The sequence below is a fragment of the Microcaecilia unicolor genome, chromosome 6, assembly GCF_901765095.1.
Source record: "Microcaecilia unicolor chromosome 6, aMicUni1.1, whole genome shotgun sequence".
NCBI lineage: Eukaryota > Metazoa > Chordata > Amphibia > Gymnophiona > Siphonopidae > Microcaecilia > Microcaecilia unicolor.
This window is the reverse complement of record NC_044036.1, coordinates 172,560,702-172,617,233: the sequence shown is the minus strand read 5'-3', so window position 1 is coordinate 172,617,233 and position 56,532 is coordinate 172,560,702. Positions and strand designations below refer to the sequence as shown.

Here is a 56,532-nt window from a genome sequence, read left to right as displayed (position 1 = left end):
GGCTCAGAGTACATTTAAAGGAGGCATATCATCTCCACAGGTTATACTGTATATGTAGTGCTACCAAAAAAAAAAAAAAAAAAGATTTTTTCAGATTTGTTTTCTAAGGAAGTTATTTAATCTGTATGCCCCTGGATCAGTAGGCTCACAGCCTCTACAATCTGAGAACTATAATGTTCATTGGAAAGAAGCACTGGTGATTGTGTAATACATGTCTGTAGATCTTGATTATATTGGCTGAAGCACACTGCCAACATTTCTCAAGGAGGTTTTTTTCCATGCAAAACAGGACAGAGGAGAAACTCCTGAAACTCACAGAACAGTAAATGTAGTCCATAACAGCTACACAATTAGGCTCTGAATAGCTATCTTAACTGGTGATACTATCAATTGACTCCAGCCACTAAGTGCCACTATTGCCTCTCCTCACCTCTAGTCATTCCATCTTGAAGCGTTATTCTCCAATCTCATGCCATTGTTACCACTCCTCTGGCCCTGTTCTGCCTCCCCAACTCATACGCCCATCCTGCTTCTGTTGCACATTGGGTCCTTTGACCCCATCTCATAACATTGCTGCCCTTCACATCTCCTCCCACCCACACACACTGTTGACACCATTGCTCAGATCCCCAACTTGCCATTGTTCCATAATACAAAACACAACATTCATAGCTTTCCTTAGCTGCTGTGGAACCTGTCAAACTGGACTCTGCTAGTTGATTTACTTGTATTCTTGTTCTTTGCAACAAATTATCTCCCGACTATGGGCCTCTATTTATTCAGGAAACTACCTGGATGCATATAGAAACCACCAAATCATGACTTTTGGTATACCTTACTAATAACTGTACTAGAAGGAACAGAAGAAGGTACTGCTAGACTGCAGTTACCTCTAATCCTCTGAAGCTTTGTGAAAACTCTACCCAGGATATGGAATTCTGAAAAAATGCTTAAGACAAGGCAGCCATTCAACCTACACACAAATAGGCACGTAAAGAGCAACTCTATAAACTATGTACTAACATTTAGGTGAAAAGAAAAAGGTGTGGAATTGACCAATGTGAAACGTCAGAGTAAAAATGTAAATCCTTTATTCATATATACATCAGCATTTCCTTGAAGACAATACATTAGAAGAAAACAGCACCTTAAAATGAACTCAACATGGTCCGTGTTTCGGCCTATGCCTTCATCAAGAGTCCAAAACTGAGATGTGAGGAAATAGTGCTAAACTGAAACCTGTGTTGCTTTGATGACTCACAAAGCAACATAGACACATAACTAGGCCAAACTTTCAGTTCTCTTTCCAGAGGAGATGATGTGAGGACTTCCAGAACAGGACAGAACTTCATTGGACTCTAGTGTTGCTCTGCTTCATTCCAACACTATTTCCACACTTATTTCAATTTTGGACTCCTGATGAAGGCATAGGCTAAAACACGGACCTCTTATGGCACTGGTCATTCCCATCCCTTTTTCTTTTCATTTTGACTTTTGTGGGTTTGCTTGGTTTTCTGTTTTTTTGTTGGGGTAACATTTAGGTGCCCATTATGTATGTAAACATTTAGAATACTAGCATACTAGTACTGCCTTAGGGGCCCTTTTACTAAGCTGCGTTAGGCACTAACACGCGCCTAAAGGAGATTAAAGTGGCGTACCATGGGATGCGCTCGAGCATCCTGCAATAAGAACCAAATGTGCATGCACTAACCATGTACTTTAAAAAAAATCATTTTTTTTTTTTTTTGAAGGGGAGTGTCTGGGGGAGGAGAGTGGGCATTCCTGCACTAACCAGTTAGGGTAGCTACATTACCACTCACCGATTAGCACAGAAATAGCGTGTAAGCCCTTACCACCTTCAAAATGAGTGGCAGTAAGTGCACATATGCCAATTTTTTTACACATGGTCATTAAAACAGAAAAGGCCATTTTTACTGCTGTGCAGTAAAAATCTTCACAAGATGCACTAAAGCGACTTTTTGCCACGGCTTAATAAAAGGGTTCCTTAGTGCACTATAAAGTATTGCAAACTTTTAATAAAGCATAACCACAGAAAGTACATATGCATGTGATATATACCAGCCCAGACTCTAAATGCTCAATGCTCCACAGCTGGATTCAACTGAATGGTGGTTTTAAAATAGTGCTTCCAATTTAAAATGCTCTTTATCTGAATTTAGATTTAATAGTTTTTAGCATACTAAATATGTTACTTACTCTTTTTAAGTAAGCCAGTTGACATCTCAACTTCAAAACTAAAAGCAGCATATATACAAAATGTGTCATACCATAAGATGATTAACCTGTGTTACTTATTGCTAATGAATTTCTATGACGAATATTGTCTGGATAAATAATAAAAACAAATCAGCAAAACTTAAAATATTGATACTGTCAACTTATCTCTTGTGATGATTTGTTTAACTGTCTTTGTGAGAATGCTCTCTTTGTAAAACCAGAAAATCAATACCTCCCTATTCTATTTCTTTAGAGTGCCTCAGCAAAGGAATGCAGACCCTTTATCATTTTTCTTTAGTGTGATATATTACTGGCTGAGTACTAGTTATATACAAAACTTTAGGAGGAGACTCATAGTCCATGACCTTAAACATCTTAGCCCTGGGCTCATCCTCCACTTCCAAAGGAATGGGAATAGCAACCGCCATTTCCTTTACAAAATATGAGAAGGAAAGACCCTCTGGTGTAGACTTTCTTCCTTTCTATGGCGGGGAGAGGTCTGGTAGGATACCAGAGGACTCCTACACCGTGAAGTACTGTGGATCCTCATCAGACTCCCATGAGTGCTCCTCATCGGTATCAGTGAGAAACTCCTCATGGGAGGGCTGAGAAAGAGCATCCCTTGACAAGAAGGAACTATGTCCTTGAGAAAGGCATAGAGTTGTCAGCTCCAGCCTCGACTCCAGTGAAGCTTCCTCTACCAATGTTAAGAGAGTGCCAACACGGGCGGATGTCGACACCGAGGCTGCAAGTGGCACCAGCATCAGAGACCTCACCACAGGTTGTTGGCCAAGCAGCATGAGGCATGGCTGATCCAAACACCCCAGACGCCTGTATTCTGATGTATGAGTCTCGCCAAAAGCTTAGGGAATAAGGTCCGAGGCGCTCATTGAGGGCCGAAATCGGGAAAGGCTGGGGCATCAGTGCAGAGACAGGCTGCTGAATAGTCAGGGTCTGAGCGGATACCTAGTTCTGGATGCGTGGAGCCCACAATCTGGCACCTCTTGTATGGAGGGGGAATGGCCCCTCCCTGCACTGATGCTGCTCAGGTACTGAGTGTTCTCTTGGTGCCCCTGAGCTCATGGTACCGTGTGAAGGCAACCAATGCAGATGATTCTTGGGCTTTCCCCGATGCCCAACATAGACGCTGCTCGACGCTGACGAGGATGTTGTCAAATCCTCACATTGTCTTCAGTTTGGGTCCGATTCTGACTAGTCCCAGGGGCTGCACAGCAACCAATGTTGAGCAACTGACCCACTCAATGCACAGCCATGTCCAAATATCTACAGGCCTAGCAGCCATGCAGCCCGATGCAGATACCAGACATTGATACAGACATCGAGGTTTCAGACCTGGCTCCAAATCATTTTTCCCATTGGACCTCTCTGGCCAACTGGGTTCTTTTCTTCATACAAAGAACACAGTTAGATGGGGAATGCTTAGGCCCCAAACACTGATGACACCAAGAATGGGTGGCCTTGCAAAAGATAGTCCTATTGCACCAGCTGCAGCGCTTAAAGTCACCGAGAACCTTCGATGACATGGAAGGGAAAACAGCCATGGCCAAATCAAAAGACTCGATGGTGCCAAAAAAGGGGCAAAGCACCAGAAAAGATAGGAAAGCCCAACCGAAGCTCAGGCCCAAGTGTGGCCTACTGATTGTGGTAAAAACCTTAAGAGAAATAGAAAAAAAGAGAACTCCAAAAAAGAACAGAGCAAAATTTAAAAAACAAAAAAGAACCGGGGAGGCACAAGAAAATTCGCTCTCAAAGCAATCCCAAACCGGCTGTGAGAAGTGGTAAAAGTCCTTCTTCTCACTGTGGGAAAACAGGATCCCACACTCTCACGACAGGAGGGAAGGCACTTGTAGATGCATGGTGGGAGCGTAGCGTTCGCTGCGTACTTTTAAAGATATGTATAGCTTTTTCAAGCTTCAGACCAGGCAATGCGGACCACATTACTCATATGTGAGAATTATTGGCCTGCAGGTCCTCGGAGAATTGAAGATATTCTCTTTCTCCACTCAATGCACAGAAAAATCAATTGGCCCTGAAAACTTTCATCAATACTATTCTTGTGTTTTTCTCCTTTACTCTTATGTCCAGTTTTCTTGTATCACGTTTTATATTCACTGGAATAGGAATGGGTTGGTGCCTGCATATATGAACACATGGGTCCCTTGGTATGTCCCATATCAACAGCTACACTCTAAAGATCAATATAGAGTGTCACATCCTGACATTAATGCATTTAGGTTACAATCATTGAAGAAATGGTATATAAACAAAATTGTACCAGAATTATGGAACTCTCAGCTAGTAAGCGTGTTAGTGTTTTTAGCGCGCTAACCATGTAGGTGCCATAGAGGCATATTTTCAAAGCACTTAGCCTCCCAAAGTTCCATAGAAACCTATGGAACTTAGCCTCCCAAAGTGCTTTGAAAATATGCCTCATAATATTCCTATGGATGTCTACACGGTTAGTGCGCACTAATTTTTAGCACACACTAAAAACACTAGCACACCTTAGTAAACAGGGCCTTAAATATGTTCAGTATTGCAAGATGTTAAATACCTGGTTATTCAAGAAAATTTATTGTTTCTTAACATTGAAATTATTACATTTAATGTAATTTTGCCTACATTTGATTGTAATCTGCCTTGAGCCATTGCTATTGGTTAGGCAGAACAAAAATGTATAATTAAAAATTCTTATTAACATGGATGTTTCACGAGGGTCAAGCACATTTAATTTGAGCAGTGTAAAGAATTGTGGGGTGTTTTTTTTTAATATTGGGTGAGCATTCCTTGCATGACTGGTATTCCTGAAAGCTGAATGGTGCACAGTGCTGTACACCGCCTTGGGTGAATCTCTTCATTAAGGCAGCTAATAAATCCCAATAAAGAAATAAATAAATACAAAGTATATAGCTTTCAATTATGTACACAATATGCTGGATGAATCTGACAATTTGAGAATGTACAGAAATTATTTAAGGAACCATTTACTATCACATGCTAATGCCATTAATGCATGACATTTACTTCAGGACCTGTTTCATAAAATGGGCTCTGCAATAGATAAATGTGCAATAATGGCATTAGTGCATGCTGATAATAAATAACCCCATGAATGTCTACATTTTAATTAACATACTGAATTGCAATAAAAGTACATTTTTAAAGATTTTTTCATCGTATTTGTTTAAAAAATGCTAAACTACTACAAATTAAAAAGTGTTAGAAGTCACAGTCTATGCTGGGACCGCTGCTTTTCAACATATTTATAAATGACCCAGAGATGGGAGTAACTAGTGAAGTAATTAAATTTGCTGATGACACAAAGTTTTTCAAAGTCGTTAAATCGCGGGAGGATTGTGAAAAATTACAAGAGGACCTTACGAGACTGGGCATCTAAATGGCAGATGACGTTTAATGTGAGCAAGTGCAAAGTGATGCATGTGGGAAAGAGGAACCTGAATTATAGCTATGTCATGCAAGGTTCCACGTTAGGAGTCACAGACCAAGAAAGGGATCTAGGTGTCGTCGTTGATGATACGTTGAAACCTTCTGCTCAGTGTGCTGCTGTGGCTAAGAAAGCAAATATAATGTTAGGTATTATTAGGAAAGGAATGGAAAACAAAAATGAGGATGTTATAATGCCTTTGTATCGCTCCATGGTGCGACCGCGCCTTGAATATTGTGTTCAATTCTGGTTGCCGCATCTCAAAAAAGATATAGTGGAATTAGAAAAGGTGCAGAGATGGGCAACGAAAATGATAAAGGGGATGGGACGACTTCCCTATGAGGAAAGGCTAAAGCAGCTAGGGCTCTTCAACTTGGAGAAAAGGCAGCTGAGGGGAAATATGATTGCGGTCTATAAAATAATGAGTGGAGTTGAACGGGTAGATGTGAAGCGTCTGTTTACGCTTTCCAAAAATACTAGGACTAGGGGGCATGCGATGAAGCTACAATATAATAAATTTAAAACAAATCGGAGAAAATGTTTCTTCACTCAACATGTAATTAAACTTTGGAATTCGTTGCCAGAGAATGTGGTAAAGGCGGTTAGCTTAGCGGAGTTTTTAAAAGGTTTGGACGGCTTCCTAAAGGAAAAGTCCATAGACCGTTATTTAATGGACTTAGGGAAAATCCACTATTTCTGGAATAAGCAGTATAAAATGTTTTGTAGTTTTTTGGGATCTTGCCAGGTATTTGTGACCTGGATTGGCCACTGTTGGAAACAGGATGCTGGGCTTGATGGACCTTTGGTCTTTCCCAGTAATACTTATGTACCTATGTTTTTGACAGCAAAGAAAATGCAGAAGTCTGTTTCTGATCCTTTTCCAGATCTCAGAAAACAGCTGAGAAAATTATCTTTTGGAGATGTTTTTCACTGTAAGTAGGCTTTCAGTTTTGGTGATATTAGCCAGAACATTCTTTTTAAATCACACTAAGTTCATGTCGACAGTTTGTAATTCTTAACTCTGTGGGAAATGATTGTTACTAATTATTTCTATAGTGCTATTCCATGCATGCAGCACTGTACACACTCATATAAGAGAAGGCTCATGCTCTGTACAGATTAGAATCCATTCAAAACATAGTAGAGGACAAATAACTTAGGGCCCCTTTTACTAAGCTGCAGTAAAAGGGTGTTTTTGACACATGCTGAGGCCCCCTTTTGCCACCACGGGTAAAAGGCTGTCTTTTTTTTTTTTTTAAAGAAATGGTCGTGCGGTAAGTAAACCACTTGCCGCACAGCCATTTCCAGGGGAAGCACTTATCGCCACTTACTGAAGTGGCAGTAAAGGCTCCTGTGCTAACCGGGCACTACACGATTACTGCCAGGTAAAAACCGGGGCTACAAAAATAAAAAATGTTTCTAGCGACAGTAATGGCGTGTGCTGGGGGTGGGAACTACCACCGGGGCTGCTGTGGTATGCCAGCGGTAGTTCCGGATAAGAGAGTGGTAAGTCCATGTTGGACTTATCACCGCTTAGTAGAAGACCCTCTTAAAGCACATCTGCAATACCAATGGCAAGCGTTCAAGCACAGGACCTGTACACAAGCAACTAAACCACAACTCAGAAGTAACAAAAAGTATTTATTAGTATGTTTGGGTTGAAACACAAAATAAGCCTGTCTTCCTCCTCTGGGCCTCCCTGACTTTCCATAACACAAGGTTTTTATATTTCCTGGTTTGGAACCACCTGCTCTGACTTTGCTAAGGTGGTCTAGTGAAGACTGGGCTTAAGAAGGACTGGGGTTCTTTTATATACTCCCTCAAATGAGAAAAGAGCAACAATGCTAAGAAGTCTCAGAACAAGACACTGTTCAAGATTGCCAACTGGCTTCATTTTTTCTCTTCAGGACAGGCTGACCTACTTCTGGTTTAACTCTATTGAAATGCATGATTTTATAATTCTAAGTCCCTTAGAAACACAGGACAAGTCCAAGCATGCAGCAGGGTAAAACAAAGACTGGTCAGTCTATCCTGAAAAAAAAATAGAGCCAGCTGGCCAGACTCTTTTTCATTACAGAGAAAGAAACTAACAACTTCTTTTCCTTAGTCTAGGCCAGTGCCCAGACACAGCCTCTTGGGACCCGTAGACTGGATGATGTGACCTGAAAAACAGGCTCTGTTTAGGGTTCTCCTTAACTGAATAACATGACAAAATAAGACAATCACCGCACTGCTCTTGTACCACAACTGAGATAATATAACTTAAAAACATATTAACTGGAACAGTAAAGGATTCCTTTACTGTTCCAGTTAATATATTTGCTAAGCTATATTAATAAAAATACTGGATGCAACTGAAAAAATGGCCTGAATATACTGTTTCAGCCTACAGCAGATATTTTGGAAATGAGAATGGACTTGCTGCTTCAAATGGAGTCCACTTCATAACAAGCCTTAAAATTTTGAAAACTTTGCTAAGAAAAAGAACAAAAGTTTTAAGGGGGTCTTTTACTAAAGCGTGCTCACATTTTTAGTGCGCGCTAAAATTGTGGGCGAGCTAAACGTTAGAGACACCAATGCATTCCTATGGGCGTCTCTAACGTTTAGCGCGCACTAAAAAAGTGAGTGTGCCTTAGTAAAAGACGCCCTAACAGATTTCTTATGATGGATAATATTTCCCCTAAAGAAATATTTAAAAGGCAATTCTATAACTGTGTACCTGTTAGGAGCCTATTCTATAAAGGAATATAGACACCTACTTTCCTTTATAAAATACTTGCCTAACTGGCCATATAAGCACTTACTGTTATGAACAAGAAATTATTTCAACCATAGAGCTGGTGTGTTAGCACCTAATTGCCAAACATATGTGGAGAATAGAGCTTAGGCGGAATCTGGCATTTACATGCATATGTGCCCATATATATCTAAATCGTATTATTCTAAACATTTATGTGCATAATCCGTAGAATTACCCCCATAATAGATGATAGCAGATAAAGACCGATATGATCCATTATAGTCTGCCCAGTACAGTTCCCAATGCAGTATGGATTATTATACTCATGCCTTTAATTTTCGAGGATTGTATCTGCCACATAGAACAGATTACTTGCTCTATGGTTTCTTAGAATAAACAGCTGTTTTGCATTTGTGTAATCCATTCTTGGTTTCCATCTTCTTATACTTTAGGGGTCCACTGTGTTTATCCTACTCCCGTTTGAATTCCAGCACCTTTTAACCTCAACCACCTCCTTCCAGAGGGCATTTCAGACACCAGTGAACAAATATTTCATTCTCTCTCTTTCTAACCTCATATCATGTCTTCATTTGAAAAAAGGTTTATTTGTTCAATACCTTTGAAGTATTTAAACGTCTGTCCCTCCTTTCCCCTAGAGCATGTATATTTAGAACCTCCAATCATTTCTCATAAGTCTTCTGATAGAGACCTCTAACCGTTTTTGTCACTTTCCTTTGTATTAACCCTAGCTTTTTTTATGTCATTAGTGAAATATGGCCTCCAAAACTGAATACAATACTCCAACTAAGGCCTTACCAGTGACTTCTACAGGGGCATTATCACCTCTTTCTTCCTGCTGGTTTTGGAAGTCTCTGTTCAGCCTTGCATCTTTCTGGCTTAGGCCACCGCCTTATCACATTGTTTTGCATGAGATTGCATCCTTAGATAGCCTTGAATTGTTTTAGAATCATCCTCTGATGTAGTCTCTTTCAGGGCCACTCTTTTGAGCCAAGAAAAGATTTTTTTTTGTTTATATGTTCCCTCATGTCTCCCACGGCTACCCAAACCTGGAGAAGAGGTTTTCTCCAAGCACAGTTTATAGTCTATGGCATACTAGCCGTTAAGCCCATAAAAACGGGCAAGATTTCCAGCTACCCTCCTTGCCGCCACTCCCTCCCCCCTCCGTGCTGGGCCCCCTGCACTGACCTGACAGTGCCTCTCACCTCCGTGTGAAAGCTGCCTGCAGCGCTTCCACACGGAGGTGAGAGGCGCTGTCAGGTCAGTGCAGGGGGCCCGATGCGGAGGAGGGCGGGAGCGGCGGCTGGGATGGGGGGGAGGGTGGAGGTTGGTGCGCGCGATGTTCGTTTCCAGGCGGCAGCATCCGACAGTGACTACGACTCCGTTTCCCTCTCTGTTCCGCCCTCTGACATCATCACGTCCTAGCTGTCAAGTGCCCTGCAGGTCTAAGGAAACCAGAAGAACAGAACCATAGGGATAGCAGTCCTGTTGCCCCAGGAGGCTCAAAGAGCCACAGCAAAGAGAGTGGGAGAGTAGCTATTTGAATATCTCCTTTTGGTTTAAAATATCCTGTAGGTTGGAGCAAAGAAATACATTCAGGTGTCTTACAGCCCAGAAAGTGGAATTCTTGAATACAAGAGGAAAGAGGTTATAGGTCTTGCAGGTCAGAGGTACAAGTTTCTGACTGTGAGCCCAGAGAAGTGGAAGATTCCTGGTGGTGGAAGAAAGAAGAATTCTACAGCAGAAGGAAAGAGGAATTCCCAGACTGAAGTCTACCTAATCTCATATGCCTGTCTTCTATTGCTTTTCTTTCCTGTCCAAGACTGTAGCTCTTTTCTATTTAGTTTGTAAAACACTCTTAAACAAGCAAACACACGACAACCTATTTTTGTGTTTCTTGTTTTGCCTGTGATAACTTTTTACTCTGCTTTTAATCACCCAGTAAAAACTATTTTTACATATACAGTGCTTGCAAAGAAATAGAGAGTGACAGCATCCATGTAAAGCATTCAGCAAACAGTGTCTCGAAGAAAGTCTATTTTCTACCCCTCAGGACACAGGTATATGATCTCCCTTTTCACATCTCCCTTGTAACTCTTGGATACCTCTAGTTCAGACAGGTGCCTGAGGGGTCCCACTACAATATATGTACTACTAATAGATTTTTTTTCCAGTAAGGCACTTATCTGCCAAGATACACACATATTTGAGAAAGCCTGCACAGAAAAAGTTTTTCAAACACAAGATACTCACATATATTGAATTTGAAAATTGGTAGCTGTGCAGGTAAACGAATACACGTACATTTAAGCAAGGTAGATCAGGGGTAGAAAATTTGCTGCATTAGAAACATGCTGATTACAAAAGTATCTTTTGAAAATGTAAAATATATATCTAAGAGGGGAAGTAATCAACATGGGCTACCGTTAAGACATGTTAATCTACTATTAACCCCAATTATTACTATTAGGTCTCATTGCATAAAATGGGACCTGTGCTAAAATAGCATGAGTTTGTGGTAAAATAACACGCCTTCATGGTAGTCTAGGTTGATAACTATATCCCTAAATCCAATACAGACTCTCTTTTATGCAGACAAGTTCAATCGTTTTACTCATACTACCCCTCTCCTCAAGACTCTTCACTGGCTCCCTATCCGTTTTCGCATCCTGTTCAAACTTCTTCTACTAACCTATAAATGTACTCACTCTGCTGCTCCCCAGTATCTCTCCACACTCGTCCTTCCCTACACCCCTTCCCGTGCACTCCGCTCCATGGATAAATCCTTCTTATCTGTTCCCTTCTCCACTACTGCCAACTCCAGACTCCGCGCCTTCTGTCTCGCTGCACCCTACGCCTGGAATAAACTTCCTGAGCCCCTACGTCTTGCTCCATCCTTGGCCACCTTTAAATCTAGACTGAAAGCCCACCTCTTTAACATTGCTTTTGACTCATAAGCACTTGTAACCACTTGCCTCCACCTACCCTCCTCTCCTCCTTCCTGTACACATTAATTGATTTGATTACTTTATTTTTTGTCTATTAGAGTGTAAGCTCTTTGAGCAGGGACTGTCTTTCTTCTATGTTTTTACAGCGCTGCGCACGCCTTGTAGCGCTATAGAAATGCTAAATAGTAGTAGTAGTAGTAATTGCATTTTTAAAATACGCATACTTTCAGGTAACTGAAAATCTACTTAACCTGTCATCTCCACATATCTATTTTTACCCATGTAAACAGGTAACCCAAGTCTTTCAAGACTGACTCCAAAGCACACATTAAGTACCTAGAACAATAAAATGAAGTTTCTTGTTATGGAAATTTCAAAAAAAGTATTTTGAAAACAGCCACACACTGAGAATAGCAAGGCTTTTTTTAACAGGTTTGGTAACTTTTAATTGAATATACATACTTTCCTGTAGATAATTATGGATAAGAAGTCACTGTACTGATACGAGACCTCTAATAATATTCTCTTTTACACAACTAAACATTACAATAAAATTCAAGCAGTGTTTTTTTCTGTACCTGATGCTATCAGACCAATAGCTGACATGACTAAACAGTGACTGCTCTATCAGCTGATTCCATCAACCATAGAAAAAAAACAAAATTCCTGATTTGGTCAATTTATGTTTGGCCTGAAATGAGCAACTAGCTGATGATGTTTTGTTTTTGTTAAACATTTATCATCAGAAAATTAGGTAGTTGTCTAAAAATGTTTTTGCTGAGCACCTCATACAGAAATGCAGACCCAGGAGCAAGATGGGTCTCTATAGATGCCACATTAATACCCTCAACACAACACAAATTCAGATATAATTCATTTGAACTGTTTATAGACTGACCATTCACCAAAGTGGTTTTAAGAGGCATTTAACACAGAAGTTCAGAAAGTTATTGCTAGCATGAAGCCCCCCCCCCCCCCCTCACCCAAAGGCAAAGTCTAGGGAGCTTAAAAAAAAAAAGGCTACCTCTCTCTTGCCAATGTCTTAATTTTAAGTTACTCTGTATCTAGGACCTCATGAGCATTCCCACCCTTTTTAGGTCGGAAAGCATAAGAAACCAAAGTGCAACATAAATTACTGTCAGGGGAAACTGCGATCCTGCAGTCAGAAATGGCAGGTTCTATTTTCACAGGCTTTTATTATTAAAAATATTTAAAAACTGGTGCACATTTTCTATATTGTCTTTACTCACCCTGCCTCCCTCCCCCCATCATCCCTAGAAGCCACATTCTCCTCCTCTTGCAATCATTTTCATCATCCCCAACAGTCACATACTCCTCCTTGCTCAATCCCCCAATCCCCTCTCCCTGACCCCGGCACAACTCTCCTGGCTCCATCCCAATTTCCTAATGCCAGCTTCCTATCACCAGGCAGAGACGCAACAAGCCTCAGCTGGACCAAGAAGTGCAGCAGGAGTGAGGAAATAAACACTTACTACTACTACTACTTATCATTTCTATAGCGCTACTAGACGCACGTAGCACTGTACACTTGAACATGAAGAGACAGTCCCTGCTCGACAGAGCTTACAATCTAATTAGGACAGACAAACAGGACAAATAAGGGATAAGGACAAAGAGTAGCAAGATTCCGGCAGATGCACAGCTGCTCCATGTACAGAAAGTGGAAGAAGTGTGTGCGGTGGTGAACAAGACACTGTAGCCAACCATGTTGTGTGTATGCATCAGGGGGCAGCAAACGGCACTGTTCACATTTTCACCACACTCTGCTCACTCTTTCTTTCCCAAAGAAAGTAGTGGCTGATGTGCCTGTAGGAAAAAGCCACGGCAGAATAAAGAAATAACGCATTTAAGATTGTAAGCTCTTTTGAGCAGGGACTGTCTCTTTGTATCAGGTGTTCAGCGCCGCGTGCGTCTGGTAGCACTATACAAATGCTAATAATAATAATAATAATGGTAAGTGTCAAAGCAAGACTTGCCGCAGAGATGGGGAAATGTAATAAACACAAATAGAAAGAAATCTCCCAGACATGCATCTGCTTTGGCTGATTACTGTGCAAACTTGGCCATGGCCACTGCTGCTTCTGCCTCCTCCTTTTTTTCAGGGCCTCTGTGCCACAACCACTGTTGCCCTCCTCACTCATTCCCAAGAATGGGCACAGAGAAAAGACTATCACTGAATTGTGGAAGGGGTGGGAGGTTGAGGCAGTTTTGTAATAAATAGAAAGCCTTAATTCTCCATCAGGGGGTGTTTTATCATGGTTTCCCAGTTATAACTGAAAATAAGAAACTATGTACTAAGGGTGCACCTTTTTTTTTCTAACCACATTCACAGATTTGCATTCTGCTTACTGCAGGTTTGTACAAATCATTTTTCATTGCCAAGATGCACTATGCATATCATTATATTAGCACACAGGTAGTAAATTGTTTTTACACTCATGCTAAGGAATATGAACAAAGCTTTTGGAGCACATTTCTTAGCGTACTCTTAGTGAAAAGCTTCCTTAGAACTGTCACTTATATATTACTGGCTCTACAGTTTTTCTGCTTTAAAGTACAAGCCAGTTGCTTCTTCTCCTAGCAGACACGTCCACGTAAATGAAAAACATATGACTGTAAACGAGAAGTTACTTCACATTCTAATAATCAGTTCACTAAAACAACTTACTAATTGGAATGGAAAGACCTTTCTGTCTTAGAAGATGGTAGCCAAACTCAGATTTCTATAGTCCAGAGTACAATTCTAAGAGATTTTTTCTCTTATCCCGAGGAAAAAATACTGGAACAGCTTTTCACCCCTTCACTATCTTAAGGAAGCATTTATTTCAGTGTCTTGGAAAATATCCACAACTTTCCTCTGTCACTTGGGATTAACATATTAATGAGAAACTCAGGAAAGGAGAGCTCCAAATATGCTAACACTGGTAGGTTTTATTCATTTTGTTTTGTTTGGCCCAAAAAGTAACTTTTTAAAAGTTAAAGCAACTTGTTGAAAAAAGAAGCTATTTACTTGAATTTAAGGACATTTATTTCCTCTCTCTTTTCTAAAATTGTTAAATGTTTAAATACTAATCAAAGACTGAAAGCACTACCTACAAATAGTATGAAATTCAAGAGATGTATTAAAGCTATCCACTCAGCTCACATCCCAAAGCAAATGACATTGCTTGTATGTGCACATGAATTTATGATTACAGCACGAAAGATCACTTATTGAAAGGAAATACAAATTAAATCCCTTTGGTTTTGAACAGTTCTAACCATATTTTGCATGGCAGGGATTTACAGACTGTTCCATTGTATTAAAAATGCTCTGGCAAGCAATAGAAAAATGAGCAACATATGGTGTTAACTCCCACAATGGAAATTTTAATACATTAAATTAGGTAATAAATAGTTCTGTTATATCCTTTAATTCCAATCTGTTTATATGCATATGTGAGTCAGAATCTGCATCGACTGTTGTGAACTACTTAAAACAGCACTGCATATAGCAAAAGGGTTAATGGTTGTTCCATGGTCCCCTGCCTTAGGGTCCTCTGCCAACTAATCCTCCAGGCTCTCAATACTGTTTTGACAGATTGCCTTTTTTATAATTGAACTCTAGGAAAATATTCACCCAAAGTGAGCACTCCACCAGTTTTCCTCTAACTTTCCAGCCATATGTTCTGCTCTTTGCTAAAATGAAGACATTGCAACCTGCACTTTTCTTATTTATGCTTGCAACTTTGGTGAAGTCAGCACCACCTATTCAACAAGAACCAATCAACATTTATGACTATGGGACAGACGATGGACAACTATTCAAAGAAGAAAATCCACAGGGAGCAAACATAAATAAGGTACTGACTTGTGTGTTGTAAGTGAATTTCCAAGCTTCAAAAAAATCATCTGTTATTGTATGTCTGCCCATATTTTGAGGAAGGGATTTTAAGAATGTAGAAAAGTAATGTGAGGTTTTTTTCTTTACACAAATAGTTTTTAGAATAAGTTAAAATGTACAATTCTCTTTAAGCAAGTTGGTATTCTGACCTTAGGTTATAAATGTTTACACTGCTGAAAACAAAAGACATCTTTATTTAAGCCAGTTAAAAGAAAATCAACACACACGATATATTTATAAGGCTTAAAATGTTTGAAAATAAAAGCTTCTAAGCTACTAAGATTCCTTCCTCTATTTTCTATTCCCCTCATCAATTTTCCCATTCCCTCTGCATCTCTAAATAAACCAGATTTGGACACATGCTGAAGAAAGTATCAATAGATATGATATGATGTCTTTTTGTTTTTTAATAAACTGATAGGCTCAAATAACATTGACTAAGAATTTCAACATTTTTCCTATGCAGTAGGTGAAAAGCTAGTATAATTAATATTTACTTCAAGATGTATATATTCTATTGATTTACATAATCATCTTTTTTATAGCAAGGTACACATTTTCTCAGATGTGAATGCTAAAGAGAAATGTTTTATGAAGTTAAAAAAAAAACCTGGCAAATCAACTAGTATACTAATGTCAATAAACTCCACAGGTGTGGATATTAAAATAACAATAGGCATGAATGTGATTTCTAAAGCTAACAAGATATTTCTGCACACCACACCTGTATATTCCACTAAAAGGAACGGGGTATTAAGATACAGCGGACAAGAAGTAGCCTAGTGTCTATCTGAGGATCCAAATTCACCCAACACAGTTAATCCAGTCCTGGGTTTATCAAATTGCATGCAGGGACTTGTAGTTCCGATTTCCCCATTGCATTCCCTAAGCAAAGCAAGGCTTACAAGTCCCTGTATGCAATGGGGTAAAACCAGGACTGGATTAACCCTGTTGGCGGATCTGGATCCAGTTGGCAACTTTATCTTTAACACTAGTGTAATCACACAAAATGATAAAGAAGGTAAAGATATTTACAAGGTATATGCTCTAAAGTCTGAAAACTGTGAGGTCATATAAGGTGTTAACACAATCAGAATGAAAAAGGGGTGCACAGAACCAAGTCATTTAGGGGCATGTAGTAAGCAGTTAGCATGGGTTTTAGCACCTGCCAACACCTAGCATGTGCTGAACAGCCTTTGCAGAAGAAGTCCAGTGCTAAATGTATAGAGCAGGATGTGGTAAAGTATGGAGATTGGGAGGGGAGTGCACGTTGCAGTCGGCACATGATAGCATGCTGTCAAATGTGCAGTTAAAGCAGGTTCACCTAACAATAGGCATAGCGTGAGAAAGTAAAATGCGTTAGGGAGCATGTCTGAGCAGACGCCGCAGGGGGAATGCTGGGTACAACCCCAACAATTACTGCCAAGGCCTTTGCACTTATGGTGCATTGCTTTAGGCTGTTAATACAAACTAAGTGCAAGAGCCTAGTGCTCTTTAGTAAACATGTCTGCTAAACTTTTAATAAACCATATAAAGTTGATTTTCTGCACGAGTGTCTTCAAGAGTATTTGTTTTTTTTTAATAATTCTGCATTTCTTACAGAAAGGCACAACAATATTTGATGCACTCTTCCAGGGGGATGAGGGCGCAACAAAGCAACCGCCCTCAACAAATGATGTTGGTAAGCAATATAAGAAGCACATTAACACATTAATCAACACAGTCCAACTTTTTTCATGTTCAAGGCACACTTACTGTACATTAACAAAATTGTAGTGTAGCACACCAATATCTCCTGCACAGGCAATATGGACACTGGAAGGACTCATATGGCCAAGATAAGGAGCTAAAGAATTACTAAAATTCCCACCAGAGGCTGGAAGGGCTCAAAAGAGGCAGCTCAGGAGAAGGAAGCAGAGTGGTGTGTGCAGTGTAAAGCTTAATATGCGCTAAACACTGTGCATCCTATTTTATATCTATATGCCACAAAGTACTTAGTGCACACTAATGTCCATTAGCGCACGCTAAACTTTAGTAAAGGGGCCCCTTAATCTTTAAAATTCAGCCTGAAGTTTATTCTGCCATACTGGGACTAAAACAAGTACCTGCTGGCCCTCATGAAACTCTCTATTTCAGGCTTTACGATCGTACCAGGTCTTTTGCTTAGTTTGGGCTGCCTGTAAACTATCTCTGACAAAGCCCACAAGGTCTTCTAATTTCTGGCGCATATTGACTACATATTCAATTACAGGGGTGTCAGAGATGTCAACTTTCCCCTCCCAATGTTCTCTTATTAGGTCAAGGGATCGCTCACCCTCCAGCCATAAAGCAGCTCAAATGTTGTGTTTCCTGAAAAGCATGTCTCTCTCCTATATCAGTATCCATATTGGGAAGGGTCAACAGTTTGCTCAATAAGTGTGTCAGTTAAATCAGGCTGTACCATATTCACGGCCCTGGTCACCTCAGGAACTGGTCCTGCTGGAAGCACTGGAGCGCCTCCTCCTGCCGCTTGGTCAGCTGGTTCTACCTGGACTGACTCAGGATCTGGAACTGGAGAGGTGATCTGTGCTGCTTCTGCTTGTTGGGCCGCCCAGGTCTGACTATGGGTCACCATAGTGGAAATGCTGACTCCACTATCATGGGACCCATGACGGTCCCATATAGCATCGATACCAACATGTTTTTCATTATTCCTACTTCTCTGTATCCAGGATTGGTACCCCAATCCAAGAATACTCGAGCAATGGGTACAGTCTCTCTGGATCCACTGGTGAACACTACCTCTGCAGTGCACCCTGGATATGAGCCATTTCCATCTCCAACTTCAGTTCTGCAGTTCGAATTCTCGCTCCCCACGCTGCAGCTGGAATTCCCGCTCCTCTCGTAGCTGTTGGTCTAGCCACTGTCGCTCTACCATGTAGATCTGCCTGATTTCAGCTGGTGTGGCATCCGGCCCTGCCAACTCATGGGCCTCTGCAAATGAGTCTAGTCTCCCCCTAGGAGAACTCTGCGTAGGCATATCCTGCAGCTCCTCCTCGCTGAAGTCATCTAGTCACTCTGGTGTTAGGACAGGCATACCCGGTGTCTAACAACTGCTGTCAGTCGCCATCAGCACACTGCTAACACTATCAAAAACAAATGAATGGGGAAAGGACCTTGTTATTGCTGCACTCATTCACCGTGCTCTGTGTCTGGAGGTTACAGATTAAAATAAAACTCTGAACCACTCACTGGATGGTAACCCTCACCCCACACACTGAGTCTGACAATCCCACTACGCTGCCACCAAAAAAGGACAAGGTCATGAAACACATAGCACTCACCAGGGGCTAACCCTGCGGCTACCTGTCCCCAACACTGCTCAGGTCCACCTGCCGCTTGTGCTCTACATTAGCACCCTCTTCCCACCATCTAGGTCTCACTTGCCACAGGGCAAGTCTCCCACTCTGAAGTTAAATTCCCTGGTGGTTTCTAAGGACACCGGGGGGAGGGGCACACTTCCAGGGGTCCCAAAGTTCCTAAAGAACACCCACAGACCCAAAACAGAAACCACCAGGTTTCTTAATCAGTCCAGGACATCAGAGCCAATAAACAATTATGTTTATTTTCATAAAAATATTGAACAGTGAACTGAAATAAAAGGTGTAATAAGCAAAAAATAACAGGTAACAGGAAATTAACATTAAAACTAACTAAACATTTGTTTACCTGGGAAGTTCAGGACACATAGCTGCTCACAGTTTATGAAATATAACTGTTCACAGGGCCTCAGTAAAGAGGTCTTTCTCTCTCTACTTCCAAACTGAGACTAAAAACATTACCTTACAGATTAGGGAGGAAAAAGGAAACTGTCAGTTCTGTAACAACTTTACAAACAAAGAAGGTCACCAAGGTACAGAGAAGGGCAACAAAAATGACAAAGGGGATGGGATGACTTCCATATGAGAAAAGGCTGAAGCATCTAGGGCTCTTCAGCTTGGAGAAGAGATGGCTGAGGGGAGATATGATAGAGGTCTATAAAATAATGAGTGGAGTGGAACGGATAGACATGAATCGTTTGTTTACTCTTTCCAAATATACTAGGACTAGGGGGCATGTGATGAAGCTACAAAGTAGTAAATTTAATACGAATCGGAGAAAATGTTTCTTCACTCAACGTGTAATTAAACTCTGGAATTTGCTGCCAGAGAATGTGGTTAAGGCAGTTACCTTACAGAGGTTTAAAAAGGGTCTGGACGGCTTCCTAAAGAAAAAGTCCATAGACCATTATTAAATTGACTTGGGAAAATCCACTGCTTATTTCTGGGATGAGCAGCATAAAATGTATTGTACTTTTTTGGGATCTTGCCAGGTATTTGTGACCTGGATTGGCCCCTGTTGGAAACAGGGTGCTGGGCTTGAAGGACCTTTGGTCTGTCCCAGTGTGGCAATATGTTATGACTGGAGAAATGTGAGCCCTTGTGCCCCGACTGAGCACGGCTAGGATGGAGTAGGGTTACCATATTTTGTCCTCTCAAAAAGAGGACACATGTCCCGCCCCCCTGCCCCGCCCACATCCTGCCCCTTTTACTTCCTCACCCTGCCCCCTGTCACGCCCCCTCCATGCTAGTCATCAAATTTAAATTTGAATAATATTTCAAATTGTTATACTTTGAAAAATGAAAGAGCAATCCCAAATTAATTTACTATTTATAACTTTCATAGAATGGACGCTCAATAAAAACTTTCCTTTCCCTACACTTCTAGCATTAAATCTGCTACCTAGCAATATATTGCCCTGCCTGTCTCCTGACTTATCCTCTATGCTCTATCAATTTAAGTGTTTTTATGAAAATCATACAATCAGTACAGGATCAGCAGCTATTCATTGATACCCAAGCATATGAGCCCAATTAGTGTATAGTGGAGTCTTCTTTGGGTATCCATGAATGGCTGCTGATCCTGGCTTTTATCTAGGGGTTGAACATGGTGGGGAAATATATATGCTGGAATATTTCCCCATATTCAACCCCTCTTCCACCATTCCCATTTTCTCCCTGAATCCCAGACTCCACAAAAGTCTCCCAATTACTCACCTTAGTGACATACAACATCTAATCTCCCTTTGTAGGACCCCTGGGTTCTCTCCATCCCCTCAGGAGGGTCCCAAAGTACCATTATCTAGACCCAAGTCTGCCCAGCAGTGTTTGCACCAAAATAAGAAGTAGTTGTTGGGGACAATCCCCCTACCTGAGCAGAAGTTCCTGCAGGCATTTCCCCCTCAGTAGGTATAAACATGTGCTAATGGTTGTTGAGTCTGTGTAGCTGTCAGGGGTTCTATTGTTTTGCTTTAACAACAGGCTTCCTCCACCTAATAATTAAGCAGCTTGCCCTCCTGGATAAAAGGTACGTGTCAGAAAAGTTTTATGTCGCCATCCAAAATCTCACCATACTAATGGGGGGGGGGGGGGGGGGGGAGATGACCTATACACACGTTACAATTAGAAACTCCCAGTAGAATACTCCTCCCCCCTCCAGCCAAAGCGGTTCTCCATTTTTAACTGAAAAGAAAAAAAAACTCCAAACTAAAGGCTTTTACAATGACATTGTCCTTACTTACCTGATATACAGGCTTCTTCCTGCTTCTATCCCCATCTCCAGGATAAACACCAACGATATCATACACCCTCTCAGCTCAAGCCACATTGGGAGTTGTAATCTGTTGTCTGTCTCCTTTCCTTCCGGACAGAGCTTGTGCTGAAAAGACTACAACTCCCAGGTAGCTAGCTCTTCCTCTTCCCCTGCTCTTGCACATACGGGAGCTGGTGTGTGTTGTTTTTTTTTCTCGCCCATACATTTAATGACAGGTGTCCGCAATCCGCATGACGTCAAAGAGCTGAAATGAGCACTCCCGTGCAGCATATTGGTCAGAACAAAACAAACTATTGACTGCTGTATGCAAGGTGGTTGAAGAAAGCAGGAGCCGGGATGACATCAAAAGGTTGAAGCCAAGTTGGTAAATCATACACGAGAGATTTTCGTAAAAGGGTACCTACAGAATTTCTTGTTGAATTGGCCACAATAGCACTATAGAAACTTTTTTTCAAGTTTGTTTGAGAGATTTACCTGCCTGTCTCTATTCTTCCCTCCCTTCGTGACGCGAGTTCGTTCTGCAGAGTCCCGCCCTCAAGCAAATGATGTCAGAAGGCGGGACTCTGCAGAACAAATCGCGTCACGAAGGGAGGGAAGAATAGAGAGGGCAGGACTTTGAAATGACGGGACGGAGCGGCAAATTAAAAATTTAAACCCCCAAGGGCGGCGCGGGGCAGATCAGAAGTAAGGGAAGGGGAGACCCACGGCGCCGCTCGCCCGCCCGCCCAGAAATCCGGACAAACGGGCGGGCGGCCAAAACCCCCCGGACATGTCCTCAAAAAGAGGACAAGTCCGGGGAAATCCGGACGTATGGTAACCCTAGGATGGAGTGACACCGCACTCTGTCAGGCAGCCAGACAACCCCTAGCTTCTCCTGGGGAGCGACCGCTGTTCCCTGGGAGTTGAGCCCCCAGGTTCGGGCAGCCACCAGGACTTCTGGAACTGGCAGGGTTGCACGACCACTGACCAGACAGGCAGGCAAACAGACACAGTCCAAAAGCCAGGTAAATCCGTAGGTCAAAGAGTAGTCAAAAACAGTCCAAGGTCAAGGCAGGCAGCAAACAATCGAGGTCTGGAACACTGGAACTGAAGGCAAGGAGCACTGGCGTGGACCTCAAACACAAATGAGGCCGAAGCCACGAAGGACTGGAGGCAGGGCTTTAAATAGTGTAGGAATCAGTATCAAACATGTGCAGCTGATCCAAGATGGCTGCCCCCATCAGCAGAGTAGCACAACGCCCAAATACAGGCTTCCTTCCTGTTCTCATATACAAGATGGCTGCCCCCTCCTGAGCTAGCCAAGATGGCTGCTGTCCTTGCTCCAAGCCGGATGACGGCTGCCGGACTAGGAAACCGAAACATGGCTGATTCCTCTGAGTCAACCAAGATGGCCCTGGTCTTGATCCAAGCTAGATGACGGCTGCCAGACTTAGGAAACAGAAACTGAAACAGACCTTCCTAAGCCTGATCCTCAGCCTTTTCTGAGGAACCCGTGGCCCGAGCCAGTCTGGAGGAGCGCCGAACAGGTGAGGAACGTGACACAATACTTATGCACTTATGCTGGCCAAAACAAGGGAAATGCACTTCATAAAATAATACAGGGCATAGGCTTGGAAATCCACTCTTTTGCCATACCTCATATGTCTATAGCTTCATTTAGTACCATACACTTTAATTTTCCAACCTTAGACTTCCGCATTTTCATACAGACATCTTAACAATAAGTGGATCCTGAAAATATTTATTTACATTTAAATCACATCTCCTTTTCATTGGAAGCTCGGCATAATTTATATTCAGTTACAGGAGGTATTTCTCTGTGCCCAGATGGCTTAAAATATAAATTATACTTAAGAGAGGATTAAATGACTTGTCCAAGATCACAAGGAGTTCTCAACTCATTACTCTAACCACTAGGCTACTTCACTATTAGCAGTTGATTTAGGTCATTTTGAATCTTTCAAATTTGTACAGTATTTAAATTCAGATCAGATACCTCAGCTTTTTCCACATCCATAGTATCATGATACCCTAATTTCTCCATTTTAATAAAGCAATTCTTTGAAAGATAGATTGGAAAAAGGCCATTATAACAACCTGATGGCTCTGCCTGCTTTGTTTTCAATTCCCTCCCTCCCACTTGTGTTTTGGAGCATGATTACAGTCTCTAGTGATCAGTCTAGGTTGCTATCTTTGCAGCATCTCTCTTCTCATTAGAATTTGTTGGTGTCCCTCTTACCTATCTGGACCCAGGTTGCCAGTTCAATCATTGTGAGTGCTATGGGTCCATCACTGTGCAGGCAAACAAAGGGGAAAAGGGGCCACAACTTCCACAAGAGAGAGGCAAGCACAAAACAACAGGGGCAAAAGTGGAGCAAATTCCAAATGATCAAGGCAGACAAGGAGTAAGAGCGTCCAAAAAAATGTATTCGCCAAAATAAACGGACCCAAATGACCATACACCTGCTCTTCTGAGGCTACTCCAGCTATCGTGTCTTTTCTCCATGACTGCTGCTCCGTGATTTTCCTGAACCACTGCTGCAGAAAGACAGCAGCAATGGTGGCAGGCTAGAATCAAAGGGAAAACATGAGGAAGAAAGGAAACTATAAGAAACTGGACAAAATTGAAGAGGGGAGGAGAAGAAAAGAAAACAAAGGAATCAGTGATTTGGAGAAGAATGAAAAGGAGAGGAAAGGAAAGGAGGAAGAAGAGAGAAGATGAGAGGGAGAAAGAAGGTGGGAATGTTTATAGAATTCAAGCATGAATTAAACTGGGCAGATCATTTAGACCTTATCCTCTGTCATATTCTGAATGTAGTGGCTAGATGGGAGGAAGCAATTCTGATGGTCTTCCTAGAAATGTAAACAACTTTTGATGCTTTAAGCCATTCAATCCTGCTCTACCACTTAGAAGCTCTAAGCACTGAGAAAGCCATCTATCAGATGTGACCTCTGTCTTGCATCTTGTTCTTGGCTCCTTTCTTGAGGTCCCGGGTCTACTTCTCAGAGGCAGTGGGGTTTGTAGGACAATAAGACAACAAACAGATGTGGCTTAGAAAAAGGTATTTTATCTAGAAATAGGCTTCTTCCAAGTGTATAGCACTTAGAACAGACAGTTGTTGCAGAGCTGCTTCTATGTGTGCTTCAGTGTCTGCCTGTCCCTTTGATTCTGTGTGAGAGGAAATATGAGTTTGTCTAGGGAGGGGGGTGAGTGTGTATCCTGTGTTTGAATGTGTGGATATCTAAAGGTGTGTGGGTGTGTCCGAGTCTCTCGTTTGTCCCTCTTTTGGTTTATATACATCTGAATTCTCTTTTCCAGCATCTTCCTGTGTCATAATTTAGGGGTCCTTTTACTAAGGTGTGTCGAAAAATGTCCTGCGCACCTGCAAAAAAAAAGTCCTTTTTTGGGGGGCTGAAAATGGATGTGCAGCAAAGTAAAAATTGGCGCGTGTCCATTTTGGGCCTGAGACCTTACCGCCACCCACTGACTTAGTAGTAAGGGGTCACATGAGTTAACCGGGCGGTAATCGTCAGCACGCGTACACCGCCGATTACAACCCTGTTAGCGTCACGCGGTAAAAAAATAAAAAATATTTTCTGGCACGCGGTAGCCGGGCGGTAGTTCCAAACTGGCACGTGTTGGACGTATCTAGGCGTCTATGCACCTTAGTAAAAGGGCCCCTTAGTTTGTTTGATCTGATGTCTCCTGATTACAAAGAAGGTGTGAATTCTGTTACAGGCCCAGTTCTTGTCTGGTTTCTTTTGTTGTTCCTGAGCACTGGTCCTATGACATTCAAACTAAGCCCAAAAGGCAGGAGATATCCAATCTACCTACAGGAAGGGGGGGGGGGGGGGGGGGTTCAGAGTTGCCTGCAGTATCTCCCACAGACCTTTCGCTAACACTCTGGGAAGGCTCTAAATCTTTAGTTAGGCTTTCAGGTTAGGCCCTGAACAGCATGTCATACTGACAACATCCAGTCCTGGATTTTATTATGGGACCTACAGCATCCATTTCAATGAGTTAAAAAAAAAAAAAGGACTCCAATTTCTTATGTTATCCTTAAAGCAAATACTAAATCTGCTTTTTCTGATGAGTCTACAATGATTAGAGACTACAGTGTGGTTGATCCAAAGGGTATCCATTTTGTCAGTACTTTCTTTTCGGGGGGGGGGGGGGGGGGGAAGGTACCGGTACTCAAAGGGCCAGGGGAGGGGTTACTATCCATGCCTCTGCCCCTCCCTGCATTTCACAGAATTCCCCCAAAGAGTAAAATTAAATTAGGCTATTATATGTTACTGGAAAAATGCCTGCAGTTCCGAAAATGATAAAATTATTGTCAAAGATGTAGAGTTCCAAGATAGTGCCTCTATGAAAGGTGCTGTCTTGGCATTCTTTTATCCTTAAAAGTTTTCTTAACAACAACAACAAAACCCCACAAAACCAAAATAAAGCAAAAACTCAACACTATGTCTGAAAAATCAATCCAAGCTGCAACCATCTGTGAGAGGTAAAGAATACTAGCAGGTTTCAGGGCTGCACCACTCCTTAGACTAAGGGAAGGAGGCTTTAGGGGTTGTTTTCAGATACAGGCTTAAAGTTTTCTTACCATCTTAATGGTGAAATGTATAGGGAGGATGAGGATTTTTCCCTCTGAGACTCTGATCTCACCTGTGGCAGGTCTGATGGATGCATATATGCATATGTGGTATGCCAAGAAATCCAGATAGGGCAAGCCAGTACACAATCACTGATTGAGGTCCTGCAGGGGAGAGGGATATCAGCAGGAATTCCTGAATTTGATATCAACATTTAGCCTGGAGCTGTGATCTCCTCTGCACAGCTGCAGATGTCAACACCAGATACTGCTGTAGCTGAACAGATATGAACCGACACAATTTGGGTTCTGCTAGCCCAAGGAGGAGGGAAAAAAAAGCAGGTCTTTCATTGTAGGGCAGCAGTTATGGGGAAGCAATGGCAGGAAGATACTACTAAAGTTTCACCATACCAGTCAACTGATCCATTATCAGCTGTGGTTTCTGGACAGAATATTTTTGCTTCAATTGTAACCCCCAAAAAAGGAAGATAAAATAACTAACCACACCAGTTTATCCATGCTTTGTTCAATAAATCTGTCAGATTAGTCTTTAAGACATGTTTTACAAGTCAAATTTTCTTTGTGATGCCCAAAACAGTCATCATTAAAGGCTATCTGGCAAGCAATGTGGAAACGGGGCAAGCATTAGTACCTCAAGTGAATAGTTTGGCTGTTAAAATTCCTGACGTTGAATCTAAACTCCTATGATGTAGAGCTAGAAGAGGCAAAACATTTGGATCTCTCTGAAACCAAGAATGTTAGTACACAATTTCTTGATGCTTCTTTGATTAAAGAAAATTTGGCCCTTGGGGCCAAGATTGAAGTTCTAAAAAATGAGGCAAGATCTTGCAATTTGTGGTTGATCTATTTTCCTCGGTTTTCTCTGAGATCCTTTAAGGCAATGCTTTTCAATCCTTGGGGCATAAGATAGACTTACATACCAAAGAGGCAGTACATGCAAATCTCTCATATCCATATTCATTGTGGGTATCCTGAAAACCCAACTGGCTGGGTGTACCCTCAAGGAATGGATTGAAAAGCACTGCCCTACGAACTGTTTAGGCAGTACTCAGTAGGAGTTCTGCAGATTCCATCAGAGGGTATTCCACCAATTTCTAAAACATATTTTCTACCTGTTGCAAAAAAAAAAAAAGGCAGAGGCCAAGGGTGAAACTATACTGGCAGATACTTTTGAGGTCTCAGTTATCCTAGAAACATCAGATATTGATATAGCTACTCCAGGAACTTTGATTGTCTCCATAACTTTAAAGCTGGATTGCGAATGGCAGCTGTATGCATTTTTCTTAAACAACATAACGTTTTATTTTTAAATTGTAAGATTAGAATTTTTCCTCATCTCACAAAGGACATGCAAAGACGACCCAAAGAGTTTCTCCTTCTTAAAAGGGGGTTCTTCAGTTAAGAGCTCTGTATTTTCTTAAGTACTTTTGTAAGTATATAATTAAACGTCAGATAAATATATCTTTTTTTTTAACCTTCTCATTAAACATCATTTACTTCAGTTAGGAGAATGGTAGATTCTCCTCTTTCTTGTTCCGCTGTATCATCCGTTACCAGTAATGAGTCTGTAGAATGAAAATAGGACTCTGAAACATTGACTTTTCACACACTTTTCCTATTTCTTAGCTTTTTAATTTACCTGCTAGCAATCTATGTTGAATTTTCTTCCCCAGTTCTGATGATTTCTTCAGTGATCTCGATAAAAATTGGACTATACTCTGGGCAGTTATGAGTGCACCTACATTCTATCAATAGTAAGCACCCGTTTACCTTGGTCACTAATGGTTTTTAAGGGCCAGGTTCCACATTACCTCTCTGACTGCCTGGGCCACCTCAGATTACAGTTTACATGGTGTGCACACCCGTCACACAGTGCTAACTATATCCGATTCTTGTCCTACCACTTTACATCAGACTGAAGTTGGGTTGCCATCATAAAGGACAAGTCATTGTTTCTGCTGGAGCCCTGGGGTCCATATGCATTCTCCCTATTATGATGAAGACATCTTCTGAGTTGGTGAGATGAGAGACCTGTTTGGCTACAGGGTTGACAGCTCTGCCTTCCACATTTCAGCCTGCTCAGTGATTACATAATGCCTCTTTCTATCCTTAGATGGGCTTGCTTGTAAAGTGTGTGGCCCAGCAAACTTTAACACTGCTCAGGCAAAATAGGTTATGGCTCACCAGGTAGAATTGTGCCTCGGTAAGTTACTGCTGCCAGAAAGCAGAATTGAAAGTGGAAGAGAGAAGCCACCAATTTGTCCTTTAGTTCGCAAGAGAAGCCAGTGATCAGGGCTTTTTACTATCAAACCGTTTAATCCACTGGATTCCAGTAACTGTACGCACTGTACTATCCTCCATTTTAGCAGCACTTCCATTAATTTACTCATTGCTGAAGTCAGACTAAACAGCCTGTAGTTCTTGGCACACCCCTTACTTCCACTTTGAGAAAAGGAACCCCATTTATCTATGGAATCACTCCTGCTCTAGAAGAAGCACTGACAAATCAGACAGATACATCCAAGCCATAGGGATTCTCTCAGATCTCTAACAGGAAACTAACAATCCTACAGTATCACATATTGGGCTTCCTTCAGCCTAGAGTCAACTCTGCATGCACCTAAACAAACTAGGGAGTGTATGTATTTACCTGCATGACTAGATAATGAAGATAACACCCACAGAAGGTGAGCTCTCCACAGGAAAACCAACGAAAGGCAAAACACACAGTGGATCCAAAAAGAGTCCTCTCACAATGAGTGTCTTCCTGAACAAGGTCTTTATTAACGTTTTGCTATATATCGCGTATTACTAAGCAGCTCAGCGTACTCTTGTGTATGATATCGCTTTCAGCAGCTTTAGTGCTAATTTTTCATCTGATCTACAAGGCACTTTTTTCTACAGATAATATTAGACCCCTGACGCAGGCCTTACGGCCGAAACACGTCACGTGTCGGGTCAATTCTGCTATTGTTAATAAAGACCTTGTTCAGGAAGACACTCATTGTGAGAGGACTCTTTTTGGATCCACTGTGTGTTTTGCCTTTCATAGATAATGAAGATCACATATCAGAAAGGTACCACATAGTCCGTTAAGGCAACAATCTGAGTGTTGAAGTCACTTTATTAAAATTAGGGTGACAATTTTAAATGATTTTCACCTTTGCAAAGGCCCAGGAATTTTTCAGTGAAAATCTGTTTACATTGATAATGAGTAACAGCAACAGAGAGTCAATGAGTTACAATGCTTTTTTAATCCACTCCTCCTCTGCTCTAAATTCTGTTGTAAACTGCTCAGAATCTAAAATGAGTAGTATAGAAAAAGGTTTAAAACATTTATGTAATAGTTTGTGTCATTTATACAGGAAAGAACAGACATAAAGAGCATTACAGCCTCTGATTTCCTGTGGCAGCTCAGGGTACAGTGAGGGACAAATTTTTCTGACATTCTGAAGCAATCGTGCCACATTTGCATAAATTTGCATCTTAAAGAATATAAAAATATGTGTTTGAAATCCTATGATATAAGGAGGACCACAAATTGTGGATGGGAGAAAGGAGGAGCAAAGAGGATCAGGAAGTAGAAAGAGAGGAAGCCTCGGAGACTGTACTGGGAAGGGCAGCAGAAGAAAGGGGGAAAAAAGCTATGAGATGAAAGAGTATGGATATGTGTGTGGGGGATAGAAATTAGAAACAGAAACGGAGAGGGAGACAGAGAATTGGGGTACAAAATCAAGAACAACAAGGAGTTATTCAAAGTCGTTAACTCACGACAGGATTGTGAAAAATTACAAGAGGACCTTACGAGACTGGGAGACTGGGCGGCTAAATGGCAGATGACGTTTAATGTGAGCAAGTGCAAGGTGATGCACGTTTCTTCACCCAACGTGTAATTAAACTCTGGAATTCATTGCCGGAAAATGTGGTGAAGGCGGTTAGCTTAGCAGAGTTTAAAAAGGGGTTGGACGGTTTCCTAAAGGACAAGTCCATAAACCGCTACTAAACGGACTTGGAAAAATCCAAAATCCCAGGAATAACATGTATATAATGTTTGTACGTTTGGGAAGCTTGCCAGGTGCCCTTGGCCTGGATTGGCCGCTGTCGTGGACAAGATGCTGGGCTCGATGGACCCTTGGTCTTTTCCCAGTATGGCATTACTTATGTACTTATGAGGGATCCGGAGTGAGCTGGAAAAAGAGGGTCCTCTGCTGGACTCCAGTTCTCTCTCTCCTTACATCCTGTCTTCCCATTGATCTTCTTCTCTTTTCTTTTCTTTTCTTTCCTTTAATCCTGGTGCTCTCTCCCCATCCTACAAAATTCTCTCTTATATACACAAACCTGCAATGCCTATTCCCACTCTCATGTCCCCTCCAGCTAATCACATTCAAAGTCCCAACCCTGCCCCCTGACCCTTTCACACTAACAAGCTTCTCTTTTCTTTCCTCCCCTTTTGGTTCCACTCCTTCCATTATACTTATTAGTCTACACTAATCCAGCTGGTTGGTCATAAGAGGGGGAGGACTGAACCTGTGACTATGTCCTGCTCCCCTGCCATGGGGATCCAATTTGCACTTTCAACTCAAATGACAGAAGATAGGCACAAAACCCTAGGCACCACTGTTTTCCTCCTATTTTAGAACAGCTAGATCAACATGGGTGAGAGGGGTAGTAGCATGGTAGGTAGGTAGGTAGGTGATTGGGCAGACAGACGAAAGAGGGGATCAGAGGGGGGAGAGAATGGACGATTAGACAGAGGTGTGCCTGCTTTAAACCAATTTCTGGTTCCTGTGCAGTTACCATATAATTCCACAGCAAAATACCCAATTTTACTGCCCTTGCCACAAGTGCAGAATCACAGCAGACTTGTTGGTCTCGAGTATAATCAGCAAATATATACTTACACACAATAAAATGTCAAAATTTAACCTTTCAGATTTGCCTACATGCCTGCTTTGTGTATGTCTAAGTGGATCAGTTTACTGTGAAGAAACAAATATAGACACTATTCCACCTCTGCCAAAAGAGACAGCCTACCTTTATGCACGCTTCAACAAGATAAAGAAAATTACTGCCAAAGATTTTGCTGACTTTCGTAAGTAAAATTTTAATCTGTCTTTTAGGGCTCTTAAGCACAAATTGCTTAAAACAGAAGTTGTTGCAAAAATATAAAATCCCTATTTTTTTTATGTACAAAGTCTAAAAACGTCATTGTCAACAGCAAGTCCTTCCTTCAAGATTAAGAATCAATCTATTTAGTACATTTTCTGTGGTCCAGTTAATTTGTGAACCTAATTTTGAGAAGGAAATTTTGTCTTGAGAACGTACTCAGCAAATGTAATTTTGTCATTACTAAAAGAGATATTAATAATGCTGGGATGATTAATTGCTTCCCCTGTGGCAACCTTAGTATTGGACTATGTTGGGAGATATTACTAGAAGAGAGACATGATGGCATTCCATTTCATCTGAGATTTAATTTTGCAGATTCTGAGGTAAACCAAAAATTAATCCAATGATAGTCAATTTTTTGTAATTCAGTGAGCCTCATCAGCACTGGGATCTGTTTGTCATTTTCTTCTAACTTAAAAATGTCAATTACTACAATTGTTGTATTCTGTTGTATATGGTTTTAAAAGATCTGTGGTATCAAATTCAATCTCAAAAGAATCACATGTAGTGCCAAAGCTTCAGGATGAAAAACGTTGAGTAACCACATTTAAACCAATAAATTATTTTTTTATATTTAGCCATTCAACTTCTCATGAGTACTAAAGGTTATGTTTACGTCTGTACTTAGCAATGTCAAAGATCCCAAAATGACCACCAGCCTTCAACACATTCTCTCCATAAAACAAATTTAAATGTATCATTACCAAAAGGGTTACAAATATATAGTCAACAGTTAAAGGACTGTTTTAAGCTATATCAAACACATCCATTCCCTAACTGCATTGATGACTATCTTCAACGTGTATGATCTATTATGTAAAACAAAAATAACATATTTGTATGTTCCTTCTTTTTAAAGCTACCTTGAAAAGAATTGATTTGACTGGAAATCTGATTGAAGAGATTGAAGATGGCGCCTTTTCAAAACTTCTCCTATTAGATCAACTTTCACTTGCTGAAAACAAGCTAGTGAAGATTCCAGCTCTACCTCCCAAACTAACAGTATTTAATGCAAACAGCAACAAAATTAAAAGTAGAGGAATTAAAGCAAATGCCTTTAAGGTAACACGATAAACCCATAAAACTAACCAAATGTTTTTTTTCTGATATTCATCTCACGTCATTTTTAAGTTAGAATAATAGGATAGCACTCTTGTTGCAACAGCTTCCACGTTCTGTTTTGGGGCTTCCAGCTGAATTAAAACTGGCTCCTACTGGGAGTATGGCAACCTACATCATTATTACCAGCTGCCTGAGTGATTTCCTAACCCCCACCCCTAATCTTGCCCAACATCACTACAATCCTTAACTATGCAGCACACACTATGGTTTCTTCCAGAACTTCACATGTATGTCTCATGTATACTCTTCTAGCACAGGATAGGCAACCTACAGCTCGGAAGACCATGAGAAATATACACAGAAAACAACATTAACCGCAGTTCTGGCAATTTTTAAATGCTGTATTTTGGAAATATTTCCAGAATAGCAACTCTAGCAGTCTGTTTCCATCAGTTTTTTAGTTAAAATTGTATTTATTTTTTTATTTAATCACAGAAGGTATATTGTTGCAGCCTGACAGGGATAGTACTGATATTCATGTATCCCTCCATGTATAAAAGTTGCCCACCCCTTCTCTAGTATGTAAAATAGTGCTCTTTAGAAGTCTGAATGACCAGCAAAAACATGAAGAAAGTCGTTATGTGTAGAGGTTGGTGTAATACTTCTACTTATATTCTTTGTTTCTTCTTTTATTTTTCTTTATCAGCCTTTTAGTCCTTGACCAGAAGCTAGAACCTAGTATGTGTGTCAGCCAAGTCTCCCAGAAGCCAGAATCTAGTATGTGCGTCACCAGTGGTTGACAGTCAAGTCTCCCTCCCTCTCTCAGGGGCCGTGCTCCCTACAGCATCCCGTCCCAACAGCCCAAGTTACAGAAGAAAGCTAGGCTCCAGAATTAAATATAGATCTCCTACTGAACTACTAGGCAGGCCCCATTCACAATTTTTTACAATAGGAATTAAGAAAAAAAAATACAGAAAACGTCCCAGTATATAATATTGTGCTGCTTCCTGGGCAAATCACTTAACTCTCCAATGCCTCGGGTATAAAATTCGAGTGTAAGCCCTTTGGAGACAGGGAAATATCTAGTGTACTCGAATGTAATTCATCTTGAGCTACTACTAAAAAAGGTGTGAGCTAAATGCAAATAAATGTAGATACCCAGACAGGTAGGCAAAAGTACAAATAACGTCATAGGCAAGGGCATAAAACAATACTGCAAATAGTAATATGATATTTGATCACTACCTCTGCTATAGATTTGACTAAAGAATCCATTAGTTTAGGCATTTCATTTTTAACTGTCATACTGGCATTAAGATTCAATCACTGGTCTGAATTAAATATAACATTAACAACTGTGATTAAGCACATTGATGAAGTTGCCTGCTTACTTGGTGGGGGGGGGGGGGGGGGCACATATAGTAAGAAAGTAATATTGCTAGTTGAGGCAAAGGAACCAATTCAGCATTAGAAGTCCCGGCATTTTGGGCGTCACTGTCCCCCATTATATCCATCCCATGCTACACCTATGACTATACACCTAGCTTTATTAGATTATTAGGAACATTTTTCATTTATTCATCCACTTGCCTTAAAGCTGCTGTTAAGCATGCACTTTAATGCAAAACTCTGGAGTTCTCAGAGCAAATTCTGCAAAGTCTCAGAGACACTTATGTGCTTCCTTCTCCTACCTTACTGGGACTATCCTTCCCTTTTACTGACAATTTTGTAATTGAGGGCATTATAATAAAACCAAAATTACATTGTTTTGGGAAGACTGGGTGTTGGGTTCCATATGGGAATTTGTATATTTATATACCCAACATGAAAAATCACCACTGGATAGCCTGGATGTGACATACTGGTCTTTAGCCAAACAAAGGAGTAGTGTGACCAGCAAGGCAACTTCAGGAACAACAGGACGACAGAGTAATGGAAGAAAAAAACTTTATAATGCCCGACACGACACCATGTTTTGGCCAAGTGCCTGCCTCAGGGGCCTTTGTGTAGAGAAAGTACCAAATATTAATAAATGGACTTCAGTCTATTGAACACTTGGTGTCTTGAAAAAGACAATCAGTGCTGTGCAACAGCGATCACGGATTTCCAGCGTTTTTCTCTGCACAGCACTGAGCATCTTTTTCAAGACACCAAGTGTTCAATAGACTGAAGTCCATTTATTAATATTTGGTACTTTCTCTACACAAAGGCCCCTGAGGCAGGCACTTGGCTGAAACAAGGTGCCGTGTCAGCGTCACGTCTGTGGCCGTGACCACCCTCAGCCTTACCTTGTTTCTGGGGGTCAGCCTCTGTGCTGGCTTCTGTCTGTCTCTCTGTTAGTTTTGTCTCTGACTCTGTGTGCTGATTTCTTCACTAGACCTCACCTGTGTGGGCTATGCCTCTCTGGGGAGCCAGCATCTGGCTGCCGCCTACTCTGTGCCAGCTTCCAAGATGGCTCCTGCTTGTCTTTCCTGTGTGTTCACTTCCTATGTGTTCCCAGCATCCCCTTGGTATGAGTGTGTTTCCTGCTCCTGTCCTGCGCAGGTGACATCATCAGGGAGGACCTTCATAAGGAAGTGCTGTGCTAGTATTCAGGGCCTTTGCATGGTGTTATGCCTTTAGGCCAGGTCAGGTTAGTTAGTGTTCTGCTGCACTACTGCTTAGCCTTTCTCTGGGTTCTGGCCCAGCTTCTCTTTGTATCTGTGGACTGCTAGTCCTTCTGTGAGGGCTCTGCCCTTCTGTTTGTGTCTGTGGACTGCTAGTCCTTCCATGGGGGGGGGGGGGGGGGCTGTGCCCTGCTACTCTGTGTGTGGACTGCTAGTCCTTCCGTGGGGGGCTCTGCCCTGCTACTCTGTCTCTGTGGACTGCTTGTCCTTCTACTCCCTTGCTCTGTGTTTGGAGTCTAAAGCCTTCAGCCACTCTCCCTCGGTTTGTGGTGGGAGTCTGTAGCTTCAGCCTGACTCTGCTAGTTCCTGGTGTATTCTATTGTCTGCTGCCTGCTTCCGACTATTGCTTGAACCCCGATATTCTCTGCTTGCTGCCTGCCTCTGACTATTGCCTGAACCCCGATACTCTCTGCCTGCTGCCAGCCCTAAGACTCCGTTAGTTCCTGGTTACTCCTTCTGTTTGCCTGACGAGTTTGACTCCTGCTTGTTCCTGACTTTCCTCGCTTGCTGCCAGCCCTGACCTCTGCCGGTTCCTGTCAAACCCTGCTGCTGCCTAGCTAGGGCGTTTACCCTGAGTGCCTATCCTGAACCCTGCTTGTATATCCTGAGTGTACATCCTGAATCCTGTCTGTCTAGCTCGTGTATATTTCCTGGGTGCTTATCTTGTATCCTGCCTCTACCTAGCTAGTGGGTTTACCCTGTGGGTATTCCCTGAACCCCGTTCTGCCTAGCTTGCTGTGTACCCTAGTCCTTGCTCCTGTTACGCATTTGTTCGTCTTGTCTCCCTGGTCTGTCTTGTGTTCCTTGCTAGGGGCAGCACAGCAGCTTTCAGTCTGAGTCTAGTAGTTAGTCTAGCTTCCTCGTGTTCCCTGACCCAGGGTGGATCCTCAGGATCTCCAGTTCCGGCCTCGTCCTGCCAGTCCTGCCGGCCACCCGCACTCCGAAGCTCAACTCCGGAGGAACGGTGGCTAAGTGCAGGTGAAGCTGTTCCTGTTCTGCTGGTTCCAGTTGCCTGCCTCAGTCCCGACTCCAGTCCAGAGGTCCAGCCCTGTCCCTCCGTGTATTCAGTTCCAGGATGGTCTTGCCTGCCGCTGCCGCTCCTCGGCAGTGGTCCAAGGGCTCACGTATTCCGGCTCAGCCTCGAGGACCTGACAGTCAGGCATTATAAATAAAGTTTTTTCTTCCATTAGTCCGTCATCCTGTTGTTCCTGAAGTTGCCTTGCTGGTCACACTACTTGGCTTCCTGTTACGTAGTGGATCACAGTCTTCCGCTTCTGCAGCTTCCTTACATATTGGTCTTTGCCATTATTTAGTATGTTTTCAACTAATTTTTATCCTTAAGTTACATTTAGTTTTCTTATGCTCTATTTATGCGGGTAAAATTAATGCAGGCCTCTGATAATAAACTCTGTCAGTATACACCAATTGATCAAAGTTGCAGAGAAAGAAAAACACAACCAAGGTAAGAAAATCAGAAGAGTTAAAAAAAGAATATCTTGTTAGTGAAAGTCAGGCTGGACATGATTGTTAGAAATATATAACAACAACAACATGGTACATACTAGACAGGAAAGTGCTTATTCACTCCTACTCTAGTCAAGATCATTTTCATGCAGCTTTTCCAATTCCGCATGCAATTTTTCCTTATGCTTTAGTCACCTTTATTTCTATCTAACTCTTGTTACTCTGTCTTATCTGTCTATACATTTCACCTCTGCGTACACCCCATGCTGTCTTTTAAGATGTTTTAATACATATAGTGTTGACATTGTAAGCAGCATACTATGCTATAATGTATTGTTATTTGAATGCGTTTACTGCTGTGATAGTCTATTGCCTAAGTTAAGCTTATTCTTGTTGTAAACCACCTTCGGTGAATTTCTTTAAAAAAGTGGTAAATAAATCCTCATAAATAAATGTCATATAAACACTAACCTTTTCTTTAACAATAATGCCTTACAGAAACTCAACGATTTGTCATACCTCTACCTAGCTGAAAATGAGCTGGAAAGTGTTCCCCAGAACCTGCCAGAAAGTCTACGCATACTCCACCTTCAGGTCTGCAATACATTTCCTTTCTTTATTATTCAGTGTAAATGCATCTAGATAAATACTATACAGATTACTTATATGCTTATATGTGTGCCCCTTTTCCCCAAATAAAGTTTCAAATCCTACCTACATCATGTCCATTACAGTCCTGTGGTGGCACTCAGGGGGTCTTTTAGTAAAGATTAGCTCGAGTTATCTGCAGCAGGGCCCATAGGAATAAAATGGGACCTGCTGCACATAACTCGAGCTAACCTTTAGTAAAAGACCCCCTAAGCTTTTTTTTAAAAACGGCCCTTTTCTATCTACTGAATGTCAAACGTATTGTAAAAATAATTATTTTAAACAAACGAGTTCCTCACTCAAAACACAACTCACCCAGAAATGTAAACATAAAAAGGGTAGTAGAGAAGTTAACTTGTCTTCTACATGTATGATAGTAGATTCTATAACAGCAACAACATGATAAGCTACAAGGTATTCCACTACAAGAAAACCACTCTCCATCTTTTTGTTTTCACTATTATGCTGAACTGGTATTTCATGTCACAGAAACCCAAGCAGGTTTCGTTCTAGAGAAATGTGGTACACTCTAATAACAAACCTAAAATAAACAGCATCCTTGAGCATATAGAATAGTATTTTGCACTGAAGTAATAGCTTATAAAATTGCCTGAGTTTACATGCCTCTAGCTCAGTGGTTCCCAAACCTGTCCTAGGGGGAATCCCAGCCAGTCAGGTTTTCAGGATATCCACAATCTCCCATGGAGATTTGCATGCTCTGCAGGTATCCTGAAAACCTGACTGTCTAGGGTTCCCCCAGGACAGGTTTAGGACCACTGTTCTAAACAGTGGTTCAGAAAACATAGCATCTACTTTTATGTAACATACGTGTAAGCATTACTGCACCCCAATTTTCCAAACACAGGAAGAGAGGGATCAGTACTTATGTGTGAAGTTTATAAAATGCATACATATGTGTCAACTTCCACTCCCACATATAGTTACTCCTGTATTGGAGCAGATGTAACTTTGTGCAGAAGCTTTCAGGGAAGCAATTGTATAGGCACATACAATACAGTACAAAGGCAACGCACTAACCTCCCTAATTCTTTATATGGCACTAAAAATTCTGCATGCAATTTGAGTCAATTAGTGCCAATAATTAGGCACTATCAATTATTTGTGCTAATTGGCAACAATTTGAATTTGCGTGTGAATCCAAAAAGGGGCGAGGGCATGGGCTGGTGAGGGGGGTTCCTAGAATTTGCACGCAGTGTTATAAAATACGGCAAATCCACGCCTAATTTGGGGGCCCTTTTACTAAGCCACGTAGGTGCCTACGCGTGCCCAATGAGCGTCAATTTGGAGTTACTACCTGGCTACCGCATGGCCCTTGCAGTAATTTCATTTTTGACGCGTGCCAGAAATAATTTTCATTTTCTGGCACACAGCAGAAACCTGGCGGTAGTCGTCATTCTACGCATGTAGACGATTACTGCACGGTTAAGCGTGAGACCTTACCGCTAAGTCAATGGCTGGCGGTAAGGTCTCAGACTCAAAATTGACATGTGCCAATTTTTATTTTGACCCATGTCCATTTTCAGCAAATATTTTTTAAAAGGCCTTTTTTTTTTTTTTTTTTTTACAGACGCGCTGAAAAATGGATCTGCGCGCACTCAAAATACGCGTTTACACTAGCACAGCCCATTTTTCGGCACACCTTAGTAAAAGGACCCCTTTGGCACAAGTATTCACACTATGCTTCAGTTGGTGTAAATCCTCACACCCAAAGTTGGGTGCGGATCCTAGCGCTAAGCGATATTCTTTCTATAAACGGTGCCCAACTTTGGAGTGTTATTTATAAAATAGTGCTTTATACGCACCAGGTGAGTCTTCCCTGCCTAGATGCCCTGTTAGAAAATTATCCTCTATGGGTTGTGACAGACGAAAAACTATGATTCCTAATTTCTTTTGGTCCTCTTACTATTTTGTTATCCTATGCATATCTAAAAGACTAGCACAAATTTTCAGTTTTCAGCAACCTATCCTATATAATAATTCTCACCTCCAACGTTCTGACTTGCCTGGGACCGTGGCTCATTCCGAGTTGGTCTGCTAGGCTCCGTAGATCAGGCTGACATCACCGTAGCCATTATGATATCAACTTCAGAACCTGTGGGGGGGGGGGGGGGGGGGGAACATGCCTCACAGCTGATCCATGTCCAGAGTAGGGTCGCTGGACATGGGTGGCTGTAGGGGGGGCAGGGGGAGAGGAGGGTCGCTGGACATGGGTGGCTGCAGGGGAGCCGAGGAAAACCTTGCTAGCGCCCATTTCATTTGTGTCAGAAACAGGCCTTTTTTACTAGTACAAAAGTAAAACAAAGCCAGCAGTTGTATGAATAGTGCTGTGATGTGCATAAAAATAACTTCTTTGAACCTTATGCAATAAAGCTGAGCCTCGAAAAGAAGAGACATTAATAAATGTATATTATATTCCATATATATCAGTGCTGCCTAGTAAAAAGTCAAACTTCCACTCCATAACACTTCCCACACTACCTCTTTGGATGCCCAGATAAAATTAAAAGTTGAGTTGGGTATTTTAACAAAAGAACTATTTGGCAGGTAATTCCGAAAATTACCCAGACAAATCTTTTGAACATCAGCCTCTAAATTCTTGCAACAAAGCAATCCAGGAAAGCTGTTTATTGTTCTTGTTGTTGAAATAATGCTCAGTAGAAGATAAACAATATATATATACTGTACATATTACATGGCACATTCAAGCACATACAGTGGGTTAAGCCACTAACTAGGAAATATTCAGCCCACAGCAGTAAGTAGTTTTAAAGCCACTGATAGCCACAGGCTGAATTAGACTCATACTTTCAATGCTGGGCCATGTCTGGGCACCAGCAATGGATAACAAGATCTTCAGCAAATCCTGGAAGTTACACAGATGACAGCTGAAATTAAGTGCCAAAATCATATCGTCAATGTCTGTCCCAACTCTGCCCACAGACTGCCCCAACACTAACCGGACAGTGCCGTGGCAGTCAGAGAACATTCAGCAGTACTGCCCTGTTAAGTGCCACTGAATATCCCTTCCTGGCCCACTTAAACCTATTTGAATATCTACACCTAAGTTTTTTTGATTTGGTTTGGTTCTAGTTTGGGTACATCACAACTGAAGTTGTTCTGGTTTGGATCCAGTTCAGGCCAATAAAATTGCAGGAATGGTTTCAGCACATATTCCAATTCATATGAGAAAATTTAAATGTACAAGGTGTGAGGAGCCAATTTGAGATCAGGGAAATCCTCCCTGGTGTTAATCTGTTCGTGAGCCCTTGTGCCTAGGCCGAGGCTTAGGAAGGATCTTGGCCAAGGCCTAAGGTACACCAAACAGGTGCTATGCAATACCACAGCCACAACGCCCCACACACTCAGGACACTCAACTAGCACCAGCAGAAAAGGGAGATAAAACACTCAGGCGGGCCTCACGGCCGAACCGGAACCCACTCGTACAGAGTCCAAGCGTACGGGCCTCATGGCTGAACAGGAACCGAGTCACACACTAGGGAAGGGAAAAAGAACAATGAGGGGTCCCAAAAGGGATTGGAGCTCATGCAACGCACACAGCGCTAACTAGTGACACAAGGGAAGGGCGACAGACAAAAAGCTGGCAGGTACAGACTACGACCAGAGGGAAAGAATGCAAACAAAGGCTACACAGAAACACAGGTAGCAGAGGGGAAGCCGAGGACAGAATGGGACTCGGACTCTGCAACAGTGAAGCTCCACAGGAATGGCTGAACAGGGAAAAACAGGATGAAGGAAAAGGCTGCTCAGCAGAGGTAGGGCTTACAGAGGGCAATACCAAGCTCAGCACATAAAGGGTAAACACTGAAGAAAGGGAAACTTAAACAAACAGGACTGATTACAACAGACAGAGAGGCTGCCTAACAGCAGCAGCACTTTACAGGAGGCAAATACCAAGATCTGAACATAAAGGGCTAACACTGAGGACAGGGAAACTCAAACAAACAAACAGGAATGATTACAAGGGACAGAGAGGCTGCCAACAGAGGCAGGACTTACAGAAGACAAATACCAAGCTCTGCACAAGAAGGGTTAATACAGAGGAAAGGGGAATTAAACAAACAAACAGGAACGAGCTTACCACAGACAACACAACACCAGCCAAGAAGACAACAGACACAGGTGCAGTGTAGTAATGCAATCAAGCACACGCTAGGAACAACCAGCACACACAGAAACTACTGGCAATGAGAAGAGTAAGCAAACTCCAAACGAATACACAGTGTGCTACTAGCGCAGACAGAGAGGAAAACAGGCTCAGCTAACAGGAATCAACACTAAAGCAAAGGTTGTAGGAAGAGGTAAGTTTAAATAGATCTGGCTTCTGACGTCTGCTGCTTCAGACATCAGCTCAATCCCTGACAGGCCAATCAGAAGCGAGTCCCAGTCATTCTCCTGCCTGTCTTAGCAGAATCATAACACCTGGAAGCTTGAGAGGGAAGAATGCCCCTAGACACTGGGAGGTAGATTGAAAGATTATCCCAAACAAGATTCAGTGTGTCAGGTTCTCAGGTTCAGAGCCCGCGGGGCCGGGCTCTGGAGCAAACGTGAGCCCTTGGGCTGCTGACGAGGAGTGACAGCAGCAGGCAAAACCCACCAACCAATGCTGGGCAAGTACACCGGCACCGGTAGGGACTGCAGGCACCGCCCAGTGAGCCGGAACACACAGACTGGAATCCCCCGGACTGGAGAACACAGGACTGGAACACTGGACTGGAGCACACTGGACTGGTCCGTACAGCTTCACCTGCACTTAGTACTACTACTACTACTATTTAGCATTTCTATAGCGCTACAAAGCATACGCAGCGCTGCACAAACTTAGCCATTGCCCCCCAAGGGTTGAGCCCCTGGGTTCAAGTGGCCGGCAGGACTTACCGGATACCAGATGACACAGGGTCCAGGACTAGAACAAGCTGAAGCAGGAGTGCTCCAGGTACTCAACTAACTGAAGTGCTCCTAAATCTTAAACTGACAAACCTAAGCCCTATCCTACCAGGGGTGCTCCTAAGCCCTGCACAACAAAGGGACTTCCTAAGCCCTAAACTAACAGGAGCTCCTAAGCCCTGCTCTACAAAGGGACTTCCTAAGCCCTAAACTAACAGAGCAGGGAACTAAACACAAAGCTAACACAGGTGCTACTAAGCAACAAGCAGTGCTCTACAACTCTAAACTAACTAAGGTGCTCCTATGCACCAAACAACCAGAAGTGCTCCTAGCACTAAAAGGGACACCGGGGAGCCACAAGGGAAAAACAAGGAAGAAAAAACACAAAAACTAGCAAAGGTGCTTCCTAAACACCAAGCTACAGCTGTGCCCCACAGCACTAAATTAACCAAGCACTAAACCTACAGAAGTGCTAGTAACAGAAACTAACAGGGGAGCAGGGGAGCCACAATGAAACAAGCAGGGAAGCTAAACACAAATCAAAGTGCACACTGCACTAACACTAACCTGGACCTTTAGCAAAAGCAAGCAGGGAAACTAGACACAAAGTCAGAAGTGCACACTGCACCACCCTACCTCAAGCAAACGTTGCAAAGGCCCTGAAGGGAAGAACAACACTTCCTTATCAAGGCCCTCCCTGATGATGTCACACTCCCTAGACCCAGGCCTACAGCACATTGAAACCCAGAGAGGCCCAACCCACACCAATGCAGCACCGTGAAGCACTTGAAGCCAGTACACCCAAAGACAGATAGAGCTAACTCAGTCCACACACACAGCTGTAGTAAAGTGAAACAATTAGAGTCATGCTGCTGGAAGCTGCCAGTATATAGAGAGAGAGCTAGCTCAGAAAGGACAGACAAAAGAAACAGAAGCCAGCTAAGAAGCTGACCCCCAGGAAAAAGGTAAGTTTGAGAGGGGTTCTGACCACAATCATAACACAGTGAACCAGGACCAACTGACCACTAATGATTTAAAGTGGCTGATTGACCACATTCATAGAAGCAGACACTGTGGGCGCTTGAGCACCCACAATATTGAGAAAATTCCTTGTATGTGTTCAGGGAGGGGTTATTTCCATTGGGCTTAGCACCCCCAATAATTTTGAAAAGTTGGCTCCTATGACCACATTTGCATTATAGGACTGTCACGTCTGTGGTCGTGACCACCCTCAGACTTACCCTATTTCTGGGAATCAGTGTCTGTGCTGGTTTCTGTGTACTTCTGAGTTGGCTCTGTTTCTGTCTCTGGGTGCTAGCCACTTCCAGCATGGCGCTCATTGCCTCAGTATACTGCACCTGTGTGGGTTTTACCTCTCTGTGCTTCAGTATACTGTTCCTGAGTTAGCTCTATCTCTGTCTCTGTGGGCTGGCTGCTCTAATGGCTTCACTACTCTACACTTGTGTGTATTGGGCCTCTCTGTACTTCAGTGGGCTGTTCCTGAGGTAGCTCTGTCTCAGGCTGGGTGGGCTGGCTGCTTCCAGCCTGACACTAATTACCTCAATAGACTACACCTGTGTGGGTTAGGTCTCTCTGGGCTTCTGTATGCTCCTTGCCTGTGGCCTGAAGGGGTGACCTCATCTGTCAGGGCCTTCTTAAGGAACTGGTGTTCTGGTCTTCAGTGCCTTTGCATTGCCAATGCCTACGCAGTGCCTTAGGTCCCAAGGTTAGTGTGCTGTTTGCACAGTTAGCTTTCCTTGTCTGTTCTTGTGGGCTTCAAGGCCTTCTGCTTTGCTAGTTACTATCACCTGTGGGCCTTGCCTTCTGGCTCAGGGTATTATTGCTCGTAGGCTTTCTGCCTAGTCTATTACTTACCTGTGGGCTTCTTGCTTTCCTGCTCTGGGTATAATTGCTCTATGGGTTTTCAGCCCTTCTGTGTCTATTGTTCTGTGGGCTTCCAGCCCTTCTGTGCCCATTGCTCTGAGGGCCTCCAGTCTATCTGTGTATATCCCTTTTATCTGTGGGCTTCCAGGCCTTCTGGCTGTATTACTGCGGCCTGGGGGTTTCCAGCCTTTCTGGGTGTATCTCTCTGACCTGTAGGCTTTCAGCCTTTCTGTGTATATTATTCTCTGTGGGCTTCTAGCCTGTTATCCCTGTGCAGTGGCTCTGCTCCCTGTCTGAGGTTGGTTAGCGGCTGTTGCTGCAGCCATTTCTCTCCTTTCTATCTGTTAGCTACTGTAGCTCCAGTCTAACCCTTCCTCTGGCAAGCGTATCTGTCATTCCCGTTCCCTTGAGCTTAGCTTGTTTGTAGTTCCTGTATCCTGCTTCTCAAGCCTGAACCCTGCTGTAGGACGTTGTTCCTGGATTCCTTGTTGCTTGCCTCTTCAGCTCCAGCCCAGCCACTCCAGTCCTGTCTACTTCAGCCCGTCTTAGGGTTGCCTGTCTCCTGTTGGGTGGTTTTGCCTGCTGCTGCCACCTCCGTGACAGAGGCCCAAGGGCTCACATTTCCCCGAGAGACCTGACAAGGACTTCTCCCACACTCACATCACCAGGTGTCCTTGACCCCCCTTCACTACCAATTATAATGTTCTATTACGTATTGTGTAGTCATTGCAAGTAGTATACCATGCCATACTTTGTATTGTTACTTGAATATTTTTACTGCTGTAATCGCCTACTGCTCATGTTTGATCTATTCTTACTGTACACCGCCTTGAGTGCATTCCTTCAAAAAGGCGGTAAATAAATCCTAATAAATAAATAAACAACATGCTGCCTGCCACTCCTCTCTAATCTGTAGGAGCCTGCCGCCTCAGTCTCAATGGCTTTGAAGTACTTAATGGTACACTCCTGTATCGCCCCAACATTTTCTTTTCTAGAAGTGTTGTCTTTTTTTCACTTTTCCTTTAAATTGTCCCTGCCCATTTTAAGACTAAAATGCAAACCCTCCCAAATATTGATTGTATGTGCTTATTTGGATTCGTACTGATTCTGGAGCTAGCCAATGCATCAAGTTAGATTTTTTAGTCAAATCCTTATTTCAAGCTAGTATTCTAAATTTCTTTTTTGTAGGTCTAATCCGATTCAAACTGAACAAAGACTTTCAAAATAATGGTTCAAGTTCTGTTATAATTTAAGAAAAAAATAAAGGCTCAGCTCATTTTTTGATTCAAGTTCAGGTTTGATTTAACTGCCTTGAGTTAGGCCCTGTATAAAAAGTTTATGAGAAATGCATAGAACATTTTAAAGAACTAATTTTAAAAAAGTAATAAAATCCAAAAATCCAAATCTATAATTTTGAGCATGCAATATTTTTTAAATGCCTGCTAATTAAGAAGTGTTCTATTTCAGGAAAACAACATAACTTCGATCACAGATGATACATTCTGCAAATCTAACAACACACGTTATGTTCGAGAACGTATGGCTGAAGTAAGACTGGATGGAAACCCTGTGATCTTGGGGAAGTACCCAAATAGTTTTACTTGCTTGAAAAGGTTGCCCACCGGGGCATATTTTTAACAATGAGCCACAATTCTAAGGTACAGCACCAAGGCATCGTAACAAAATACAAATCTGTTGTGCATAGAGAGAACATACATACACAGCACCATAAATGACAAAATTATCCTTCATAAGCACAATCTTCAAGATTATCTATAAAAACCCTCAAGTTGATGTGAACCAATGTTAATACCACATATTATACACTATAAATTACAGTGAACAGGAAAACCCTCATAACATAGTAAAATAAGATATGTCTTGCTGGATCAAGCCAAAGGTCTACCAAGACCAGCATCCTGTTTCTGTCAGTGACCAGTCCAGGTCATTCAGAAATGCCTGGAAGATGCCAGAGTAGATCCCATCCTTGTATTTTCTCTCTTCTCCCCCCCCCCCCCCCCCTCCCCCCCACTGGAACAAGCAGGAGTTTTCCTTCCCAAACCTTCTTGCATAATAACTGTGTATGGATTTGTCCTCTAGCGACTTGTCCAATCTCACAGACTGATTGTTTAATGAGTTACAAAACAGTTTCTCCAATATGTCTTGAATGTGTTACCTGTTAGCTTCATGGATTGTTCCTTAGTTCTAGTACTATTTGAAAGAGTAAATGACCTTTTTTTTTAATTAACAGGTCAATCTTAAGAATTCAAATGATTCTGAAATCAAAAATTTCAAGCCACTAAATATGATGTATATCAGTCACCCTTCTTTAATACATATTGATATTAATTTGCACACTCACTTTAATCTATCTATTACTACATGTTCATCATTAGAAAAGGTCTGTGAGGACTCATATGCTCATGTTATTACATCTCTTTTGTTGATCCTCTAAAAGATATCACAACCTCTAAAGATTTCATATTGAGCAACATAAGCATAAAATCAGTCTAAGGAAAACTGTAATTTTCTTTTCTCTCTTAGTCACATTTCTTGCGCACCAAATTCTTTTGCATGCTAAAGTCTAGTATTTCTTGAGAGACTGAATTGGAAAATAGTAGCTTTTTGTGTTAGTAAAACGTTCTGATCAGATTTTCTTTTAGTTTAATCTGTATGCTTACAAAATAGTTAAATGATATGTATGTGTAAACATGCAAATTAATGAAATTTCTTTTCTGTAAAAAGAACATTTTCAAGCTTCTGAACAAAATGTAAAATCTGCATTAACACAAGCTTTGCCTGAGCCATTTAACTTTATATGATTGTCCGTTGTAGCTGTCTCAACGTATACACTCTAGATGAACTGAAAAATAAATTTACAAGGAAACCTTGCTTGGTACAACTATGTTATTGTATAAGTCGATTTCCAGTGAATAGCTTCTAACAGTACTCTGCTGACTGAAAGATACACAGCATAACCCTAGATTCACTTCTTACTGGGGAGGCAGATAACAACCACAGAACTCATTACAAACAAATGATCTATCAATCTGACAAATATATATTGGGAGGGGGGGGGGAGTGACTAAGCTGCAGTAAAATATGGCATTTTATCACAGCTTCATTCATTGTGGGAATCACCAATCTGCAGTAACTCAGTATCGCAGGTTAATGAGAAAAACATGGAATCAACCTTGCAAGCGGTTTTCACTGACAGCATGGACTAATTTGTGGCCTGATGCTGAAGGGAAGAATGCTTCCCCCTCTTCCTGTGCAAACACTTCCCCTCAGATTCCCATTCACATAGGCCCTCCCCTCCCCCCACCCCAGGCTTACCTCAGTCAAACCCTGTCTGTCTAAAGGATCAAGGGCAGCAGTGGGCCCCAGTTGCTCCTGCCAGGTTCAAAATAGTACAGGATTGCTGCCTTTGAATTGTGATCCTATCGTGATCAATCTAAACCAGAATGGGTGAACTATAGGTGGCTTTGGAGCCATCTTCTCCAGCATGTATCTACAGATGACATGCCGCTATCTTAAGCTCTGTTTGTATCTCCACATTTGATGACTGTTGTATGATGCTTTTTGTGACTGATATATGGTTTTGCCTGTTTCTTCCATCCCCATTGGTCTGATTGGTGCCATGGAAGATTTCCCCTGATGGATATTATAAATGATTGTTTGAATGAATGAAACCCAGTTTATCAATTTGTAAAAGTATCATGCCTGTACAGTATTGTCCTGACCACGTTTACCTTATTACATTGGTGGATGATTCATTGTTTGATCATGTGGTCTTTAAAGCTGTACTTATATGTGCATGTTACGCTTAATAAACAGAGTTTACAAAATAATACAGGGACCCCAGGACCATTTTGAACTTGACACAAGCAGTTGGCACCGTTCTGAACCTGGCTCACTCCTGCCCCAGACAAGCTAGACCACCAGGGGTTAACTAAAGTAGGCTCAGAAAGGCTGAGGGGTGGGGGAATACTCTTTTTGTTAAGCTTTGCTCCCTTTAAGATAGGGCCCGGGAGCTTTGAGCTGGCATTATTTTTCCACGAAAAACATAGCTTGAAGCGTTCAACGTAAGCTGTGTTATTCAATTTACATAACAATGAAGTGCTTTGCATGCCTTGCATCTCATTATTATGCAAATCCTGGTAGATTACATTAATGCAGCCACGTTTCTACTGCTGCCTGCATTAGGGGTATAAGCAATCTGAAAAACGTAACTACATACATATGAATAAAAACACAAAACATTAATATGAACAGTGTTTTTTGAAAGTTTTCTCTTGGATCAATGCATTTATATAGATTGTTGACAATATTCAGACATTTTTTGAATCAGCATAGAAGAGACTGCATGAGAGATATATCATACCGAACAGTCTTAGCTTGTTAAGTGTGGGTTCCTTGAAATAGCCGCAGCAAAACATGATCCAAGTCGGGACTCATGAAAGGCAGCTCTGGTTAATGAGCTATTAACTTCAAAAGATAAGTTTCATTTAAAAAAAATATTTGAAAATGTTATTCTTTCTAACAAAATTTTTTTTGAAAAAAAGTTTGGTAGGGTATTTGAGCACATGGGTGTATCACAATATAGTGTGCAATGATCAAAGAACCTTTATAAGAGCAAGCAATTGACCTGTTTTGGTCTGTGATGGTCCATTTCAAATTATGAGCACATTTGTTAACTATTTCTTTGCTTAATTTTAACATTGAGGTAGATGTGGTTTACTGTGGGATATTGTTGATTGACTTTATATATTTCTCCCAGTTTGTTATCAAGTCAAGTTCCTCTATTTAATTTAATTCTCTGCAAGTTGAAGAAACCAATCTTTTATGTTTTTATTCACTTGCATATATTTATGTTTATCAGATTGTTTATAGCCCCAATGCAGCCATTAGTTTTTATTTCCTGTTTTATGTGAATAAATCATTTCACAAACCATAATGCCTGCTACTGATTAATTTGTTATTGTGGACTATTTTCTGGACCTTGTTCTTATTGCCTAAAGCTTGGTGGTTTGTTAAATCTCTCTTGGACTGATCCCAACATTTATGTGTCAATCTGGCAGCAGTGATCACAACGACAAGAGAGGGAGCAGAATACAGCACATCCAGCCCACATTAACAGCAGAAGAGATCGTGGTAGAAGCATATGTAGGCTCAGGATTAAATAGTAATTGCCAGTTTGTGTTGGGGGAGAGGGGAGGGGGAAGAAGACAACCTTAAACATTTCCAGCTTGGGATAGTGGTAACCATGATCACTGAAGATGGGGAGAAGCAGAAAAAGGGAGCAGTAAAGGGGATTTCAAGTATACGGCCCTCTGCCTTGCACTCCCCTTGCCTATAGGCACACCTGATCATTAAGTAAAGCATGTGCTTGGCTATCACATTTTTGGTGACACACCAGTATGTTCTGACACAGAGCCACCAATCTAAGAATAAGTATGGGAAAATTAGGTTCTTACCTTGGTAATTTTCTTTCCTTTAGTCATAGCAGATGAAGCCATTACGTATGGGTTATGTCCATCAACCAGCAGGGGAGATAGAGAGCACTCAAACTTTCACAGTGCCCTCTTGGCCAGCTAGCTCCACTGCCTCTTCAGTATTTGAAGCTTCCAAAGCAGTATGGCAAACCGCAATGGGAATCACAAGAGCTTTCCTCACAGCGAACGATGGCCCATCACAAGGGCATGAACTCATAAAGGAGGGAATGCACATCCTCCTGGAGGGAATAAACTCATCCTCCTTATTGTATAAGTGGAGGGGAACACACGCGCCTCCTAGAGGGAATCACACATCCTCCCAACACACTGGAGGGAATGAACTCATCCTCCTATTTATAGAACTGGAGGGGAACACACGCGCCTCCTGGAGAGAATCAACACATTCTCCAAAACATGCTGGAGGGAATGAACACATCCTCCTAAATTTAAACTGAACATGAATCCTGAAGATTGTTTTCCAACTTTCTCCCAAGGAAGGAACTTCAGGAAATTAGAACAGAACCTGAAAAACAGATTCACAGCATACAGACAATCATACAGGGAGGGCTCATGGCTTCATCTGCTATGACTAAAGGAAAGAAAATTACCAAGGTAAGAACCTAATTTTCCCTTCCTTGTCATCAAGCAGATGAAGCCATTACGTATGGGATGTAACAAAGCAATCCCTAGATAGGGTGGGAACAAGCCACACCACGCGCTAGCACTTGTGCACCAAAACGCGCATCCCTCCTGGCAGCCACATCCAGCCTGTAATGTCGGGCAAAGGAGAGCTTAGAAGCCCATGTTGCTGCACTGCATATCTCTTGAAGAGAGAGTGCTCCAGTTTCAGCCCAAGAGGAAGAAATCGCTCTAGTAGAATGTGCCTTAAAGGCTACAGGCGGAACCCTGCCGGCCAGCAGATAAGCTGAAAAGATAGTTTCTTTGAGCCAGCGGGCAATAGTGGCTTTAGACGCTGGAGACCCTCTGCGAGAACCGGATAGCAAAACAAACAGATGATCAGAAGTCCTGAAAGAGTTAGTAACTCGCAGATACTGCAGCAGAGTCCTGCGCACATCCAAAAGGTGCAGCTGCCCAAAAGATTCTGGAAACTCTTCCTCTGAAAAAGAGGGCAAGAAAATAGGCTGGTTTAAGTGAAAGGCTGAAACCACCTTAGGCATAAAGGAAGGCACGGTCCGAACCGTGACTCCGGACTCTGAAAATTGCAGAAATGGGTCTCTACAGGACAGCGCCTGGAGCTCTGACACCTGTCTCGCCGAGGTAATGGCCACCAGAAAAACGGCCTTCAGTGTCAAGTCTTTCTCCGATGCTCGCCGAAGCGGCTCAAAAGGAGATGCCTGCAGGGTTTTCAAAACTAGCCCCAGGTTCCAAGCTGGACAGGGTGCTCGCACTGGAGGTCGGAGCCGAAGCACCCCTCTAAGAAACCGTGCCACATCTGGGTGAGTAGCCAAAGACACGCCTTCCACCTTACCACGAAGGGAGGCCAACGCTGCCACCTGCACCCGCAGGGAATTATAGGCCAAGCCTTTTTGTGCACCTTCCTGCAAAAAGTCCAGAATCGGCGAGACAGGAGCCCGCATTGGAACAATGGCTCTGGAAGCACACCAAGACTCAAACAGGCACCAAATCCTGGCAGAAGCCACGGAAGTGGACCACTTGCGGGTTTGCAGGAGAGTGGAAATAACTTTATTGGAATAACCTTTATCCCTCAATTGCACCCTCTCAATAGCCATGCCGTAAGACCAAAGCGGCCGGCGTCCTCCATGGCTACCGGTCCCTGAGTCAACAGGTTCGGTACCAGATGTAACGGCAGAGGAGCCTCCAGGAGCATCTGTCGGAGGTCTGCATACCAAGGTCTCCTTGGCCAATCCGGGGCGATGAGGACCACGTCTCCTGGGTGCAGCCGAATCCGCAAGAGCAGGCGCCCTATCGAGGGCCATGGGGGAAACACAAAGTAGACCCGGAGGCCAGGGTTGAGCCAAGGCATCCAACCCCGCCAAGCGAGGATCTCTCCGTCTGCTGAAGAAGCACGGGACTTTGGTATTGGCACTTGTCGCCATTAGATCCATCACGGGCTTGCCCCATTTGGCACAGATCTGCAGGAATACTTCGTCTGCCAGATTCTATTCTGCTGGATTGATCTGATGCCTGCTCAAGATAATCGGCCTGCACTATGCTCTGACCTGCAATATGAGCTGCCGACAGACACTGAAGATGCAGCTCGGCCCAGTGGCAAATCAGTTCGGCCTGCGCGGCTAGTGCTCTGCACCTTGTTCCGCCTTGTCGATTTATATAGGCCACCGTTGTCGTGTTGTCCGACATCACTCTGACAGCCAATCCTTCCAGGGTCACTTGAAAGGCCAAAAGCGCCTGAAACACCGCTTTCAACTCTAGGCGGTTGATGGACCACTCCGACTCCTTGGGTGTCCAAAGACCCTGGGCATGCTTCCCCTTGCAGTGTGCGCCCCAGCCCTTCAGGCTGGCATCTGTTACCACTAGGCACCAAACGGGGAGCATCAGCGGCATTCCTCGCCGCAGCATGCTGTCCGAGAGCCACCACTCCATGCTGAGACGGGCCGCAGGGAGCCAAGTAAGTCTGCATTGGTAATCCTAAGAAATAGGAGACCATCTCCGGAGTAGGGAATACTGTAGAGGTCTCAGGTGCGCTCTCGCCCAGGGTACCACTTCCATCGTGGCTGTCATCGATCCCAGCGGCTGGACAATGTCCCAAGCTCGCGGGCGGGGCATCCTCAGGAGCAGACGGACCTGATTCTGAAGCTTGCACCGCCTTGGCTCGGGTAGGAACACATAGCCCGAGACTGTGTCGAACCTGGCCCCCAAAAACTCTAGAGATTGTGAAGGGGACAGGTGACTTTTGGCCATATTGACGACCCAGCCTAGAGATTGCAGTACTGAAACCACTCTGGCTGTAGCTTGTAAGCTCTCTGTTGCAGAGTCTGCTCTGATGAGCCAGTCATCTAGGTACGGGTGAACCCTGATACCTTCTCGCCTGAGAAAAGCAGCTACTACCACCATTACCTTCGAAAAGGTTCGGGGAGCTGTGGCGAGGCCAAAAGGCAAGGCCCTGAACTGGAAATGTTTTCCCAACACCGCAAACCTCAGAAACTTCTGGTGCGGGGGCCAAATCGGTATGTGCAAGTAAGCTTCTTTCAGGTCTGGAGACGTGAGAAACTCTCATAAGTACATAAGTAATGCCATACTGGGAAAAGACCAAGGGTCCATCGAGCCCAGCATCCTGTCCACGACAGCGGCCAATCCAGGCCAAGGGCACCTGGCAAGCTTCCCAAACGTACAAACATTCTATACATGTTATTCCTGGAATTTTGGATTTTTCCAAGTCCGTTTAGTAGCGGTTTATGGACTTGTCCTTTAGGAAACCGTCCAACCCCTTTTTAAACTCTGCTAAGCTAACCGCCTTCACCACTTTCTCCGGCAACAAATTCCAGAGTTTAATTACACGTTGGGTGAAGAAAAATTTTCTCCGATTTGTTTTAAATTTACTACACTGTAGTTTCATCGCATGCCCCCTAGTCCTAGTATTTTTGGAAAGCGTGAACAGAAGCTTCACATCCACCTGTTCCACTCCACTCATTATTTTATATACCTCTATCATGTCTCCCCTCAGCCGTCTCTTCTCCAAGCTGAACCGCCGCAATGACGGAGCGCAGGGATTCCATGTGGAAATGCCGCACTCTCAGGGACTTGTTCACTTCTTTTAAGTCCAGAATAGGGCGAAAGGACCCACCTTTTCGCGGCACCACAAAGTAGATGGAGTATCGGCCGCAGCCTTGCTCGGCAGGAGGCACCGGGGTCACTGCCCCTAACTGAATCAGACCTTGTAAAGTCTCCTCCACCGCCGCCCGTTTGACGGCAGAACCGCATCGGGACTCCACAAACACGTCTCTTACTGGGGCGTTGAATTCTATTCTGTATCCATCTCTGATCAGGTCCAGAACCCACTGATCTGAGGAAATCTTGGCCCACTCCTGGACAAAGAGGGAAAGCCGTCCTCCGATGACAGGCATCGAGGAGAGGGCCGACGCACCATCATTGAGAGGGTCGCCCCTGAACTCCTGGTCTTGAGCCACCGGCTGCGGAACGCTTGTCCGAGCGAAAGGAGTTCCTCTGCTGACCACGGGCACGTGAAGTGAACCCAGCAGAACGCCCCGGGCGGTACCTTCTAGCTTCACGGAAGCGAGGTCTGTACGAGGAGTGGACCGCCTGGCCCTTAGAGGAAGGCCTCTGCCTATCTTCGGGCAAGCGCTGGGGTTTTGGATCACCCAGGCCTTTCACAATTGTCTCTAACTCCTCACCAAATAGGAGAAGTCCTTGAAAAGGTAACTTCACCAACCTTTGCTTAGAAGCCATGTCCGCTGCCCAGTGTCGTAGCCACAGACGACGGCGAGCCACCACTGCTACTGCCATTTGTTTAGCCGAAGCTCTGACAAGGTCATAAAGGGCATCAGCCAGAAAGGACAAGGCCACCTCCATCTGCGGAGCCACATCCAAGAAGGGCTCCGCTCCATCTCCGGGCTGAGCCACTGCCTGTGGCAGCCAAGCTAGGCAGGCTCTCACAGCATAACAGCTGCATGCAGACGCCCGAACAGTGAGACCTGCAATTTCAAAGGACCGTTTCAACGCTGTTTCCAGCCTACAGTCTTGAACATCCTTCAGGGCAACACCTCCTTCAACAGGGAGGGTAGTTCTCTTTGTCACCACAGTGACTAGGGCATCCACTGTAGGCATTTGAAAACGAGCCATATGTCCCTCACGCAGAGGGTATAACTGCCCCATAGCCCTGGAAACTCTCAAAGGTCCCTCGGGGTCAGCCCACTGAGCCGAAACAAGCTCTAGGATGGAGTCATGCAAAGGGAAGGCCCGAGCAGCTTTCTTGGTACTAGCCATCCTGGGATTACCCGAGGAGGCCATGCCACTGTCAGGATCTTCAATCGAAAGGGCCTGCAGGGTATCTGAAATAAGCGCTGGCAGCTCATCACGGTGGAAAATCCTCACCGCGGAGGGATCATCCAGATCCTGTGGTAAATCTGCACCTGACTCTGGTTCCTCAGACCAAGAACGTCTGTCAGAGTTCTCCGAATCCTCACACCCCGACCACGGGGGGGGGGGGGGGGGGGGAAAGGTGCACCACAATCTGAAGGGGAATTAACCCTTCTGCGCTTATCTTTAGGCCAAACATCCGGGGAAAAAAGCCTCACTGGGCAGTCCCAGGCCAGAATCCATCGGGGGGGCAATCAGAGGAGCCTCAGGCGACCCTTGAGGGAGGGCTCTTTTCATCATGTATGCTTTATGCAGCAAAAGCACAAAATCCGGGGAGAAAATCTCACCCTGGGCACCCAAATCCTGTCCGGTGCTAGCCACTCCTGAAATAACCTCATCTCGAGGTGCCCCACCCGGCTCAGGTCTCTCCGTGTCCACGGAGGCCGCGCCATGCGGTGTAAGCAAAATGGCGCCCGCTGCCAGCTCAGAGCGGGAAGAAACATCGCTCGCCATGCTCGGGCCGGCTCCTACACCAATACAGCACGATTTACAGAGCCCTGCTGCTGATTTGCGCTTGCCACAAGTGGAACAGCGCTTTACATTGTCCGCAGCCATCGCCGAAAAACGGCGGTAAAAACCAAAATGGCGGTTCGCGCCAAAATCGCCCCGATCACGGGCCCACCCCGGAGGAGTTGGAAAACACTCTTACCTCAAAGGATCTAGTATACAACTACGATCCTGCTGAAAATCAGGTCAAAAACCTCTGTTCCAGCGTCTCTGCGTTTAAAAACGCGACGCAACTTTTTTTTTTTTTAAGCTGTGAGGAAAGCAGAGGTATTGAAGACTCCGGAGGCTCAGATGAGTGGGAAAGGCAGGGAAAGGGCGAACCTATATGCCTGCATCCACTGTTGGTGGGTAAGGACAGGGAAAGCAAGGCAATATGTCCACATCCACAGAGGTATGGGTAAGGCAGGGAAAGGGCTAACCTATGTGCCTTTAAAGTGAAGCTGCTATAGCCTCCAACACCCCGGTTAACAACTGGCAAGCCAGGAACCACCTCCCGGCAGATTTTTCTGGAGCTCGAACAAGCTGCAGCCACCCTGCTAAGGGAGATAGAGAATACTGAAGAGGCAGTGGAGCTAGCTGGCCAAGAGGGCACTGTGAAAGTTTGAGTGCTCTCTATCTCCCCTGCTGGTTGATGGACATAACCCATACGTAATGGCTTCATCTGCTTGATGACAAGGAAACCTATCTTTAAACAGATTTTGGAGCGAGCATTGACAAAGAAAGACTAAAAAATTAATAAGACACAGGTGAGAGCTAACTGCGACCTACAAGGAAAAGCAGGTGAAGCAGATAAACAATTTTCAAGGGACGCTCTTCAACACCAGATGACAGGGATGAAGATCAATGGGGCCATGGTAGGTGCTGATAATCTAATAGATAACACTGAGGAAGAATGAGAGAACATAACTAGTGGTCTTCGTTAATTTTTAAGTCGGGGCCTGTTTTGATCCAAAAGAGCTGAAGGAGAGCCGGCAAATATCTTACTACTTGGGGCCATGACACCAACCAATGCTTCTCAGTCATACATGAGTAAAACAGATAAACCAAATATAGGACCACAAACTATAAGTACTAATGCAGACAAACAAAACCCTAAGAAGCCAGACTAGTACTACACCAGAGAAATAGAAAGAAATACATTTCTTCCTGAACAGTGCAAAATATAAAGACAACAGATGTAAATTCTCAAAAATTGACATATTTCAAATCACTAAATTGAAAATAAAATCATTTTCCTACCTTTGCTAACTGGTGATTTCATTTTCAAATCATCTTGATCCCAAGTCTCTGGTTGCACTTCGCTTTGTCTGTGCTCTTAACTTATTTCCAGGGCCTCCATGTCCATTTGCTGTTTTTCTCTCCTTCTTTACTTTCTGTGCTACATTCATCTTTGACACTGATTTTTCACACTCCGTTTTCTTCCATTCTTCTGTCTCCTTCTCAAAGCTACCTACTTTTCAATTACTTTCCTTCCCACCTATCCATGTGCACCATCACTAACCACCTGGAGTAGCCTAGTAGTTAGTGCAGCGGACTTTGATCCTGGGAAACTGGGTTCAATTCCCACTGCAGCTCCTTGTGACTCTAGGCAAGCCACTTAATCCTCCATTGCCCCAGGTACAAATAAGTACCTGTATATAATATGTAAACCGCTTTGAATGTAGTGGCAAAAACCACAAAAAGGCAGAATATCAAGTTCCATTCCCCCCCTCTCTTCACTACCCTTACATCCCAGCATCACTCCTCTGTATCCCTGAGTCTAGCAATGCCCCTCTGTGTCCCTGTCCCTATGTTCTTTCCCCATCCAGCATCTCTTTGATGTTTCTTTCCTTTCCCATGTCCAGGTTCTCCCCTCTCTCTTTTCTTCCACATCCCATGGTAAGCAGCCCCCCCAACCTCCCGCCAGGTCTAGCATCACTGACTCTGGCCTTCCCTCCCTAAGTCTGGTGTCGTCCCCCCCCCACTTCTGCCTGGTCTAGTCTGATCTTTCTCTTTCCCCACCCTCCATTCCCTCCCTGGCATCCCTCCCTGCTGCTCATCCAACAGTTTACA

The 56,532-nt window shown here is 43.1% G+C and overlaps 1 protein-coding gene across 1 annotated transcript; it reads left to right on the top strand.

Annotated features, from left to right (window-relative positions):
* Positions 1 to 10,504: 10,504 nt before the first annotated feature.
* OGN (osteoglycin) lies at positions 10,505 to 46,273 on the top strand. The gene is made up of 7 exons (XM_030207123.1): positions 10,505 to 10,522; positions 15,039 to 15,273; positions 16,917 to 16,995; positions 30,495 to 30,653; positions 31,590 to 31,792; positions 36,421 to 36,516; positions 44,849 to 46,273. The coding sequence occupies exons 2-7, from the start codon at positions 15,115 to 15,117 to the stop codon at positions 45,017 to 45,019; spliced, it is 867 nt and encodes a 288-aa protein (XP_030062983.1). The 5' UTR covers positions 10,505 to 10,522; positions 15,039 to 15,114; the 3' UTR covers positions 45,020 to 46,273.
* Positions 46,274 to 56,532: the final 10,259 nt, after the last annotated feature.

Excerpts from the sequence above, each read along its gene's own strand:
- OGN (XM_030207123.1), top strand. The coding sequence starts at position 15,115 with ATGAAGACATTGCAACCTGCACTTTTCTTATTTATGCTTGCAACTTTG. Across the intron at positions 15,274-16,916 it reads AGGGAGCAAACATAAATAAG|AAAGGCACAACAATATTTGA; the intron begins GTACTGACTTGT and ends CATTTCTTACAG. Across the intron at positions 36,517-44,848 it reads TACGCATACTCCACCTTCAG|GAAAACAACATAACTTCGAT; the intron begins GTCTGCAATACA and ends GTTCTATTTCAG.